The sequence below is a fragment of the Salvelinus namaycush genome, chromosome 16 (genome assembly GCF_016432855.1).
Source record: "Salvelinus namaycush isolate Seneca chromosome 16, SaNama_1.0, whole genome shotgun sequence".
NCBI classification, from domain to species: domain Eukaryota; kingdom Metazoa; phylum Chordata; class Actinopteri; order Salmoniformes; family Salmonidae; genus Salvelinus; species Salvelinus namaycush.
Genome location: NC_052322.1, coordinates 30,635,968 through 30,694,267, shown reverse-complemented (window position 1 = coordinate 30,694,267; position 58,300 = coordinate 30,635,968). Strand labels below are relative to the sequence as shown.

At 43.7% G+C, this 58,300-nt stretch overlaps 1 protein-coding gene across 1 annotated transcript; it reads right to left on the bottom strand.

Moving 5' to 3' along the window:
* Positions 1-11,011: 11,011 nt before the first annotated feature.
* On the bottom strand, positions 11,012-55,004 carry LOC120061626 (death-inducer obliterator 1-like). The gene is made up of 16 exons (XM_039011528.1): positions 54,933-55,004; positions 42,867-42,928; positions 41,706-42,726; positions 41,281-41,506; positions 40,871-41,110; positions 40,458-40,644; positions 23,483-23,981; positions 23,022-23,181; positions 22,695-22,811; positions 22,366-22,470; positions 22,003-22,156; positions 21,005-21,758; positions 20,062-20,215; positions 19,807-19,896; positions 19,507-19,702; positions 11,012-19,362 (listed from the first exon to the last, which is right to left on the bottom strand). The coding sequence occupies exons 2-16, from the start codon at positions 42,919-42,921 to the stop codon at positions 11,432-11,434; spliced, it is 11,889 nt and encodes a 3,962-aa protein (XP_038867456.1). The 5' UTR covers positions 42,922-42,928; positions 54,933-55,004; the 3' UTR covers positions 11,012-11,431.
* Between the last annotated feature and the right edge of the window lie 3,296 nt (positions 55,005-58,300).

Here is a 58,300-nt window from a genome sequence, read left to right as displayed (position 1 = left end):
AAAAAACTGAAAAATAACTTTACTGGAAAACTGCTTAGGCCATTATTTTTTCAAAAACATTTCTGTAAAAATATGTACTTTAGTTGTTTCACCCCCTGTCTGGAAGATAACTCTCCAACACTAAAACTGTGATTGTCCTTGCAGTGAATGTGTCATGGTCCTTTCTGCTTAGACCCGAGTGTTCCCTTACAGGACAAGCTTACAAAATGTAAAATAAGATATGTGCCAGTGAGCAAAATGAAGTCTCTGCCAAGGAGCTTTGGGTGTACTGTAACAGGCAATGAAGTGCCCAGATTTTGTATATTGATGCAACCATAGTATTTTCCAACTCTTGCTAGACTAGCTTTTTTAAAACATTTTGTCAAGTTTATTTGTTGCCCGTTTCCTTTTTTCACATTTCATGATTACATGTTTGATTTAAAAATCTTTTCCATTAAGTTTTGAAAATAAAATGTGGATGCATCAGAAATTGTAATTGTAGAATAACTCATTAACGATTTGTACCGGTGCTGTAACTATTAAATATACATTACTATTTATTATTTGTGGGTGACTGTTGTATGTACAGTAAGTTGCTACAGCACCATGTTGTAAGAAATAACAAATAAAGCCACTTTTCAGTAAAACATTACTCTTTTCTACATATCAAGTTAACCAACTGAATGTTCATGCAATCAAACAATCAGGAGATAAACACAAAGGCAAGTAAATTAAGTCACATTTATTTTTAAATATCTAATATTAAGGTAATATGAAAAACTGTCATGGAAACTGAACTTTTTCCAGAGTTGTATATACAGAGTGGAGCAACACTGAACAATATACATTCTGAAGGCTGCATGTGTTGTTAATGTGGTTTACTGTTGCCACAAGTACCAAACAACCCTGTATAAAACACAAATTCAAAATAAATTACAATTGCAGATAAAGATGCACGTATGATTAAAAATGGAACTATATTACATATGTTAACTAAACTGAAATCTAGTCAGTAGATCACCATGTTAACTCCTATCCTAGAGAAACAGTGCCTCCTGTGCATGACTTTCAGTAAAGCACTTTTTTTTAATAAAAAGGTTTGTTGGCTCATAAAGAATCACAATTATGTAAAGTTGTATAAAAAAACATCTCTCCTTCCTCATACACACTAACCTGATCCATAGGAGTCCTGGAGTGCAGTTAAACTTACATTGTACATTCAAGACCCTCAAAACCATGTTGGAATGTTACTTCCATGGTCAAACTTAAAACCTTCACCCGTTTTAATTATTGTCATTCATGAGGTTTGGAAGGGAAGCTCGTTTCAAATATTAGTCGAACGTGAACACTTTTAAGCAAAAATAAACATTTATGAAATCTCTGATACAAAAACTGTGCCCAAATAGATCAAGATGGAAAATTACATGGAGAACATGCTCTGTCAAGGGGGATAATAATCACAGAGGAAAAATAATATTTCAAGGTGTTGAAATAAAGCAATAAACAGAACACCCAAATCCTTTTTCTCCCCTGAAAAAAACAATCAAATGGATGTGTCTGTCCCTCTGGCAATACTTGATGCTTTTGTGACAGCTAACATTCCAAAGCCAAACCCGATGGATCACAGCTACTCTTGAGGGTAAAATAAATTAATAATAAATAGAATAATTATTAAATAGGTGTAGGTGTGTATTTACTGCTCCGATGCCTGTGGGGTGCTAGATGGCTCTGCTGTCTCCTGGCGGACCATGACCTGGCCTGAGGCACTGCTGGGCTTGAGCCGCTGACCAGTCTTGCCACAGAACGTGCCCTGGAACTCCTGAGGAAGCAGGCAGAGTCGGTCACCACTTTAGGAATACCTGTGCATCAGGACACTACAGCAGCACAACATCGCAATATGTCTGTTGGTGAGGTCATAGCCACATAGGGACTATCAACTTAGATCAGGCACTCACCTGTTTGATGGAGTCCCCGTACACCTCTCTGACGTACTTGAGGAAGGCGGTGGTCCATTGCAGGGTGGTGGCTTTGTCCGTCTCGTGGTTACAGAATGGCGCCAGCACATTCAGCTCATCACAGCAGAAGCGGATCCTCCTCCTAGAGTAAAAGGTGTCACTGACAGGAGCTTCTGTTTGTGTCAGTGTGTTTTTCTTTTATGGTTTAGGTATGGTTTGCTGTGCTGTGAAGCACTTTTTGACAAATGTACCATGTAAAAGTGTGAATGCTAATGAGCAAAAGTAATAACACGTGCCCAAGAGAGTAAAACGAGCAACAGTTTGTGTGTCTGAGTATAAGTGTGATGGGTTCGGATTTCTAAAAAGGTTGAATATTATGAATCATTAGTTATGCTAGAGACATGAGGGCTGCCATAGTCGAGGGTCTAACCCAGGAGTTAATGGTTATTTGTAGGAGGAAGGGTTATGGTGGGTGCAATTAAGCTTAGAATGTGATGAGTGCAGGGGAAACAATCGCATGTGGCAGTACTGATAAAGGGAGAGAGCTGTGGATAAGGGGGCGAGGTCAGGTAAGATTAAGGGAAGAGGAAACGTTTATTGCCCGTATCACTTTGTATCTTTATTGCTAGGCAGGAAACTATGTTTAGCGAGAAGGAGGAGACTCCACCCAAAGTGGGGTACATATACCACCACTATTGTAAACATGTTTTTTGTCGATTCAGCTGTTCGATCCTTTGGGAAGAATAAACCTGGTCTAAGCTTTCATAGTGTCCGTCAAGTTCTTACTCTGATAATTAAAACCTAACAAGTGTAAGCACAAGTGTGGGTCTGATTACCTGCGATCCCGCTCCTTGCTGTTGTGTCTCTCTCTGCGCTGGCTACTTTCCACTGGCGGCCCTCCTCTCTTTTTTGCGCCTGCTCCTCCAGTTGCTCTTCCCTCCACTGAGTCTGTGACAACGCCAGAGGTCTTGACAGCACATGTTCCACGGGTCCTACCGCGTTTAGCAGGCTTCGCCACAGCATCATCTGAAAGAGATAAAGAGGGTGTTAAGAGTTACAACAACAACAAAAAGAGTTGGATGTTATGTTCAGCAATACTACAGTACATGACATAGCCATGAGAAGCATGCAGAATTTGGAAAAGAAACAAATGAGACAAACTAAGCTGGAGAAAGACTGAACATTACGTTTTGTTATGAGTGCCCTCCAAATCAAGCTGAACAGCGAACATACATACCTTCCACCTTCACCCAAACTTTCTCCTCTGTTGGGTTGGGGCTGTTGACGCATGGAACGTTGTCAGGCATCTTGTCTTGCCGATAGCTGAATGTGAAGTTCTTTGGAATGATCAACCCTTGATGCTTATTGGGGTCAAGCATATGAGGGACATTCCCATATCCCTAAGAATAGAAGACTTGTCAAAACATAGCACTGAATCCCTTCCTTGTAACAATATAAAACAATTACATTTTTATGAATTAGTAACATCAGTAGTATGTTGCTCATACTTGACGGGCGCCAGCGATGGGGTTGAACATGCTACCATATGGGTATGACAGCTCAATAGGATTGCCCCGATCTGACCTCACCCACTTCTGTGGTTGTGGATGCATTGCTGCTTCTTGCGCCTCATTAGATTGATGAAGCATTGTCAAAAAACTGTAAAAGAAAGACAAATGTTGAGTAACTCAGTACTTCTTTGACAATGTGTTTTTAGTACTGTAGTAGAGAATTTACAGCTGTAAACAAAGTCTGGCTAGTATAGGCCTACATTATCGTCACTCAAAATGTAGGGATAAAACGTACTTGCTAAGAGCTGCTGATTGCACGTCCTGTTGTCTGGAGATGTCACAGGGGGCGCAGTTGAACCTCTTCTCCAAGCGAACTCGGGCGGGTGGGTTGGGCCTGGACAATAGCTGTGTGCTACCGTTGTTGTATGCTTCCAAGCCACGTTCTTGGGTCGCATCCACTGCACTCCTGACTTTAGCCAAAACGGAGCCGGGGACTTCACCGCAAGTGGTGGGGGTCCGTTCTCCAGGTATAACGTTCCCGTCACTGACCAATACCATTTTAATTTCCTTGATGTCAACCTGTCCACCCTGGTTCAAGCTGCCGAGAATGTACTGCTGCTCATCAGTTGAAGTTGACATAGCATCAGGTGGAGTGTTCGGGGGAGACTTGGCTGGGTATTCTGCTTCGCAGTTTGTAGGTTGGGGTGCAGAGTTTTCCACGGTGAATACGGTAGTGTTGAAACGGGCATCTCCAGATCCCTCTGGACCAGCCGCTTGTGCCTCCATGTGTGACTGGATTATGTGCTGAAGGTGGGTGTACTCCACTTCTGTCATCTCCATCAGGTTGAGCTCAGTGCCTAAAATCTGGCTTTGATCATTTGGAACACACCCGTTTTGGCTCATGATCACCTCGACAGAATCTGGGTTGTACTGCCCCAATGCAGGTGACACATGAATGGTTTTACAAGCAGGTGACACATTAATGGTTTTACATGCCACGGACATCGACATCCTGTTGAGAGAAACATATGCTTAATGTCAGCTTAGAACAAGAACACTAGTTTCATGTTCAACATATCTATGTATCTGTCTGTTACCGAGGTCTATAACGTTAGCTAAATCAATGGGCTGATCTCTGGCTAACTAGCAAGATACCTTTCCCGCTCTTATCGATCAATTCAGCTCACGCGTCTCAATCTAAACTGCGCTAACGTTACAATCCAGCTACTCTATGTCATCTCACTCCACACGGCAGGTAGCTTAGTGGTTAGAGCGTTGGGCCAGAAACCGAAAGGTTGCTAGATCGAATCCCCGAGCTGGCATGGTGAAAATCTGTTGAACAAGGCAATTAACCCACTGTTCCTAGACCGTCATTGTAAATAATTATTTGTTCTTAACCGACTTGCCTAGTTAAATAAAAATACAGCTAACGAGCTACACTTATTCTTACTGAAATGTGGAATACAGCTAGCTATCCAACTAAATAGCTATTTGAAATTGTACTATTTAGTCAACTTAAGAGTAAACGTACAAATATGCGGTAATGTTAGCTAGCTAATGTTAGCTAGTTAAAGTTAGTTACTGTAGCCAGAAACTTTTCCATCATTCACTGACTGAAAAGTCACCACCCTTACAATTGTCTCAATTAAACATTTGATAACTACCTGAATAGATGGATATATTTGTATTTAAAATAGTCTTCAATTAGAAGTTCATTAAATTATCAAAATCGTCGTCTTAAAACGGGCTCGTGTTTAGAATTTTACCAACCGACTTTGACAGACAGACCAGAGAACGAACGTGATTAGAAAATAACTTGGGTGGCAACTGACGTCAGGCATTTTCATTGGCCCAAAAACAGAGCCTCTGCTGTCAGTGTCCATGAAAGTTGTTCTAAAATATTTTTTGGAGATTTGGTAACTTGCTTGACTGCTCCCATCGTCAAATGCTAGTAAATCAAACATTCAACGATGTTAATTATACTGAACGAAAATAAGTGGCGCAGCAGTCTAATAAGGCACTGCATCTCAGTGGTAGAGGCGTCACTACAGACCCTGGTTTGATTCCAGGCTATATCACAACCGGCCGTGATTGGGAGTCCCACAGGGCGGCACACAATTGGCCCAGAGTCATCCGGTTTAGGGTTTGGTTTGTTCTTAACTGACTTGCCTAATTAAATAAATGTTAAATTAAAAAATTAAGCTAAATGTGTTGGTCCCATGTTTCATGAGCTGAAATAAAAGATCCCAGAAATGTACAGACTCACAAAAAGCTTATTTATCAAAAAGAAATTGCACAAATATGTTTACATCCCTGTTAGTGAGCATTTATCCTTTCCCAAGATAATCAATCCACCAGACAGGTGTGGAATAATCAAGTAGCTGATTAAACAGCATGATCATTACATAGGTGCACCTTGTGCTGGAGACAATAAAAGGCCATTCTAAAATGTGCAGTTTTGTCATACAACCCAATGCCAGAGATGTCTCATGTTTTGAGGGAACGTGCAATTGACATGCTGACTGCAGGAATGTACACCAGAGCTGTTGCCAGATAATTGAATTTCTCTACCATAAGCCGCATCCAACTTAGTTTTTGAAAATATAGCTGTACGTCCAACCGGCCTCACAACCACAGACCACATGTAACGACGCCAGCCCAGGGCCTCCACATCAGGCTTCTTCACCTGCGGGATGGTCTGTGACCAGCCACCCGGACAGCTGATGAAACTGGGTTTGCACAACCAAAGATTTTCTGCACAAACTCTCAGAAACAGTCTCAGGGAAGCTAATCTGCATGCTCGTCGTCCTCACCAGGGTCTTGACCTGTCTGCGTTCGGCGTCGTAACCGACTTCAGTGGGCAAATGCTCACCTTCGATGGCCACTAGCATGCTAGAGAAGTGTGGTTTCAACTGTACCGGGCAGATGGCAGACAGCGTGTATGGGGTTGTGTGGGCGACCGGTTTGCTGATGTTGTGAACAGAGTGCCCCATGGTGGTGGCGGAATTGGGTTATGTTATGGGCAGGCATAAGCTATGGACACCGAACACAAATGCATTTTATCGATGGCAATTTGAATGCACAGAGATACCGTGACGAGATCCTGAGGCCCATTGTCGTGCCATTCATCTGCCACCATCACCTCATGTTTCAGCATGATAATGCATAGCCCCATGTCGCAAGGCTCTGTACACAATTCCTGGAAGCTGAAAATGTCACATATCTGTATTTCCAGTCATGTGAAATCCATAGATTAGGGCCTAATGAATTTATTTAAATTGACTGATTTCCTTATATGAACTGTAATTCAGTAAAATCTTAGAAATTGTTGCATGTTAAATGTAGATTTTTGTTCAGTGTATTTGCTTATGTGACAATTACCTCTAGTGCTAAATAATTCAGCTTTCCAATCCACCTGTTCAACCTAACGTAGTTCTAGCTGTGGTTCAACCAGTCACCAGGCCTTTTAACCGGTCAAGACTAGATGGTATACAGCTACGGACAGAATTTACTTTTCATGGCAGGTTAGGAGAACTTACGCAGCAGGTTAGGATAATTAACGTAGTAGGTTAGGAGAATTTGGTTATGGTTAGGAAAATGGTTTGGGGTAGGGTTGGTTAAAATCCTACAATTCTCCCCAAATGACAAAAAAAATAAAAAAATAAGCAGTTCCGTCCGTATGTGTATACCATCTAGCCATATCTATTTGCCATCTAAACTCCATCTTTCGACATAGAGCTCGACAGCTTGTAGTCACAGATATATCAATGAGAACATCTATGTTGTAGTCCTAAAACCCGGAAATTAGTTACCTCTGGTTCAGCCATTCCGTTCAAAATAACTGGGAACTCAGAAAAATTCGAACAAATCATGAAGTCAGTGAATCTTCAGGTCGGAAGTCGGAGTTCTAGAAAGAGGCCCGAGTACCCGGGTTGGAATTTCAAGTTGGATGACCGTTTTTCCCCCCAGTCGGAGCTCGTTTTTTTCCCTAAGTCACCTTGTCCGAGAAGTCACCTTGTCCGAGAAAGAGTTACATGGTTATCAAAACGTCATGCCAGTGTAAGCCTACACAAAACACAGCCCTTATTTTAAGTGTTTCTGAAATTCCCTATGGGAAAAATGAATGGTGGAAAATCTATTGGAACCATTTCCCTGTTTGACTGCTCTATGGGGAAAATTATTAGGGAAAGAATAGGGTGGAACCATGGCGGAGTTAGTGCGTTACGTCTGACAAAAAGACGGCATTACTATTTCACTCTACGCTTTTAACCAATAGAGAGCAATAGTAATGACATCTTTTTGTAGGCACTTAACTCCGCCATTGCTCGTTAGCCAAAGCCTATGGAGAAATTACTTTTTTTTTGTTGTGATTTTTGGATTAAAGGCAAAAGTAAGGTCTGTGGTAAATTAGTTACCTCTGGTTCATTCAGCCATTCCTATGAGGGAAATGAATGGAGAATTAGAACGGAGTTTTGGGATAAATGCTGAAAACATGGTTCACACAGGCGTAGGAGATCTTATACGTTTTGTTCTATGAGAATCTTCATCAGCTAACAACGAATTTTGAAGCATTTTTGCAATCATAAAAAGCATATAAAGGCTTCATAATTCATAAAGGTCATGTTAACTGACTGATATTATCCCATAGAACAAAACGCAAAAGATCTACGAACCTTATTTTCAGCGTTTATCCCAAAACTCCATTCTATTTCTCCATTAATTTCCCCCATAGGAATGGCTGAACGAACAAGAGGTAACTCTTTTAGGACGACAAGCTGGCGAGCTCTATGACTGTATACTTTTAACACGTGCAGTAGGCCTGTTGGTTGGGCAGATACATGGACCCTATATGGATCTGAGTGTTTTCTCAGGGACTGATACATGTACAGTGCCTTCAGAAATAATTCAGACCCCTTGACCTTTTCCACAGTTTGTTATGTTACAGCCTTTTTCTAAAATTGATACGTTTTTCCTTCCTCATAAATCTACACACAATACCCCATAATGACAAAGTAAAAACAGGTTAAGACATTTTTGCTAATGAACTAAAAACAGAAATAGCACATTTACACAAGTATTCAGACCCTTTACTCAGTACTGTGTTGAAGCACCTTTGGCAGTGATTATAGCATTGCATCTTCTTGGGTATGATGCTACAAGCTTGGCACATCTGTACTTGAGGAGTTTCTCCCAATCTTCTCTGCAGATCCTCAAGCTCTGTCATGTTGGATGGGGAGCGTTGCTACACAGCTATTTTCAGGTCTCTCTAGAGATGTTCGATCGGGTCTAAGTCCAGGCTCTGGCTGGGCCACTCAAGGACATTCAGAGACTTGTCCCAAAGCCCCTCCTGCGTTGTCTTGGCTGTGTGCTTAGGGTTGTTGTCCTGTTGGAAGGTGAACCTTCACCCCAGTCTGAGGTCCTGAGTGCTCTGGAGCAGGTTTTCATCAAGGATCTCTGTACTTTGTTCCATTAATCTTTGCCTCAATCCTGACTAGTCTTCCAGTCCCTGCCGCTGAAAAACATCCCCATAGCATGATGCTGCCATCACCACCATGCTTCACCTTAGGGATGGTGCCAGGTTTCTTCCAGACGTAACGCTTGGCCATTAGGCCAAAGAGTTAAATCTTGGTTTCATCAGACCAGAGAATATTGTTTCTCATGGTCTGAGAGTCTTTAAGTACATTTCTGGCAAACTCCAAGCGGGCTGTCATGTGCCTTTTACTGAGGAGTGGCTTCCATCTGGCCACTCTACCATAAAGACCTGATTAGTGGAGTGCTGCAGAGATGGTTGTCCTTCTGGAAGGTTCTCCCATCTCCACAGAGGAACACTAGAGCTCTGTCAGAGGGATCGGGTTCTTGATCACCTCCCTGACTAAGGCCCTTCTCTCCCAATTGCTCAGTTTGGCCAGGCGGCCAGCTCTAGGAAGAGTCTTGGTGGTTTCAAACTTCTTCCATTTAATAATGGAGGCCACTGTGTTCTTGGGGACCTTCAATGCTGCAGAATTTTTTGGTACCCTTCCCCAGATCTGTGCCTAGACACAATCCTTTCTCGGAGCTCTACGGACAATTCCTTCAGCATCATGGCTTGGTTTTTTCTGACATGCACTGTCAACTGTGGGACCTTATATAGACAGGTGTGTGTCTTTCCAAATCATGTCCAATCAATTGAATTTACCACAGGTGGACTCTAATCAAGTTGTAGAAACATCTCAAGGATGATCAATGGAAACAGGATGCACCTGAGCTCAATTTCAAGGCTCATGTGTCTGAATACTTATGTAAATAAGGTATCTGTTTTTTCTTTTTAATACATTTGCAAAAATTTCTGCCAAAACTTTTTCCGCTTTGTCATTATGGGGTATTGTGTGTAGATTGCTGAGGATTATTTTTTAAATCCATTTTAGAATATGGCTGTAACGTAACAAAATGTGGAAAAAGTCAAGGGGTCTGAATACTTTCCGAAGGCACTGTATGTAGCAGCAGATGATAGCCATGTAGTCGTGGGCTATACTCGGCCTTGTTTCAGGGTAGTAGGTTGGTGGTTGAAGATATCCCTCTAGTGATGTGGGGGCTGTGCTTTGGCAAAGTGGGTGGGGTTATATCCTGCCTGTTTGGCCCTGTCCGGTGGTATCGTCGGACAGGGCCTCAGTGTCTCCCGACCCCTCCTGTCTCAGCCTCCAGTATTTATACTGCAATAGTTTGTGTCAGGGGGCCAGGGTCAGTCTGTTTTATCTAGGGTATTTCTCCTGTCTTATCCTGTGTCCTGTGTGAATTTAAGCATGCTCCCTCTAATTCTCTCTTTCTCCTCCTTCTTTCTCTCTCAGGACCTGAGCCGTAGGACCATGCCTCAGGACTACCTGGCTTGATGACTGCTTTGTGATGACCACTGTGATTATTATTATTTGACCCTGCTGGTTATCTATGAACGTTTGAACATCTTGGCCATGTTCTGTTATAATCTCCACCGGGCACAGTCAGAAGAGGACTGGCCACCCCTCAGAGCCTGGTTCCTCTCTAGGTTTCTTCCTAGGTTCCGGCCTTTCTAGGGAGTTTTTCGTAGCCACCGTGCTTCTACATCTGCATTTCTTGCTGTTTGGGGTTTTAGGCTAGGTTTCTCTACAGCACTTTGTGACATCGGCTGATGTAAAAAGGGCTTTATAAATATACATTTGATTGATTGATTAGTTTACCGTAGTTATTGGGGTCCATGTATGTGTAATTTCATGTCATTTTTAAATGGGGCGCAAAGACCCCCAAAGCATCAACTACAGGAGCAAGAGTTGGAATTAAACTACAGCACAGAGCTGAGTAGATAAACTCATAACTGAGAAAGTGCTTTCACTGTGGGCCTGAGTTTAGGTTAATAATGCCCCAAGGCTTGACCAAAGATAATATGGCAGGACCTTTTGATTATGCATAGGCCACACAATAATTCTAATATTCAATCAATTTGCATTGCAAGCAGAACTCAAACATATGCATACTTAAATTATTAGGCAAAATGTCTATCAGACAAAGCTGATAATTGATTGTGGTTCAAATTAAATGCAAGTATGATCATTCCTTTACTGTTTTTATTGGCCTCGGTTCAACAAATTAAAACAGAGTAAAAAAAAAAAGTTTATTCTAAAACATAATTATCATGAGATGATCCAACATGAAGGCTTTTTCTAACCAGTGAATAGATGACAGCAGTATGGCTCAATAGGTTTGGACTTATAAAAAAAAAAAATACCAAAAAATATCCATAAACACAATGTACATATCTATTATGTTTGACATGACATGAGTTTTAATCTGGAAATTCTGAAAAGCACATAATTTGTACAATTTTAAAACTAAATTGAATGAAACAAGGTACGTTCAGTCATGACATTCAAAAAGTTAAAGGTGTTTAATAATGTAGTGAAAACGACTACGTAGTACATTATGAACTGAACCAACTTCAAACTTAGTCCATGCATTTCTGTGAACAGTAGTCTCCAGTCAAACAGGCCCTTTGCTCTCCTGGGGCGTGTCTACCTGGGGCGTGTCTACCTGCGGCGTGTCTACCTGCGGCGTTTCTGTTAATTCAACCGTTTTACCCTTTCCCTCCATTTGTTCTTCTTTCTTTCCACTTCCATCCTTTAAAATGTCTCGGTCATTGTCTTTTGAGAGTGAACGGTTGTGCAGACTAACACCTCCTCTGTTTGCCTCTCCTTCTCTGCTTGTGGCTCTGCCAATGTCTCTGTCCTTTTCTATGGGTGTCTTTTGCTTTTCATCTACCTCCTCTCTGGGCCTGTCTACTTCACTCCCTCTAACCCTTTCTCTCTCCCTACTCACAAGCCTACCTGTCCCCCTGTCCCACTGTCTTCCATGACTGCCACCCCGCTCTCTCCCATTGTCCTCAGGCAACTGCCTCTCCTGGGACAAGCAGGGCGCTGTGCCGTGGAAGTTAACCCTGTCTCGGGGGTTAACACCACGGCCACGTTCTTCAGAGTTGTTTTCTCTGTCTCCATAGTTTCTCATTTCACAGTCTTCTATGGGTAGGCTTGTTCTCCTCGTATCAGGCGACTGACTGTTCCGCCAATGGTCTTCTCTAAAAGCATCCGGGCTGTTGTTCGGCAAACTCATGAGACCCTCCGGGGGAGTGGGGAGTAAACCTCCTTTAGGCCTCAACGGTCTTACCACTAGCCGTGGACCGTCAAACCGTGGCTGCCCCCCATTGTCTGGGAAATACCCTCGAGATGAGCCTCTGAGCTGGTTGAACCTCGAGGGACGAGGACCCCTGGGGCCATGGAAACCAGGACTTTGTACTCCCCTTGATCCTCCAAAATGATTTGTTGTTGTTGTGAAGTGATCTCCTCTTATATCTGGACTTCTCATGTCTGGATCTTGGGCTCGCATTTCTTGACCCATGTCTAACCCTGGACCCCTCGTGTCAGGCCCTGGATCTCTCATGTTTGGCCCTCTCCTTTCACCCCTCATGTCTGGCCCTGACCATCTCCCATCACCCCTTGTGTCTGGCCCTGGACCTCTCATATCTGGCCCTGTACTCTCATCCCACATGTCTGGTCCTGCACCGCTCATGTCTGGCCCTGACCATCTCCTATCACCCCTCATATCTGGCCCTCTCATGTCTGACCCCGGCCCTCTCCTATCACCCCTCTTGTCTGGCCCTGGACCTCTCATATCTGGCCCTCTACCCTCATCCCACATGTCTGGTCCTGCACCGCTCATGTCCGGCCCTGGACCCCTCATGTTTGGTGAAGACCCTCTCCTATCATCCCACATGTCTGGCCCTCTCCTATCACCCCTCATATCTGGCCCTGGCCCTCTCCTATCACCCCTCTTCTCTGGCCCTAAACCCTGCCCTCTGATGTCGGGCTCTTGCTCTCTCGTGTCTGGTCCTGGACCCCTCATGTCTGTCCCTGGCACTCTCCTATCACCCCTTGTTTCAGGCCCTGGAACTTCCATTTCTGGCGCTGACCCTCTCCTAACCACCCTCTTGTCTGGCCCTGGATCTCTCATGTTTGGCCCTCTCCTATCACTCCTTGTATCTGGCCATAGACCTGGCCCTCTGATGTCTGGCTCTTGATCTCTCGTGTCTGGTCCTGGACCCCAAATGTCTGGCTCTGGCCCTCTCCTATCACTCCTTGTGTCTGGCCCTGGCCCTCTCATGTCTGGCTCTAGACCCCTCAAGTCTGGCCCTCTCTTATCACCCCTTTTGTCTGGCCCTAGACCTGGCTCTCTGATGTCTGGCTCTTGATCTCTTGTGTCTGGTCCTGGACCCCTCATGTCTTGACCTGGCCCTCTCCTATCACTCCTTGTGTCTGGCCCTGACCTTCTCATGTCTGGCCCTAGACCCCTCAAGTCTTTCCCTGGCCCTCTCCTATCACCCCTTGTTTCGGGCCATGTCCCTCTCATGTCTGGACCCGTCCCTCTCCTATCAACCCTTGTGTCTGGCCCTAGACCTGGCTCTCTGATGTCTGGCTCTTGATCTCTCATGTCTAGTCCTGGACCCCTCATCTCTGACCCTGGCCCTCTCCTATCACCCCTTGTGTCTGGCCCTGGCCGTCTCATGCCTGGCCCTAGACCCCTCATGTCTGGCCCTGGCCCTCTCCGATTACCCCTCATGTCTAGCCCTGGCCCTCTCCTATCACCCCTTGTGTCTGGCCCTAGACCTGGTCCTTTGATATCTGACTCTAGACCCCTAATGCCTGGCCCTGGTCCTCTCCTATCAACCCTCATGTCTGGCCCTGGCCCTCTCCTATCACCCCACATGTCTGGCCCTGGACCCCGCATGTCTGGCCCTGGCCCTCTCCTATAACCCCTTGTGTCTGGCCCTAGACCTGGCCCTCTGATGTCTGGCTCTGGAGTTCTCATGTCTGGCCCTGGACCCTGCATGTCTGGCCCTGGATCTCTCATGTCTGGCCCTGGACCCTGCATGTCTGGCCCTGGATCTCTCATGTCTGACCCTGGACCCTGCATGTCTGGCCCTGGACCCTGCATGTCTGGCCCTGGATCTCTCATGTCTGGCCCTGGATCTCTTTTATCACCCCTCATATCTGTCCTTGGACCTCTGATGTCTGGCCCTCTCCTATCACCCCTTGTGTCTGGCCCTAGACCTGGCCCTCTGATGTCTGGCCCTGGCCATCTCCTGTCATCCCTTGTGTCTCGCCCTAGACCTGGATCTCTCATGTCTGGCCTTCTCCTTTCACCCCTTGTGTCTGGCCCTGGATCTCTCATGTCTGGCCCTCTCCTATCACCCCTCATGTTTGACCCTTGCCCTCTCCTATCACCCCTCATGTCTGGCCCTGGACCTCCCCTATCACCCCTCACGTCTGGCCCTGGACCCCTCATATCTGGCCCTAGAACCCTCATGTCTGGCCCTGGACCTCCCCTATCACCCCTCACGTCTGGCCCTGGACCCCTCATATCTGGCCCTAGAACCCTCATGTCTGGCCCTGGACCTCCCCTATCACCCCTCACGTCTGGCCCTGGACCCCTCATGTCTGGCCCTGGACCTCTCCTGTCACCCCTTGTGTCTGGCCCTGGACCCCTCATGTCTAGCCCTGGACCTCTCCTATCACCCCTTGTGTCTGGCCCTCTGATGTCTGGCCCTGGATTTCTCATGTCTGGCCCTGGACCTCCCCTATCACACCTCATGTCTGGCCCTGGACCTCTCATGTCTGGCCCTGGACCTCTCCTATCACCCCTTGTGTCTAGCCCTGGATCTCTCATGTCTGGCCCTCTCCCATCACCCCTCATGTCTGGCCCTGGACCTCTCCCATCACCCCTCATGTCTGGCCCTGGACCTCTCCCATCACCCCTCATGTCTGGCCCTGGACCTCTCCCATCACTCCTCATGTCTGGCCCTGGACCTCTCCCATCACCCCTCATGTCTGTCCCTGGCCCTCTCCCATCACCCCTTGTGTCTGGCACTAGACCTGGCCCTCTGATGTTTGGCTCCGAATCTCTAATGTCTGGCCCTGAATCTCTCATGTCTGGCTCCGAATCTCTAATGTCTGGCCCTGAATCTCTCATGTCTGGCCCTGAATCTCTCATGTCTGGCCCTGAATCTCTCATGTCTGGCCCTGAATCTCTCATGTCTGGCCCTGGCCTTCTATCACCCCTCATGTCTGGCCCTGGTCCCATCATATCTGGCCCTCTCCTTTCATCCCTCATGTCTGGCCCTGGCCCTCTCCTATCACCCCTCATGTCTGGCCCTGGTCCTCTCCTATCACCCCTCATGTCTTGCCCTGGTCCTCTCCTATCACCCCTCATGTCAGGCCCTGGTCCCATCATATCTGGACCTCTGATGTCTGACCCTGGGTTTCTCCTTTCCTCCCCAATATCAGGATCTCTCCTCTCTAAACTGCTGGACCGCTCCCCCTTGTTGTTTGGAGAAGCCATGTGGGGAGGACCTTGTGAGGGTATCTGGGTTTCTATCAGAATTTCTGATGGGCTCTGTATACTGTGCTCCCTTGGTGTTACCAGCGAGGCATGAGCAGGTCTTACCACTCCCTGTCGACCATCGAAACAGAACCGTGGTTGCCCCCCTGGGAAGTGCCCTGGATATGAGCCTCTGGGCTGGTTGAACCTCGAAGGACGAGGACCCCTGGGGCGGAAACCAGGACGATGTACTCCCCTTTGATCCTCAAAATGTCCTCTGTGAACAGGTGAGATCATCCTTGGACTGCTGAAATGAGTCGATGTTGGTCTCTGTCCTCCAAAGTTAGCTGTTGGTGTGAAGTGGTCCACTCTCATGTCTGGACTTCTCATATCTGGATCTGGGGCTGGCATTTCAGGAGCTGTCATGTCTGGTCCTGGACCTCTTCCATCATCCCATATGTCTGGCCCTCTCCTATCACCCCTCATGTCGGGCTCTGGCCCTCTCCTATTACCCCTCATGTCGGGCTCTGGCCCTCTCCTATCACCCCTCAAGTCGGGCTCTGGCCCTCTCCTATCACCCCTCATGTCGGGCTCTGGCCCTCTCCTATCACCCCTCATGTCCGGCTCTGGCCCTCTCCTATCACCCCTCATGTCAGGTTCTGGCCCTCTCCTATCCCCCCTCATGTCTGGCCCTGGATCTCGCATGTCTGGCCCTAGACCTCGTATGATTGGCCCTGGATACCCCATCTCTGGCCCTGAACCTTGCATGTCTGGCCCTGGACCCCTTCTATCATCCCACATGTCTGGCCCTCTCCCATCACCCCTCAAGTCTGGCCCTGGACCCCTTCTATCACCCCACATGTCTGGCCCTCTCCCATCACCCCTCATGTCTGGCCCTGGACCCCTTCTAGCATCCCACATGTCTGGCCCTCTCCTATCACCCCTCATGTCTGGCCTTGGCCCTTTAATGTCTGGCCCTGGACCCCTTCTATCATCCCACATGTCTGGCCCTGGCCACCTCATGTCTGGCCCAGGTTCTATCATATCTGGACTTCTGATGTCTGGGCCTTGGTGTCTTCGTCCCTCCCTCATATCGGGATCTCTCCTCTCTAAACTGCTGGACCGCTCACCGTGGTTGCTTGGAGAGGCCATGTGGGGAGGACCTTGTGAGGAAAACTGGTTCTCTCTCATAATGTCCGATGGGCTCTGTGCAATGTGTTGCTCCTTTATTTCTGGTTGAATAGGCTCACCTCCATTGTCATGATTCTGGTTGGTGCCTCTTTGTTTTCCGAGCAGCTCTAGAGGTCTTACTACTAGCGGATTATGTGGACCATCAAACCGGGACCGTGGTGGCATCCACCTTGAGGTACGAGGACCCCTGGGGCGGAAACCAGGACAAGGTGCTCCCCGTTGATCCTTAAAATTTCCTCTTGGAACAGATAAGGGGATCCTTGGACTATTAAAATGGGGCGATGGTGATCTCTTTCCTCCAAAGTAAGTTGTTGGTGAGAAGTGGTCCTCTCTCATATCTGGACTTCTCATGTCTGGTTCTGGACCTCTGATATTTGGACTTGGATGCATCATTTGTGGCTCGCTCCTTTCACCCCTCATGTCTGGTTCTGGATCTGGACCTCTGATATTTGGACTTGGATGCCTCATTTGCGGCCCTCTCCTTTCACCCCTCATGTTTGGCCCGGGTCCCATCATATCAGGCCCTTGGTTTCTCCTTCCCTCCCTAATATCAGGATCTCTCCTCTCTAAACTGCTGGACCGCTCACCCTGGTTATTAGGAGAGGCCATGTGGGGAGGACCTTGTGAGGAAAACTGTTTTTCTCTCATAATGTCTGATGGGCTCTGTACACTGCATTGCTCTAGTAGTTCCAGTTGAGAGGGCCTATCCCTATTGTCTTGAAGCTGGATGTTGGGGCCTTGCTCGTTGTTGGGCCCTTTTGATGGTGATCCCAGCAAGCTTTGAGAAGGTTGTTGATCCGCAGGCTTCTGGGGAGTGGGATTCTCATGGGGCATTTGACGGCCTGTGTCCTCAATCTCTCCCTGTGGTGGACCTCCAGAATCACAACGATCACACAGTGGTTCATCAATGTCCTGTCTTTCAAGAGGGGGCTGAGGTGAGTCATTAGCCTCCATGACCAGTGCTGGAGCTGGACTTGTAGGACCCATGTCTTCAGGAGCCTCTGGGCCCTTTGAGTCATCCCACACTGGAGGGGAAGTCTCCCTTTGACCCTTTGAGAGTCCCCTAGAGCCAGAATCTTGTTTTTGTCTTGGTGAAGATGGGGATCTTCTATGGCTACCAGAGCTGCGTCGAGAAGTACGCTCTTTATGAGGGATATGACGGCCTGGGCGCTCAGAGTGGTGACGACCTCTGTGATATGGTCGGCTCCTCTCACCCCGTCTGTGTCTTTCCCTTCGCCTATCAGAGTGTCCAGGGGACCGGTGGCCAGATCTACGAGGAGGGCTTTCGTGTCGGTCCCTGACTTTACGGTCCCGTCTTTTCGGTGAGTGAGTATCTGGTTGGCTGCTACGCTTACGCCTCCTATCAGGAGTGTCATTGCGCGATGCACCACGACACGAGCTAGACACTGAGGAGTCACGAGACCGCTCAGAACGCCTTGCTGAATCTGATCGAGTTGAGGTTTTCGCCTTTTCTTCTCCATTTGTGTCTTTCAGCTCATCAAAGATAGTGTCATCCTCTGGGTCGTAAGCTACATCAGAGTCCTGGATCTCACCAGCTTCAGGATCTGAATTGTCTGTTGCCTGAATATTTTCCTTTTTAATCTCTTTAACCCGCTTTGGTGATGCATTGGGCATTTCCACATTTCTTGACACTGAAAGAGGTACAGTCTTGGTCTCTCTCTTAATCTCTTGTTTTATTGGTACTTCTGTTTCCTCCGTTTTCAAAATACCTTTTAAAGCTCTTTGATTGACTGAAGGATTTGCCTCAGACTGCTCTCCTTCACTCTGCTGTGTTTGTAAGTGAGACAGCCCAGATTTAGTAGGGGGAGACATCAAGGCATCGGAAACAGAGAAGTGGGCCATGAACATGCCCACTGCCTCTCTCTGCTGACGCAGTGCCTCCTCCTGCTCCTTCAGCTGCCGTTTCTGCTCCTCAATCTGCCTGTTGAGATCCTCAAGCATTCGCTGTTGTTCAGTCAGAGTAGCGGCTGACACAATCACAGCACCAGTAATGGGGTGGCTCAGAGGGGCTGGGGCTGGACTGGGATCTGGGACTGGGTCTTGTACTGGAGCTGGGACTGGGGTAGGAGCTGGAGCTGAAGTTGGAGCTGGGACTTTCGCTACACTGACCCCATCATTGTGCATATCCTCAAAGATAGTCTCATCCTCAGGGTCGTAAGCCACGTCGTCATCATCTGCACACGTGGCCTGAGTGGCAGCATTCGCCTCAAACATTTTATCTATATTAATTGGGGCAACCCTTCCATAGCCCATTGCTGGATCATACTCCTCCTCCGGGTCATATGGTCGATCATATTCATTTTCCTCCTCCTCAATCTCTTTGACTTTGGATTTCTGCCCGTACTGCTGTACTATCGGATCCACCATTGGGGGAGGGAGCAGAGTGGTTGGAAGGGGCACTGCTGCAACTGCTGGGACTGCATGAGAGTCCTTCCCAAACAGTGACTTCAGGATGGTCTGCAGGGGAGTGGTGGATGTGCTAGTGGTGGGGGGTGGGGCAGAAGCAGGGAGAGCAGCTCTAATGGAGGACAGAAGTGATGGAATAGTCAGTGAGCCAGAGGAGGAGGAGTCTGATGGGGATCCAGTGGAAGGAGGGGAACCAGGAGGGGTGGACATGATGGGCATCGCTGGGTCGTAGGGCAGGAATTCCTCCGTCCTAGGGTCAGACCCATACAGCGTAGGGGGTCTCGGGAGGCCAGTATCTCTGGAGTCTTTGGATATGTGGATCTTGGCTCTCTTCTCTTCAACCTCTTGTGGCAAGCTTCCCGCACGTTTGGGTTTCTGGCAAATAACCAGTCCCAAAAGAAGATTGGGGCGATTCTTCTCAAAGCCTGTTAAATAAACAGGGAGTAGGGAGATTAGTTTTGAATGTAAAAAAAAAAAATAGCATAAAAAAATATATACCCGCATTCAAATGTCAGTGTGGCATCTGTGTAGCCTTCTACATGTTGGCCTAAATGACAGCATTTTCTTACCTGATCCTTCAAAGGGTTGGAGTTTGGAAGGAATGGACTCCTTTGCACTGAGTGGGATGAGGTAGATGTCTTTAATGCTGCGGCTGTTGTTGGCCACCACCCCGAAGCGCCGTCTGCTGCTGAAGTAGGAGAACAGAGACACATAGGCCACCTCCTCCTCCTCTGTCGCTGGGTGGAACCGGATCACACACAGCTCCTGTGGACCAATAACAATAATCTCTTATCATTGAGACAGGGTCTGTGTATGTGTTTCTATCTAAATTGTATAGTTTTTTTCATAATGACATAGGGAGGGCTTGCCTTTGTAACAGAGGTCTTCACTCTCCCGATGTAATCCCACACAGTTTGAGGCATGATTCTTCCACCAAGCTGTATAGTATCAGGCAGATCCTAAACAAAATAAATGTTTTGTTAATATCCATATAGACCAAACTGCTAGGTTGTTTATGAAAGGTATTGTCTTAAACAAATAAACAAATCTAAAGATATTTGACAATGCTCTCCTATTTTTTCTCTTGCGGTCATGGTAGCAAAGTTATATGTTATATTCGTTACCTCTTTGAGATATTCAGAAGGCCCGGAGACCAGATAGCCCTTGGTGACGAACTTGGCCACGCTGATCATGTTGAGGAAGCCCTTCCACACTACTTCCTGCTTGGCCAGGAACTGGGTTGTCTCCCCATCTTGAGGGGAGTGGGAGTTCACAGCCCTGCAAACACATCATCACAATTAGAGTCCATTACTGCCCATTCACTCAGCTGTAAATCAAATATAACTCATGCACAGAGGAGGAAACAAGATTTATATTCTGACTGAAATGAACATGCACTATGTGAGGGAAATTACAAGATTATGTTATAATACTGTTATTGCATCAAATGGTTGTTTTATGCAACAGAAGAGGGTTCTTATAACTCTATTGCGTCTGTGTGAACTGAAAGTGGGCCTCTGGGGGGCTTAATACTGACAGAAGATTTACGATGCTTTGGGTGATAAACCTAACAAGACCACATTCCATAGCATGAGTTAATGTTTCTGTTCTATAAGGTACCAGGGAAAGATGGCTCGGGGCCAGACCATGGTTTCTACACAATGAGAACAGTCTTTACAGCAGATCTTTCATACAAATCTTAACCTTGTGACCTATTCCACACATCTGTTGTTTGTCATGTGGACTAAAAGGGGTGGATCTTTGCTATAAAAGTTATTTGTATCCTTTGTGTCGGGGCTCTCAAATAATCATCTGAGGGTGATTCGTCGACCAGCCATCAGTATCGCAGAGCACTCAACCGATTCACTTTATATGTGTGTGTTGTATTGACCTACTCCCTTATTAATAAGTGAATAAAGATTTAGTTTAAGTATAACTCTGACTTGTGTGATAAGTTTGTCTCACCTCATTTGATAGTAAAGAAATTAACCACCACAACTAATTATCATAAAACACATTCTTATCAAGGATCACTTGTAGTGATGGTGGCAAGCTGAGAGGAGATACCTTGAAGAGGATGAAGAGGATCCTGAAGAACCATAGAACGATGAGGAGGATGGCTTCATCAGGATAGATTTGGGTAATGCTGGCATTGGTGGCAGGGATGGGGGTGGTGGCAAGGGCATGAATGTCTTGCTCAGAGTAACACTCTGTTTCGCAGGGACATAAGAGACTGGTGGAGGTGGGACTGTAGACATGGCGACAGTTGCCATGGCAGGAGTGCGGTTGCCAGCGGTGTGGGGGTCACCAGACATAACAGCAGAACGGTTGCCAGCAGTGCGGGGATCACGCCTTGTAATGGTTACCGTAGAAACAGCCGGAATCATGACTGGGGTATACATTCTGGACGGTGTCTTGGCTTTGCGGGTTTCCAGAATGGGGAAGGCGGGAGAATCCATGACAGGGGAGGCAGGGGATTCCAAAATGGGGGAGGCGGGAGATTCCATTGGTGGAGAAGCGGGAGATTCCATTGTGGGTGAAGCGGGGGATTCCATGATGGTTAAGACAGAGTCATCCTCCATTAGGGGGGAGGCAGGGGAACCCATGGTGGGGGAGTCGGGGGGTGCAAGGAGGGGTGATTCATCTCCTGCTGGAGTTCTCCATCCTCTCTCCTCTGTTCTGGGATCTGTTCTGGCATACATCCAGGGTGGCCGAGACGGCCTGTCTTTCCATTCGTCTGGGTTTGTGGAGGATGACGATGACCCAGAGAGTTTAGACTTCTTGGGTACAGGCTCCTCCTCACCCTCAACTGTTATCTGACCTGAAGGGCAGAAACAGATACCAACCCACACAAAACACTGGTTAGCAGCATCAGTACACTCAACACCATAGAAGTTCAGTAAATCATTAATTTGACGTTGGGAGTGATTGTGGTTTATATCAACACTGTTGCCCTTCACTAAAATAGTTTGATACAGTGCAGAAGGCCAACATGATATTATGGTGTTCGTTGGATGTTGTTGTAGTGTGTACACTGTCATTTTACTTTATCTGTTTTTATTTACCTGTGCAGATCTTGCACTTGAGGTCAAACAGGTGAGCTCTGTGCTCGGCAGTTGTGTCTTTCAGCATGCAGCTGAGGATGTCTGGGACGGAGCTGTTCTGGTTCGACTGGCTAGGTCTGGCCTTAGTGGCAGCAGAGAGAGTGCTCTTCTGTTCCTGAGAAAAGAGGATCATGACACACTCATTTATTAAAACGTTACACACAGATGCACACTCAGATACAGACACACTGATATGCTCATCTAAAAGGTATGCTACATTTGAAGATGAACTGATCACATTTTGAGGGCGATATAATTTCCTAGATATTGTATTGCATCAGTATGAGTAGACAATACATGTTATATTATACATGTTGTACATACCATGTGTCTACTTGGCCTAAAGGGAAGACTAGGTAGATCAACCTTCACTGGCTCAGGCGCTGGATTTGGCAGCACACATGCGGCTTTGGGACCAGACTCCCGGACCTGCAATACACACAGACAACATCTCAATCAACTGGTAAAGTTTTGGATAATAAATATAGTTCTCAGTGAAGAATTATGGTGAATTTTGTATGTTATTATTTATGTCATTTTTTGTATTTTAGTATTGTGCACTACATTAAAACTCGAATGGTCTTCTTTAGTTAATTATTATTCTACGTTTTTGGCTTAGATTAAGTTTCTGCTTAGGCTATATTATACTGTACCTCTGGAGTGTCTTTTTTGTTCGGCTCTGAGACCTTTGTGGCCTGCATGTCCCGCTGGCTCATCCTGGCCAGTCTGAAGGGACTGACCTCACCACGGATGACGCTGTAGAACAAACCCTGGAGACCCACCCAAATAAGAGACAATCAATGAAGCGTACTACCACATGGTGAACTACAAGTCTAGTTTGTCAGACAGGGGCACATTTGTTACATCGAATAGTTGTTTTCATAACTTTTTGAATGAAATGCTGTATAGCAGAGAATTAAATATGTGGATTTATTTTGTATGACAAGGCATATGTGTTTTTTTTTGCTGTCTAGACCAACCTTATTTTTGGGGTCTTTAAGGTTGAACATGATGGTTCGGTACTTGTTCATGTACTTGCTATCTGTATTGTTAAATATGTTAAACATCTCCGTCTCGATGCTGGTGACCAGCTTCGCCACTTCACTCTCAGACCTCTCCAAATCGTCACAGTCGCACACCCTTATAAAATCAAAATGTAATTAGTAATCTTTTAATAACATTTTTGCCCTACATTTAAAAGAGAGCTCAAGCAATGTGTGTGTCCGAAATGGCACGCTACCCCTATTTAGTGGACTACCTTTGATGAGAACTATGGGCTCTGGTCAAAACTAGAGCACTATATAGGGAATAGGGTGTCTTCTCAGACTAAGCCATCATTTCTTTGTCAATCAATGTGATCCAGTGTGTGTGTGTGAGAGAGAGTGTGAGTGTACTTTTCTAACCACCATGTATATTTTGTCATCTCTTTCCTTATATTCACCTCTTGAACAGGATGTTGGTGAGAGAGCGTTGGATGCTCTGCCTGACCTGGTTGTTGGCTGGCTGAGGGGGTCTGGAGGAAGGGGCGATAGGGGCTGGGGACACGGGCAGTGTCCTAGTTTCATTCATTGGGGTGGGGGGTGGAGGTGAGGGTAGAATGGGAGTCACGAGGGGTTGAGGCTGCTTCTTGGGGATGGTGAAGGACGTCTTGCCGATCCTCAGGGCCCCTGTTTCGTGGTGTCTGGAGGCTGAGGTGCTTGGGGCCTCAGGGGTCGGAGAGGGACTGGATTTGGGGGGATTGGGTTGTTTGACAGGGGATGTATCGACATAGGGTTTCCTGGAGACACTGCAGCTGTTTGCTGGTCTCTTGGTTTTTCCTGGAGCACTTCCCAGAGGAAGGGACGACTCAGTGATGATGTCTGAGGGATAGTTATCTGGAGAATGTGTCTGAGGAGAAATGGGCTCAATCTCAACCTCTACCTGCTCACTGGCCTTTCCAGCTGTTAAAAAATAGAATAACAGGGGAACTGAATCAGTGCTGATAAATCAATATGGCATCTGGTAGCTATGAATATAATCAACAAAAATTGTTATAGGAAGTCAGTGTAATAAGCCATGAGGTAAATATGTTAACATATGTATATGTGTGTTATTGCCAGTTAATTAAGTATGAACAGTGCACGCATGTGATTAACCACTACCAATGAATCAGCTTCAAAATGGTCTTTCTTAGGCTGAGATGTACAGTGTGATGAGATTAGCTTTGTTCGACCTAATAATTACCAAAATCAATTACCTTTGACTCTGTAGCCAAATGATGTACAGCTTCAAATAATGTTATAAAAGGTCATGTTGATCTCATGGAATGTTATTCCTTGACCACTACAAAACTGTATCTGCATTGGAAAATGTGATGTATTTGCACTATTGTTTATGTTTTTGTTGGGGGCCCACTCATTGATGGTATGTACAGTGTGGCTTTAATTGTTCCTCAATTCATTACTAGAAAAGTGTTCCCCTTTGTGATGTTGTGCCATTGCTTTTACAGCTAGTAAAATGCCAGGTAGGAAAATTGTGAATTTTCTTGTCAGCTAAAGTGAAGTCTTTTGATTGAGAACAGTAAGGCAAGGGCAGAGGGCAGGATATATTCCCTCGAAAAACCGAAAATATTTGGCTAAAAAAGTAAGAACGGACTGTTCATAGCCCACTGAAATACTATTTGAAACAACTACAATGCAAATACATTTACATCAAATAACTGGGGGGTTGCTGGCATCACACCCTCTCCACAGGCAATGCTCTGCAGCTGACCCTGTGACCGGTTCAGCCTCTCGTCTGTGTGTGTGTGTGTCTCAGGCAGTTGGGTGCTGGTATTGTGACAGCAAAATATAATAATCTTTGTTGTTTAATGGACAATAAAGACATATCAATAATACACTTGTATTCATGTATCCATTTTTTACCCTAGGTGTTAAAGCAGTTGAGTGATAGATCAACCGTCATGTAAACTGACTGATAGTGGGACTCCATTTCGGAAACCTAAAATTTCCTGTGCTAAAACATTGAAAATCAAATCTGTACTGCAATGTAATAGAAGTACATCTAAATAACTGTCAAAACTACCTGACTAAAAGAGGCCGACAAGATTGAACCAATGTCATTCCAGGGCCCCTCTGTTCTTCTGTGCAATGACAGCAGGGCAGTACTGTGATTTATGACTCAAATGATCTAAAAATACAAATTTAAAAAGAGTAGGAAACCCATAGAGATCCTATTAAATTAAATTAATTAACCCTCAAAGTTCCATAATGGGGTAAAAAACGGCAGCCATATTGGTCAGGGAGAATTCCAAACCAGTCTAAATAAAACGAATGGCAGTAGAGGCATAATCCTGATTTTACTTATGCAGGAAAATTAAAGTAAGGCATGTGATATCAGAAATTGTGTAATAAAATGTAACCTAAAATACTGTAATATAATTATAAATAGGCCTACAGTTTATACAGGTTTTATACACCTTTTTTCCATATAAATAGCCTCTAAAATATATGTAAACAGATCATAAATGTGTCCATTTTTGTGTTCTTGGAAAGCTGAGTGCTATATGATACAATCAGTACTTGTTGCATTTATAACTTGTCCAAGTCCTATCCTTAACTGATTTCAGCCAGTGTATGGGGCTGCATTGTTTGAATGGAATGTTGGCATATTGGCAGTTAATTTGAATGGAATCATAATGGAATCATTCCTCTAAAACTAGCCGGCTAGCTTGCTAAGCATGGATGACCAACTCTCTGATCAAAATGGCTGACCTTTATACCATCATAAGAAGGTTCATGTTAATTTTAGCATTTAAACACCCAACCACACGTTAACATAACCAGGGCTGGCTTTCCCAAAAGCATCGTTGCACTATCATCCTTTGTCCATTTATACTGAACAAACAAACGCAACATGCAACAATTTCAAAGATTTTACTGAGTTACAGTTCATAGAAGGAAATCAGTCAATTGAAATAAATAAATTAGGACCCAATCTATGGATTTCACATAACTGGGCAGGGGCTCGGCCATGGGTGGGCCTGGGATGGCACGAACCCGCAGGTGAAGAAGCCAGATGTGGAGGTCCTGGGCTGGCGTGGTTACACGTGGTCTGCGGTTGTGAGGCCAGTTGGATGCACTGCCAAATTCTCTAAAACAATTTGAGGCGATTTATGCTAGAGAAATTATCATTAAATTCTCTGGCAACAGCTCTGGTGGACATTCCTGCAGTCATCATGCTAATTGCACGCTCCCTCAAAACAAGACAGCTGTGGCATTGTTTTGTGTGACAAAACTGCACATTTTAGAGTGTCCTTTTATTGTCCCCAGCACAAGGCGCACCTGTGTAACGACCATGCTGTTTAATCAGCTTCTTGATATGCCACACCTGTCAAGCGGATGGATTATCTTGGCAAAAGAGATATTATCACTGTTTCCTGACCGATTCCGCTTTTGGTAAATTATGTTTGTCCCCCACGAGACACTGCAGACGCAGAAGCTTATTTCACTTCCTCAAAATCCCCAGAATGAATCTAAGATAGTTAGATGTAAAATTGCGCTAAGGTGCTTGGTGCAGTATTTCTCAAGTTCAAATATGCGTGATGACTTGCCTTATGTTAAAGTCTGAGCTGTTGGGCAGGTCTGTCTCACTGTCTATGCTATCGGATAGAGAGCAATCACAGCAGCAGTTCACCTCATGTTAGTGGGCAAACGGACATCGTAATATCGAAACCCAACCTTAATTTACCCGTTGAGAAGCACGGCTGTTCCAAACTCCGTTTTAGACGAGACTGACTTTATGACCAGAATTATCCAATTTACACTTTGTAGTCAATTTGGACACTAGAATAAATGTTTGACTCGAATCGATGCCACATAGGCCGTTTTCAAAGGGACTTGTTGCTTTTTAAAGACAGTCACGCTTTAAAGTGCTTAATATCTATGAACCAGTGACACCAGGCTCCACTGCTCTGAACTAAACAAAAAGTCTCCACTCCATAATAAAATATGCTAACGCATAATAACAAATAGTGTGTAAAGTCTCAGTATGTTGATATGCAAAGGTGTCAGATGTGTTGTCCACATTTACATCTTATGCTCTGTAATGTTGTGAAGCTGAAGTAGGCCGAACTCAAGTTTACACTTGAGTAAATAAAATAAAGGATAAAGCCAAAATAAAGGAAACATGAGGGATACAGAGTACACTACATGACCAAAGGTATGTGGACACCTGCTCGTCGAACATCTCATTCCAAAATGATGTGCATTAATATGGAGTTTGTCTCCCCTTTGCTGCTATAACAGCCTCTACTCTTCAAGGAAGGCTTTCCACTAGATGTTGGAATATTGCTGCAGGGACTTGGTTCCATTCAGCCACAAGAGCATTAGTGAGGTCAGGCACTGATGTAGGACGATTAGACCTGGCTCGCAGTCGGCATTCCAATTCATCCCAAAGGTGTTAGATGGGGTTGAGGTCAGGGCTCTGTGCAGGCCAGTCATGTTCTTCCACACCGATCCTGACAAACCACTTCTGTATGGACCTCGCTTTGTGCACGGGGGCAATGTCATGCTGAAACAGGAAAGGGCCTTACCCAAACGGTTGCCACAAAGTTGGAAGCACAGAATCATCTAGAATGTCATTGTATGCTTTAGCATTAAGATTTCCCTTCACTGGAACTAAGGGGCCTAGCCCAAACCATGACAAACAGTCCCAGACCATTATTCCTCCTCCACCAAACTTTACAGTTGGCACTATGTATTCGGGCAGGTACCGTTCTCCTGGCATCCGCCAAACCCAGACTTGTCCGTCAGACTGCCATATGGTGAAGATTGATCCATCACTCCAGAGAACGTGTTTCCACTGCTCCAGATTCCAATGCGGCGAGCTTTACACCACTCCAGCTGACGCTTGGCATTGCGCATGATGATCTTAGGCTCGTGTGCAGCTGCTCAGCCATGAAAACCCGTATCAAGAAGCTCCCAACGAACTGTTGTGGGGGTGATGTTGCTTCCAGAGACAGTTTGGAACTCAGCAGTGAGTGTTGCAACGGAGGACAGACAATTTTTGACTTGCTATGCGCTTCAGCACTCCTGTTCTGTAAGCGTGTGTGGCCTACCACTTCACGGCTGAGCCGTTGTTGCTCCTAGACATTTCCACTTCACAATAATGGCACTTACAGTTGACCGGGGAAGCTCTAGCAGGGCGAACTTATTTATTGGAAAGGTTTCATCCTATGACGGTGCCAGGTTGAAAGTCACTGAGCTCTTCAGTAAGGCCATTCTACTGACAATGTTTGTCTATGGAGATTGCATGGGCGTGTGCTCGATTTTATATACCTGCCAGCAACGGTGTGGCTGAAATAGCCAAATCCACTAATTTGAAGAGGTGTCCACATACTTTTTTATATATAGTGTATATTGAAACCAGGTGCTTCTACAGGTGTGGTTCCTGAGTTAGTTAAGCAATTAACATCCCATCATGCTTAGGGTCATGTAAGGGTTTCCATTAGGAAATTTACCGGATATGCATTGGGCGCATAACCTGATTAGGGCGTCTACTCATGGTGCTCAGAATGACAGTAATCACATTTAGATTATGGTCATTCATATTAACAGAACATGCAAGTTGAGGATACAATTATGTGCTGTTACCAAATTCTGATGCACACTTTGAAGATGTTAGAATAACTGTCCAAAATGTACTTTTCCTCAGCCAACAAGACAGGTAACGAACAGCAAAATCACTAGCCTATGGCAATCTACTATAGTAGAAACGTTTACCTATTCTATTGGTCAGCTTGTTGAGAAAGAAATAGCCTATTCCAAACAGACGCTGGGACAGTTGTGGGACGACAGATCCCAAATTCAAACAACCATTATGCCTAGGCTACGTAAAATAAAATAAACGTTAAAAAGCAATGAGTCTGATTTAACAGATCAGAATGTTTAGATAAGCGCAGCAATGCAGCAAGGCAGTAGGCTATGTGTGAATGTATTTTCCATAGTGCAATTAGCGAGAAAACACTTGTCAAAAGTGCACTGCGCATGTGAGCGGTTTCATGTGACAGAGATTAAAATATCCATTTGAAATTTCGAAAGTGGGGAGATCTAATATGCAACAATTAACATGGGTTGCTAATATGACTAGGATTGGGCCTTTGGCTAGTGGACAACGAAAGAAAGTTGATATAAAATAATTGCCTCCACAGATATGGTCTGATTATGGCAAGGCCTACTTTGAAGCAATGTAAGACATGGATCATAATATGTAGTAAAACATTCAGGTTTCAAACAATTAAGTATCTATTTTGAAAATGAATACTGCCTCCAGCTCATTGCGAAGTGGTGTGTGATGCGCTGATGAAACGTGCTTTCCATTGCCTATGAATTTGCTGTTTGAGATGCAACTCACGCTGTCTGACAGATGTTACACTCAAAGACTCTGTATCTGTGATAAATAAGAGCCTAAATCACGAATAAAACATACACGCGCCAATTTATTCCACTAAATTATGGAAATTAACCTATAGACCGATAAGCATGACCAGTCAAATGTATTTATATCGACTGGTATTTCTATCAATTAATTATTTCGCAATGGGATTTTTTCTTCTCCTGGACAATTGGCCGGTGCAAATTTTATTTATTCACTTTAAAAATATATATATTGACCAAAAGCCAGCTAATGGAAAACCCTGGGTCATGTATAAAAATGTCCAGTTTACCATTAATTTGGATACCATGGCTAGAAGAGATCTCAGTGACTTTGAAAGAGGGGCCTCAAAAGAGCATAGGGGGTTTAAAGGGTGTGTGTTTTTCACCAGATCTCAACCCAGAATGGAACTCCCTCCAAGAATTCCAGACATCCTCCTTTCGTTTTTGCGTTAAGTGACCTCCTCTCTTATGTAACCAGTGCTTGACTTGGGCAGGAGCTCACATGAGACAAGTACCGGCACCTCAAACGTTCTACTGCTTGAGCTCCTGTTCCGCTTGTAGAATATTAGCTCAAAAGTACTGTGGAGCTCCTACTCCTAAATATAAACAGTACCGGTACCCAAAATGAGTACTGGCACTTATTTCTGTCTAAGTCAAGCACTGTATGTAACCATACCAAACGTAACATATCAAACTAATTTGAGTGTCCCGGATTTACGTTTACTATGTTATGTCCAGTCTATTAGACCCGACACTGGGCATGGCAGATTTGTTCCTTATAGTGGAGAAATACACAACACTAATAATTGATGGATGCCGTATACGCTGGTTTTCGTCTGTGCGTTTTCATAACAAGCCAAAAACCTGGACTATCAGGTGGTCAATGGCTAATCAATGATACAGACTGATCAGTGAAGTGCCAGGGAGACATGAAAACAAGTAGGACTTCAGCCCTCGAAGGACTGGCATGGTAGATCCCTGTCATGGAGGAACATACGGTACTTTCATTTATCTTTTCTTCAGCTACGTAGCCCCCTATATCATCACTTTTATTGAAGTCTGCCTTTGGAAAGTATACTATGGCTCTTGCCATGAGGTCTGGAACTTTATGGCACAGGCAGTAGCGCAATTGAATTGTCCTCTGCTGGTTCAAGTGTTGCTTTAGCTGTTCCAGCTTCCATCGCTATTGATGGAAGCATTGAAATGACATGTATTCTTTGTTACTCTGAGCCTTTGAAGAAGTGTTTCCCTGTTTGCATTGGGGTGTGTGTGTGCAGGACACTCCTGGAGAGCCTTCCTGTATGTGAGCCCACAATGACATATGCTAAGAGGTCTGGGCCTCGTTTGCCAGTTGCGTTGTAACTTAAGCATTACATGATTATACTAAATGCATTGTTATTTACGAGCCAACGTTTCAAGAGTGTTTCCCAAATAAGCAGGTAGTGTGAACCTGTAAGAGCCTGTAATCGTTGGGGCCGGGTTCAGTTTTTCACATGATCCCGTTGGGGGAGCTGTCCAGTTCCCTGGTGCTGAAATCGATGGCGCTGGCATCATAAACAAACACTACTAATAGCCCACATTTCATGTGAAAAGTAGGCTAGGCCTATACATTTCGAAGACTAGGTTTTAGGTATGAAAATAAACTAAGTATTTGTCATGTAATGTTCATAAATTTAAAGATTTGAACGATAGATATGAAGCCTGCCTTCCATTGCCTATGAATTTGCTGTTTGAGATGCAACTCACGCTGTCTGACGGATTTTACACTGAAAGACTCTGTATCTGTGATAAATAAGAGCCTAAATCACGAATAAAACGTTCACGCGCCAATTTAATTCCACTCAATTATGGGAATTAACCTATAGACCGATAAGCATGACCAGTCAAATGTATTTACATCGACTGGTATTTCTATCAATTAATTATTTCGCAATGGGATTTTTTCTTCTCCTGGACAATTGGCCAGTGCAAATTTTATTTATTTGCTTTAAAAATATATATATTGACCAAAAGCCGGCTAATGGAAACCCTGGGTCATGTATAAAAATGCCCAGTTGCCCATTATTTTGGATACCATGGCTAGAGGAGATCTCAGTGACTTTGAAAGAGAGGTCTCAAAAGAGCATAGGGGTTTTAAAGGGTGTTTGTGTGTTTGTCACCAGATCTCAACCCAGAATGGAACTCCCTCCAAGAATTCCAGACATCCTCCTTTCGTTTTTGCGTTAAGTGACCTCCTCTCTTATGTAACCAGTGCTTGACTTGGGCAGGAGCTCACATGAGACAAGTACCGGCACCTCAAACGTTCTACTGCTTGAGCTCCTGTTCCGCTTGTAGAATATTAGCTCAAAAGTACTGTGGAGCTCCTACTCCTAAATATAAACAGTACCGATACCCAAAATGATTACTGGCACTTATTTCTGTCTAAGTCAAGCACTGTATGTAACCATACCAAACGTAACATATCAAACTAATTTGAGTGTCCCGGATTTACGTTTACTATGTTATGTCGTCTATTAGACCCGACACTGGGCATGGCAGATTTGTTCCTTATAGTGGAGAAATACACAACACTAATAATTGATGGATGCCGTATACGCTGGTTTTCGTCTTTGCGTTTTCATAACAAGCCAAAAACCTGGATTATCAGATTACATTTCGAAGACTAGGTTTTATGTATGAAAATAAACTAACCATTTGTCATGTAATGTTCATAAATTTTAAGATTTGAACCACAGTCATCTTCTTTCCTACAGTGCTTTAGGACATTGCACACCACAATATATCTGTATCAGATCGTTTCCTTTTAGCCCACAAATATATACAGTGACTAACCCTCTACTACACACATTTAGTTTTTTCATAAAAATATATATTCTGTGTCCATCCCCAAAGCCCTGGAGGAAACGCCACACTGAGTAAAAGCACGAGGCTGTTAGAAGCTGCACCTCAGCGCATAGCCACAGGAAGACGTTTGGGTGTGGCGATGCTGTTATTATTTCGCCGGGGGGGTTACGACAGCACCATTAGCATCCCTACTACTTCCCCTGCTATGCCTCAGCTGATTTATACACAACGTAGAGCAGTCTGAGTACCTCTTGTGGGAGTCTGATAGACTCACAATGCTGGGGCTGCAACGGACATACAGATTTATATACACCAACCGGCTGCGCAGACGGAGCCGCCGGTTATGTTGGATAAACAATCCGCTGAATAGCAGCCATGCTGTATTATTGTTGTTCCAATGACCTCTGACAATGGCTTGCCATTTATAGACTTCCAGGTGTTTCCAATTTGTACCCGATAAGATTCAGCTTTGGATCAAATAAAACCAAACTTGACAAAATGTTATAAATACATATTTCAAATATTACATTATATCCTATACATTACCCAAATGAAACATTTTACATTGTATGATCATGCCCATTCACACAAAAACACTTACATTGTTTTAGAAGGATTATCTTGTGAGGTAAGGCAGAAAAGAAGCCTAAAGATGCACTTTGGCTGCTCTATGAGTGGTCAGGATCACTCCGTAGATGTGCAAAGGTTTTTAAGAGCAACAATACTAACGAAGGCTCTGGGAAAGACCTTGGCTACTAAAAGATATGATCTTGACGCCGCGAATGCTCTGGGAAACAAGGTCCTGGAACGTTATGGCACAGGTGTTAATGGGCGCGCTCCATAAACACAGAACTTCTGGTTAAATCCACACTTTCCTACTCAATCTCCATTCAGTGGTTGCATCTAGCAATATTACAAAACTTGCTTGATTAAATGATTCTACACAGATCCTGTTCTGATCCTACTATAAGATCACATCCAACCCAACCAGCCCTATATACAAAGTTGATCAATTGGAGAAACTACAGATTACTATTTATGTACTTTATCGGACTGCTGTCATATGATCACTTGTGAGATTGAGGTTTAAGTGTGTCTAGTGTGCACTTTGGAGAAGTGCATCCTTCTTCTGTAAGACATCTGTTTTAGATTGTAAAAGCAATAATCAGGTCAAGCTCTATGCTTGAGTCTTAACAATTCACATTAACAAGTAAATGGAACTGCACCCTTGCAGCAATCAAGTGACTTGGATATAAAGAACATCATGAGCAATTAAACAAATTATGATCAGGGCATTAAATGTATGTAGTTGAACATCTGTATAACATCTTACCCAGAATGCTTACAGTATTTGATATAGTCGTTTCTACAATAGAACGTATCCAAACATGAACAAATGTAAAATTATGTATCGTTAAAATATTATCAAAGACAGCAGAGTATGAAGATAGGCTAAAACTGCATCTCCAAATAGAAATCCCCGATCACACTTGTAGGCGATGTCATGTCGACGTTGGCAAGCACAGCTCATGCATAGAAACACGTCATGGGCCAAACGTTCGTCTCGCGCTGAACTGCACATGTGCAGGATGTCAAATCAATGGCACTCCTTGATATAAAGTTGTTTTTGACGAAAACGTGTCACTTTCGCGAGGTTGGAGTAATAACATGTTCAACTACTTAAGACATTGGCTCTAATCTAGGTTGTGCCTTCAGATTGAGAAAATGAACAACAAAGGGAGAAATGTTCTCATTGACTTCTAAAACCCCGGACTGGTCTGTGTGTTTCGCAAGTGTTCCCGGAAGTCTCGCGATTTTGCGCTTCTGGGTTTAGAAAATCTGTGCTATTAGTATTGGGGATTTCTCACGACACTTTTTCGGGGGTACGGGAATATGATACATTCTCAGGAGAACGTCACACTGAATAATTGCACTTTTAAAAAACTATTCTAATGTCTGGCCAGTAGAGGGTGCTTGTGTTTAACAATTGGTGGCTCAAGACGAAAAGCTATAACGGAAGATAACTGTTGAACAGATAGCAGCGATGAAGACACATATTGCTTACACCTATCCAGTTCCTTCAGATCTGCAAAAATAAAGGAATAACAGTTTTCCTTAATTATGGGGACCATGATGCTGCACAGGTATGTTAGTGCTGGGCTGGAACGAAAAGGTGCACCACCTGGAGTCCCCCATGAAAGTAGAGTAACACGGGCAAAATAAGCAATGATGAGGTCTCCACCTAGCCTTGCTATAGTTCATTAAAATCTGTAAAAACTGAGGAGGTAGAGGTCATTTGACTGCTGCCTAAATCTTGGTTGTGACTAAAAACAGTATGAGGTCTAGGTGTCTCAGACCATAGTAGTGATAGTCACTCATCTCAGGTAGTGCGATAGACCCAGTCTACCTCTGCAAAATACCAGAGAGGGTGTGAATACTTGTATGTGAATCTGAAATGTATCAGATCGATATAAAACAAATTCAGCTGGTCGAATGTTTCCATTTGAATGGTGAGAACTGATGTAAGACACATGGTCACATTCTAAGGGTATTAGCGTTGAGGTTGCATTCCTCTAGTGTCAGATGTGTTCAGGACTTTTAACTGTCAAAAATAAAAACAGAACCACAGGAAAACAAAAACAATTATAGGATGTACATAAAATGCATGTCTGTTTTGTGGAAGATCCTTCTATGGTACAAAATAATGCTTGTATATTTGACCATGTTACTAAAAAGTGTAACTATTCTGATATTTTTTCAGAGCTGATCTGATTGGCCAAAATACCAATTAGTGGGGAAAAAAGAACAATTGGGCTGTTTGAAGAACATAACAAAGCCTTAGTCATTGTTCCATGTGTCCAATAACTAAATAAACTGCTGTACTCCTTGCACACTTCTATGGCATTTCACTGAATCCCATTCACGTACTGGATTCAAACAGGTGTTCACTGATGCAGGTTATTGAATTAATTCAGACAAAAACTTTAACCCAACTGTAGAGCAAAGGAGCAAGTGTGTCCTTTTGTGAGTGATTTCAAATCCTAATAGGATTATTCAGGTCATGTTCCAAATTATTGGAAGGATAATTGTACAACTCCTGCTGATCTGCCAGGCATTGCAGTATTGATTATGTCAGTGGCATTGGCCAGCGGTGTACTTCAGTCTTCTTCATTGAAATGGATCTATGAATCTGGCATTCATTGTTTGTCAGGATCCTTGGAGAAATCCTGCATGGCATCTGAACATCCTCTCAGCAGCTCCATGCTCCAGCTGAAAAACTGCTCCGCTCTCCAAATCTCCCCGTCCCTATTTGCATAGAATCCTCTCTCCCTCTGGTCTGAGTGTAAAATATGTCTGTGTTTGTTGGTGTCCCGTGTCTGTGTGCATGTTGGAGTTTGTGTGTGAGAGCTGTAGAAATGTCAGAGGTGTAGTGTATAGCCAGCATCGGTTCAGTAAGGATTTGTGTGGCCAGACATAAGCCTAAAAGTGAGCCAAAGATTGACTAGTGCATCATTTGCTTATGTGTGTGTGTGTGTGTGTGTGTGTATATGACACTGCAATTGACAATAGTTTAAGTTCCAACTGCTGGTGACGTGGAGCAGCAGTCCCCCAGAACAGCATGGGATCAAATCCCACTGCAACCACCACTTTCCTCCTGTTCTCCCCTCTACTCTACTTGCCACCTGTCTGAAATAAAGATTGGGGGGATATATGTAAAGGGGTGCAGAGCTCCAGTTCCCCTTAAAAAAAAGACCACACGGGACCCCCCAAAAATAAAATAAAAATCCCATTTTGCATTGAGTTTGTTTCCTCATAAAAAAATTATATGTATTGCAATATTAATCGAGTACGACCATTTTTTCCCCCCTCGCTAAATAAAATCTGTACAATCATGTCAGTTGCTGCAAGGTCTCTGGTAAGTCAAAAATTAGTTGGGAATAGGACTGATAGATCATTTGACACTGGCACCCTAACTGCTGAACATCGGTACTCTTGAATACCAAGTGGCTTGGATAAAGGGGCAGCATTACCAGAGGGCAAGGCAGAGGACCCAGTCCTGCCTCTGGACACTAGTGACAATAACCAATGTCCAAAATCTACATTTCTTTAGCGACTGGAAAGTTCAAACTCACTTTGAGGGAAACACTTTGCTCAAGTATGAATCAATCTAGACCCTGTCATACTTATCCAAGTGAAATCAGGCCCACATTAAACAGCAGTGAACAGATGTGAATGGTCTGGTATGGGAAAAGGTACCAAAGTGAACATTGGCACTGGCTGGGACTGCCTTTGTTGTACTCAATTACTACCATTATAGACAGCTTTCCACCAACACATCCAGATGCTGCCCTACTGCCACATTCCCTCCCTTTCTGCTTCACCCTACCTGTTGGTGCCTCCACATATAGGTCTGTCCCATCATGCTGTGTCAAAGTCTATCCAAAAACTTTTGAGTATTGTAAGTCTTTTATGGACAACTATCTGGCCAAAACGGCAATAACTGTGTGTGCCTTGCAGATACAGAAAACAGTCTGTCCCTGCTCGTATTCTTTGAACATACATTGTATTTGTATGTAACTTCTACCTGGTACAGCCAGAGGAGGATGGGCCTCCCCTCAGTCTGGTTCATCTCAAGGCTTCTTTTTCTTGCCACTGGGGTCCTGCTTAGACTTTGGGGTCTAGGCCAGGTTACTGTCAAGCACTTCTTGACAACTTGTAGCAAATGTTGTCAACTATGGTAGCTTTCTTTAAAAAACATGCATAAATCCTAAGATACAAATGTAGCGTTTATGAATAGATGCTTCTGAAAACAAATCCCATGGCTGGATAGATAGTGCAGTGTCTGGGGCTCAGGTGAATATGATCCTGCTTTCCTTTGACGAATAGCTGATGCATTGTTTTAAAGGCCCAGTGCAGTCAAAATTCAGTTTTCCTGTGTTTGGTATTATATTGTACAACAGCTGATGACACGTCACTAATACTGTAAAAGTGTGATAACAATGTATCAGTGTTATTTCGTGATAGTTAATTTTTTTAAATACAATCTACACAGGACCTTCTAAATCAGCAGATTTGGATGGGTGGGAGTTTCGGCTTTCCATAGTGACATCGCCATGCAGTTAATTAGTTAATAGACCAATAAAGAGAGTTCTAAACCTCTACAGCTCATTTTCTATTTTCCTCTTCCTCTCTCAGACCACTCCCAGACCGTCCTAGTAAAATTATTGCTGGAGAAAGTTGTACAAAAAAACTATACTAAAACATAAGTACAATATGTAAAGTGTTGGTCCCATGTTTTATGAACTGAAATAAAATATCCTACAAATGTTCCATACACAGAAAATTATTATTTCTCTAAAATTTTGTTCACTAATTTGTTTACATCCCTGTTAGTGAGCATTTATCCTTTGTCAAGATAGTGCGTTCACCTGACTGGTGTGGCATATCAAGAAGCTGATTAAACATCATTACACAGGTATACCCTGCTGGGGACAGTAAAAGGCCACTCTAAAATGTGCAGTCACAACACCAAAGAGGTCTCATGTGTGCAATTTGCAGGCGGACTGCAGGAATGTCCACCAGAGCTGTTGCAAGATAATTGAATATTTATTTGTCTACCATAAGCTGCCTCCAATGTCGTTTTAGAGAATTTGGCAGTACGTCCAACCGACCTTACAACCGCAGACTACATGTATGGCGTCGTGTGGGTGAACAGTTTGCTGATGTCAACGTTGTGAACAGTTTCCCAAGGTGGCGGTGGGGTTATGGTATGGGCGGCAGGCATAAACTACGGACAATGAACACAATTGCGTTTTATCTATGGCAATTTGAATGCACAGAGATACCGTGACGAGACCCTGAGGCCCATTGTTGTCATCACCTTGTTTCAGCATAATGCATGGCCCCATATCATAAGGCTCTGTACACAATTCCTGGAAGCTGAAAATGTCCCAGTTCTTCCATGGCCTGCATACTCACCAGACATGTCACCCATTGATAATGCTTGGGATGCTCTGGCTCGACGTGTATGACAGCGTGTTCCAGTTCCTGCCAATATCCAGCAACTTCGCCCAGCCATTGAAGAGGAGTGGGACAACATTCCAAAGGCCACAATCAACAGCCTGATTAACTCTATGTGAAGGAGATGTGTCGTGCTGCATGAGGCAAATGGTGGTCACACCAGATACCGACTGGTTTTCTGAAGCACGCCACTACCTTTGGTTAAGTTATCTCTGACCAACATATGCATATTCGTATTCCCAGTCATGTGAAATCCAGATTCGGACCTGATGAATGTATTTCAATTGACTGATATCCTTATATGAACTGTAAATTATATGAACTGTAAATTGTTGCATATTGCGTTTATATTTTTGCCCATTTTAAATGGGAATCCATTACAGTAAGGTACTTAATTGTTTACCAGAAATTATTTGATATTGATATAAAAACAGCTGCATTGGGCCTTCAAAACAACACAGCCCTGTAGAAGTGGTTTATAGCTAAAGCAATGGAGCTCAAGAGGATGAGCGCAATCTAGTAAAACTAAGGACAAGGGATGCATCTCAATAGTCCCCTCTCCTCCATGAGCACTGATCTGAGTCTGAATTTACAACATGGATGTGTGTTTTGGTGTCCCGTGTGTGCAAGTATGGTATGACACTGCACCTTGTTTAAGATACAAATTCTAAATTCTTCATTATAAAAAAAGTTTCAAGTTGGCAACGTGGCGCTCGTCCCCTCCTCCATGAGCACTGATATCAAAACACAGGTTACGTGAAAGCAATATTGTGAACAGCGCAGAAGAAGAGAGTAGGAAAAACAGAGACCATTGCAATGTAGCCTCCCGGGTGGCGCAGTGGTCTAGGGCACTGCATCGCAGTGCTAGCTGCGCCACCAGAGTCTCTGGGTTCACGCCCAGGCTCTGTCGCAGCCGGCCGCAACCGGGAGGTCCGTGGGGCGACGCACAATTGGCATAGCGTCGTCCGGGTTAGGGAGGGTTTGGCCGGTAGGGATATCCTTGTCTCAGTATGTAAATGTAATAAAAATGTATGCACTCTACTGTAAGTCGCTCTGGATAAGAGCGTCTGCTAAATGACTAAAATGTAAAATGTACCAATGGTAGAGATGTGTCTAGCCAAAATCAGTGATTGTTGAGAAGTGGAAGCTTGAACTTTAGCCAAGGGTTTACACCAACCCACAGCAAACCTTGGCCTTTGCTATTAACCGGTGAACATTGCTCTATAAATCTTATAAGACTGGATGATTCTCTTCAGTTTTCCACCCCCATTCACAGTTCAAACACCATTGCAAAGAATTCAAACCAGTTCCTCCAAAAGCTCAACTGGTCTGTAGCTTGCATTCGGTTGCCATCTTTGAGAGGGAGAAAATGTGCTATTGCTATGTCACCGGTTTTTCATCCATTGTTGAATTAATCTATTTCCTATACCAGGCACTACTGGATGACCGGAGAGACCTTGTTTTTGGACCATAGTGACCGAGCATTCATTTTGTTTCATGTTTTTTCTTCTTCTGAGAACTAAAACCATATTCATGTGTCAACGAGTGAATTTGTTTTGCGCTTTCCATCAAACAGTGATTTTTATCTGAACAACTTGTGTACCCCCTTTTTCTTTCTTTTTTTAAACATACTTCCACTGTATTTCCTAACAAAGAAAAGATTTTTTAAGACAGACTCACCTAATTTCAGCCTGTACCTTGTAGTTATGTTGTTGCCATGCAAGGCTGTCAGTGAACTAACGTACCGGTTTCAATATTTGTCAAATCAAAACATTGGCAACTATTAAAATATTGACTGTAGAAAGATGGTGGTATTGAAGTAGAAGCGTCTCAACCGGACTATAATAAACCTTCTACTATTTGGGAACTGAGGATATTTCATTTGGATTGTTGATTGGTTTGGTTTCTATTCTTTTTCAACGTTTCCTTTTCAACTAGTTGAAGGAAAACATTTTATAAAGTTGCCAAAATGTGTACACTTACCCATTGCTGCTGACCCCTGCAAATAACCTCGTCTCCCTACACCTACAGATTGTGGATGGTATAGGTAACATTATAGCTAGTGTCTGATGAATGCCAACTGAGTGAAAGTATTCTGTATGTGTTGGATATGCATGTGCTGTGAGTGATACATACTCGACTTGTAAAACATAGGTGATTCTATGGATGTGGCCTGTACTGCAGTGAGACTAGGGTCACAGGATAAGGCAGATGTAGATGTGTCAGCTTCCTTGTCCTCAACTTCTTCAGCCTCCTCTTCCTCAGCCTCCTCTTCAGGCCGCTCTGCCAACAACCTCTGGGGCATCCTAGCCGACCTCTGATCCTGAGGTCAAAATATTCAGAGAGGTCAACATCAGCTTATTTGGGGTTAAATGTACTCATACTATGTGAGTGATTGTGTCAGTGTCAGCTTTATCCATTTCAAAAGGTAACAATCTCAGCATACATTCATCACCAAAACAAAACAAGGACAACATGCAGAAGAACATTTTTAAAAAGCTTAGGCAGAGTCTCTTAACCAAAACAACCTATTTTGAACCACGGGTTACCTTAGGGCCAAGTTTGGCTGCTGCTCTCCTCTGTGGGCGTTGCTTAGTTTTAGTCTCTTTGGAGTTGGAAAGCGTCTTCATAGTGGCAGCCGCGTGCCGCAGAATGCAGTCTGTGCCGCAGTAAACGGAGTCAGGCAGGGCGTGCTTACTGCACCCTGAGCCGATGCACTGGGGTAGGGAACCATCCAACTCCATCTCAGCCTCAGCAACCATCTCTGTCACTTCCTGCACCACAGCCTCCTAGGACCAGACTCACGTCAGCACACATCTCAAACACGCAACTAAACACCATGGTTAAAATGTAGTCAAGTTTGTGCCGTACAATGCAAGGAAAGCCATATAACACCACAAACTACAATTTATTTCCTTGCATGCTAGCAAAGGAATCAGTGTTTTTTTGGGGTTCTCACCTCGCTGGCCTGCTCCTCATGTACAATCTCCTCCTCCCCCGAGTAGGGCAGTGTCAGGCAGTCAGGGGAGCTCTGCTGGGGGTCTGGCTGGCTCTGGCTCTTGTTGGTGCAGGTGACGCAGATCCAGTCTCGTCCACTCCTCTCAAGCTTTCGGCCTTGAATCTCGCTGACGCCAACGCAGTCGCCATGGAACCACTCCAGACAATTGTCGCAGGAGATCATGAACCTGGATAAGGAATCAAAAGAGCAATAAGAAAATGTCAGCTAAAGAACAATATCGAAAATCAACAACCACAGACAATTTAGAAATAGATGTGTGTGGCAGATGGAAAGAGCCGAGACGTAGAGTTGCTAAACCAAAAACATAAGGCTTGCTTGTTTGTTTTCACAGATGAATACCGTCCAGGACAATGCTACACACATACCTTTTGTTGTGCCTCTGTCGACAGATGCAGTAAAGGGCATGGGGGTTGTAGCCCTCACTGTCCGATATGCTAGAATACTCTGACTTTTCTTCCTCGATCCTCTCCTCCTCTTCCACCTTGTCCTTTTCCTCTGTTACATTATCATTTTGGCTAGCCTTTTCTTCTGTTGTTTCTGGATCAGACTCAAGAGGAGGCATAGAGTCTGAGCTCGACTGTTGAGAAGGAGAAGGGCTTTGAGACTCTACCACAACCTTCTCAGGACTCCTCTCCCTTTCCTCCTGAGGCTGATGCACCTGCTGCGGTTCCAACTCATTTACAAAAATAACCTCCTCTTCATCCGCAGTGCTCGACTCTGGCTCTACACCCCTACCCCTCCCACGCCCCCTACCCCTCCCACGCCCCCTACCTCTACCTCTCCCTCTTCCCCTCCCCCTCCCTCTGACCCCCCTCCCCCTGGACTCCCCCCTCCCCCTAGTGCTCAGCCGTTCCTGGAGTTGCTTCAGGGTCAGCTCATCACTGTCCTCCTCAATACTGGAGGCAACTTCCACGTCCCTACTAGCCCCATAGCTAGGGGCAGGGGCAGCCATAGTTTGGGCAGGAGCAGTCATGGGCATGTAGTCCTCCTCCTTCTCCCCAAGTAGAGAAAAAGCAGTGCCAAATGCAGATCCAAAGTCCTGCCAAGAGGTGGGATCTAGGCTGCCACCTGGGCAGGGCTCTTGGGGTTCTGAGGAAGGCTCTGTGTCCATTGGAATGGGGGAGGCCGTTCCAGAGTACTCCAGGTCGGCTGGGACGCTCCTTCTCCCCCCTCGCCCACGTCTCGAATAGGTCTTGGCTGGGCGGCCTCTGCCCCGACGTGTGGGTAGGGGTGGAGATTCTGGATCTTCAATCTCATCCAATCCCACAAACTCTCTTCTGGCAACCGTGGTCCGCCTGAAGCCCCAGGTCTTTTTGAACTCGCTGATGGTCGGCCTAGCACTCCTCTCGGCCCCCTCCACCTGCTCTGCATCTCCTCTGTGCTCCTCTATACCAAGGAGAACAGCAAGGATAGAAAAACAATGACAGAAAATGTATCATCATCTCCATCCAATCACATAATTTGGACAGCTAACACAGTCCATTACATTAAGACTAAAAGGGGAAGGAAAATAGTTAAGGTAATACCTGTATCAGTGCCAGTGATGTCATGGATCTCATTGATATCCATAAAGCCCTCCATGATAGACCTGTCAAATTAAGATAGAAAAATACAAATGTTATCCAATCTACCAGAAATGCTGTTTATTGAAATGAAGCACATTTACACGTCGAGAGACTTGAAGAGCAGTTCATTACTTTGCATTAATCCTTAAGTCTATTGACACATGGGTGCGTCAGTATAGGTAACAAAACATCCCCATCAAAATCTGTCAGTTTAAGCTAGACATATCAGTCTTGCATGGGCTGCGTCTCAATCCACCACATCCACCAATGTCGGCCTTCCGCATCTGCGGTGGAAGGTGGGCAAGCTACAGTGGCGTTTGTCAGACCATGACATCCTGAAAATCGGTCTTCTCACAAAAACGTCTGTAGCGTCAGAACGGTTTGGCCAACAAACAAATATGGAAAATAGACTCTCACGATGGTGTTCTCCGTTTTGCTCTACAAACATCACAGGACTCATCTGAAGTCAGTAGTTGATGTGCCAACATCTGTTTGTAGCGTCCGTACCGTATGGGCTACAAACTAATGGAATCCCACTGTGGAAAGGGGAGATTCTCACGAACACGATGTTCATCGTTTTGCTTTACAACACCTACAAGTGTCACAGGACTCGTCTGACTGTAACCAGTACCAGTTTTAAAACAATTAATGGAAGTATGAAAGGTAGTGAGAGTGCCCCCCCCCCCCCCCCCCCAAAAGAAGTAAATATTTCTTAGCTTTCTTATATCTCCTAGATATACAGTTGAAGTCGGAAGTTTACATACACTTAGGTTGGAGTCATTAAAACTCGATTTTCAACCACTCCACAAATTTCTTGTTAACAAACTATAGTTTTGGCAAGTCGGTTAGGACATCTACTTTGTGCATGACAAGTAATCTTTCCAACAATTGCTTACAGATTATTTCACTTATAGTTCACTGTATCACAATTCCAGTGGGTCAGAAGTTTACATACACTAAGTTGACTGTGCCTTTAAACAGCTTGAAAATTTTCAGAAAACGATGTCAAGGCTTCAGAAGCTTCTGATAGGCTAATTGACATAATTTGAGTCAATTGGAGGTGTATCTGTGGATTTACTATGCTCAAAAAAATAAAGGGAACACTAAAATAACACATCCTAGATCTGAATGAATGAAATATTCTTATTAAATACTTTTTTCTTTACATAGTTGAATGTGCTGACAACAAAATCACACAAAAATGATCAATGGAAATCAAATTTATCAACCCATGGAGGTCTGGATTTGGAGTCACACAAAATTAAAGAAAACCACACTACAGGCTGATCCAACTTTGATGTAATGTCCTTAAAACAAGTCAAAATGAGGCTCAGTAGTGTGTGTGGCCTCCACGTGCCTGTATGACCTCCCTACAATGCCTGGGCATGCTCCTGATGAGGTGGCGGATGGTCTCCTGAGGGATCTCCTCCCAGACCTGGACTAAAGCATCCGCCAACTCCTGGACAGTCTGTGGTGCAACGTGGCGTTGGTGGATGGAGCGAGACATGATGTCCCAGATGTGCTCAATTGGATTCAGGTCTGGGGAACGGGCGGGCCAGTCCATAGCATCAATGCCTTCCTCTTGCAGGAACTGCTGACACACTCCAGCCACAAGAGGTCTAGCATTGTCTTGCATTAGGAGGAACCCAGGGCCAACCGCACCAGCATATGGTCTCACAAGGGGTCTGAGGATCTCATCTCGGTACCTAATGGCAGTCAGGCTACCTCTGGCGAGCACATGGAGGGCTGTGCGGCCCCCCAAAGAAATGCCACCCTACACCATGACTGACCCACCGCCAAACCGGTCATGCTGGAGGATGTTGCAGGCAGCAGAACGTTCTCCACGGCGTCTCCAAACTCTGTCACATGTGCGTGTGAACCTGCTTTCATCTGTGAAGAGCACAGGGCGCCAGTGGCGAATTTGCCAAACTTGGTGTTCTCTGGCAAATGCCAAACGTCCTGCACGGTGTTGGGCTGTAAGCACAACCCCCACCTGTGGACGTCGGGCCCTCATACCACCCTCATGGAGTCTGTTTCTGACCGTTTGAGCAGACACATGCACATTTGTGGCCTGCTGGAGGTCATTTTGCAGGGCTCTGGCAGTGCTCCTCCTGCTCCTCCTTGCACAAAGGCGGAGGTAGCGGTCCTGCTGCTGGATTGTTGCCCTCCTACGGCCTCCTCCACGTCTCCTGATGTACTGGCCTGTCTCCTGGTAGCGCCTCCATGCTCTGGACACTACGCTGACAGACACAGCAAACCTTCTTGCCACAGCTCGCATTGATGTGTCATCCTGGATGAGCTGCACTACCTGAGCCACTTGTGTGGGTTGTAGACTCCGTCTCATGTTACCACTAGAGTGAAAGCACCGCCAGTATTCAAAAGTGACCAAAACATCAGCCAGGAAGCATAGGAACTGAGAAGTGGTCTGTGGTCACCACCTGCAGAACCACTCCTTTATTGGGGGTGTCTTGCTAATTGCCTATAATTTCCACCTGTTGTCTATTCCATTTGCACAACAGCATGTGAAATGTATTGTCAATCAGTGTTGCTTCCTAAGTGGACAGTTTGATTTCACAGAAGTGTGATTGACTTGGAGTTGCATTGTGTTGTTTAAGTGTTCCCTTTATTTTTTTGAGCAGTGTATTTCAAGGCCTACCTTCAAACTCAGTGCCTCTTTGCTCGACATCATGGGAAAATCAAAAGAAATCAGCCAAGACCTCAGAAAAAAGAATTGTAGACCTCCACAAGTCTGGTTCATCCTTGGGAGCAATTTCCAAATGCCTGAAGGTACCGCGTTCATCTGTACAAACAATAGTATGCAAGTATAAACACCATGGGACCATGCAGCCGTCATAACGCTCAGGAAGGAGACGCGTTCTGTCTCCTAGAGATGAACGAACTTTGGTGCAAAAAGTGAAAATCAATCCCAAAACAGCAGCATAGGACCTTGTGAAGATGCTGGAGGAAACAGGTACAAAGTATCTATGTCCACAGTAAAATGAGTCCTATATCGACATAACCTGAAAGGCCACTCAGCAAAGAAGCCAAAACCGCCATAAAAAAGCCAGACTACGGTTTGCAACTGCACATGGGGACAAAGATCATACTTTTTGTAGAAATGTCCTCTAGTCTGATGAAACAAAAATATAACTGTTTGGTTATATGTTTGGAGGAAAAAGGGGGAGGCTTGCAAGCCGAAGAACACCATCCCAACCGTGAAGCACGGAGATGGCAGCATCATGTTGTGGGGGTGCTTTGCTGCAGGAGCGACTGGTGCACATCACAAACTAGATGGCATCATGAGGGAGGAAAATTATGTGGATATATTGAAGCAACATCTCAAGACATCAGTCAGGAAGTTAAAGCTTGGACGCAAATGGGTCTTCCAAATGGACAATGACCCCAAGCATACTTCCAAAGTTGTGGCAAAATGGCTTAAGGACAACAAGGTCAAGGTATTGGAGTGGCTATCACAAAGCCCTGACCTCAATTCTATAGAACATTTGTGGGCAGAACTGAAAAAGCGTGTGCGAGCAAGGAAGCCTACAAACTCGACTCAGTTACACCAGCTCTGTCAGGAGGAATGGGCCAAAATTCACCCAACTTATTGTGGGAAGCCTGTGGAAGGCTACCCGCAACATTTGACCCAAGTTAAACAATTTAAAGGCAATGCTACCAAATACTAATTGAGTGTATGTAAACTTCTGACCCACTGGGAATGTGATGAAATAAATAAAAGCTGAAATAAATCTCTCCACTATCATTCTCACGTTTCACATTCTTAACATAAAGTGGTGATCCTAACTGACCTAAAACAGGGAATTTTTACTAGGATTAAATGTCAGGAATGGTGAAAAACTGAGTTTATGTAACTTCCGACTTCAACTGTATGTGATAAGGAGGTGAAGATTACCCAGTTAGCCGACCATACAACCCTGTTTTTGAGAAATTAAAATCAGGTTCCAGTAACCCTACATACAGTAGAGCAATTCTCTCAAGTGTCATGTTTGGTTTTGAATATTGCAAAATGTGAAATTTTACCACTTAAAGCACTTTTAGCACTTAAAGACGCAGTGAGTCCTGAAATTTCTGTCAACAATGTTGTAACCTACTACTTAGCCAAATACATTTAATTTGGACACCTAAGGTGTATGTAAACTTCTGACTTCAACTGTAAGAAAGACATTGAAAAAATGTGTTACTTTTATTTAACTAGGCAAGTCAGTTAACAAATTCTTATTTACAATGACGGGCTACCCTGGACAACACTGGGCCAATTGTGTGCCGCCATATGGGACTCCCAATCATGGCCGGATGTGATACAGCCTGGATTCGAACAAGGGACTGTAGTGATGCCTCTTGGACTGAGATGCAGTGCCTTAGACCGTTTCGCCACTCAGGAGCCCCGAAGTAGCCACCCTTGGCAAAGTAACAGACACATCTCAACATAAACTGTTCATAGGAGACTGCGTGAATCAGGCCTTCATGGTCGAAATGCTGCAAAGAAACCACTAATGCCTTACGATTTATTTTTGGACTGCCTGTTTTGCCCTTTCTGAATGTGTTATTCAATGCGTTTCTATGGGCTATATTAGTAAAGGCCAAACTCAATATCTTATCAAATAATAAAACATATACACAGTCCCAGTCAAAAGTTGACATACCTACTACTCATGTTCTCTCATTTTTTTCTTTTTTTTTTCTTTCTATTTTCTACATTGTAGAATAATAGTGAAGACATCAAAACTATGAAATAACACATATGGAATCATGTAGTAACCAAAAAAGTGCTAAACAAATCAAAATATATTTTTGATTTTAGACTCTTCAAAGTAGCCACCCGTTGCCTTGATTCCAGCTTTGCACACTCTTGGCATTCTCTCAACCAGCTTCATGAGGTAGTCACTTGGAATGCATTTCAATTAACAGGTGTGCCTTGTTGAAAATTTCTTTGTGGAATTTCTTTCCATCTTAATGCGTTTGAGACAATCAGTTGTGTTGTGACAAGGTAGGGGTGGTACACAGAAGACAGCCCTATTTGGTCAAAGACCAAGTCCATATTATGGCAAGAACAGCTCAAATAAACAAAGTGCGGTCGCAAAAACCATCAAGCGCTATGATGAAACTGGCTCTCATGAGGACCGCCACAGGAAAGGATGACCCAGAGTTACCTCTGCTGCAGAGTATAAGTTCATTAGAGTTACCAGCCTCAGAAATTGCAGCCCAAATAAATGCTTCACAGAGTTCAAGTAACAGACACATCTCAACATCAACTGTTCATAGGAGACTGCGTTAATCAGGTCTTCATGGTCCATTGCTGCAAAGAAACCACTATTAAAAAGACACCAATAATAAAGAAGAGACTTGCTTGAGCCAAGAAACACAAGCAATGGACATTAGACCGGTGGAAATTAGTGATGCACCAATTTTCCATCACTACTTAGTGAGTTTCTCTTGTGTGGGATTTATTTAGTTTAGGCCCGCTCCGGGGACAGTGGCAGGTGGGGAGTTTGACTGGGGCGGTACACCTGTCAAACGGTAACGCAGGTGTCCTAAGGCGAGCTCAGGGAGGACAGAAACCTCCCGTGGAGCAGAAGGGGCGCGCTACACTGCCTTAGACAAATGGACTAAACAACTCAACTCCCTCAATCAAGCCATCGTCAGCAAACTCACATGAGTGAGTACCAAATATTGGTATTTTGGCCAATACCTGATATTTTCCTTGCCAAAAAAAACGATACCGATAACCAATTTTAAAAACGTTAAGCATTCTAGTTAGAGGTCGACCGATTATGATTTTTCAACGCCGATACCGTTAATTGGAGGACCAAAAAAAGCCGATACTGATTAAATCGGCCTATAATCTTTTTTTAAATATATATATTTGAAATAATGACAATTACAACAATAGTGAATGAACACTTTTATTTTAACTTAATATAATACATAAAATCAATTTAGTATCAAATAAATAATGAAACATGTTCAATTTGGTTTAAATGCAAAAACAGGGTTGGAGAAGAAAGTAAAAGTGCAATATGTGCCATGTAAAAATCTAACTTTTAAGTTTCTTGCTCAGGACATGAGAATATATGAAAACTGGTGGTTCAATTTAACATGAATCTTCAATATTCCCAGTAAGAAGTTTTAGGTTGTAGTTAATATAGGAATTATGACGCGTTGACTATTTCTCTCTAAGTCATTTGTATTTCATATACCTTTGACTATTGGATGTTCTTTTAGGCACTTTAATATTGCCAGCCGAATCCCGGGAGTTGATAGGCTTGAAGTCCTAAACAGCGCTGTGCTTCAAGCATTGCTAAGAGCTGCTGGCAAACGCGGTAAAGTGCAGTTTGAATGCTTACGAGAATGAATGCTTACGAGCCTGCTGCTGCCTACCACAGCTCAGTCAGACTGCTTTATCAAATCTCAAATCATAGACTTAATTATAATAAACACAGAAATTCGAGCCTTTGGTCATTAATATGGTCAAATCCGGAAACTATCATTAAAAAAAATATGTATATTCTTTCAGTGAAATACGGAACCGTTCCGTATTTTATCGAACGGGTGGCAACCCTAAGTCTAGATATTGCTGTTACATTACACAACCTTCAATGTTATGTCATAATTATGTAAAATTCTGGCAAATTAATTACGGTCTTTGTAAGGAAGAAATGGTCTTCACACAGTTTGCAAAGAGCCAGGTGGCCCAAACTGCTGCATATACCCTGAATGCAAGAGAAGTGACACAAATTCCCTAGTTAATTAACACTGCCTGCTAACATGCATTTATTTTAACTAAATATGCAGGTTTAAAAATATATACTTCTGTGTATTGATTTTAAGAAAGGCATTGATGTTCATGGTTAGGTACATTGGTGCAACAATTGTGCTTTTTTCGCGAATGTGCTTTTGTTAAATCATCACCCGTTTGGCGAAGTTGAAGTTGGCTGTGATTCGATGGTAAATTAACAGGCACTGCTTTGACTATATGCAACGCAGGACAAGCTAGTTAACCTAGTAATATCATCAACCATGTGTAGTTAACTAGTGGTTCTGTGAAGATTGATTGTTTTTTTATAAGTTAAGTTTAATGCTAGCTAGCAACTTACCTTGGCTCCTTGCAGACACAAGGTCCTTCTGATGCTGCACACGCGTAACAGGTGGTCAGCCTACCACGCAGTCTTCTTGTGGATTGTTTTGTAATCGGCCATTATCGTCATCCAAAATGGTCGATTACTGATTGTTAAGAAAACTTGAAATCGGCCATAATTAATCGGCTATCTTTCACTTACTTGCTATGCTGTTTCGCTGTTCATTTGTTAGGTCGTTTAATTCTCAACCAGGATTTCTATGGACCGCCGTTTGGGTCTTTGCGTGTAAAAAAATATATACTATTTGACATGTCAAAAAAAAACTACTTGACGTGTCAAATACGTTTGTTGACCAATCAGGACTTGAATATGACTGCACGTCACATAATAATTCAAAGCGTTCATTAATTTTACATAGTTATTACACATTGATTACACCATCACTCATATATCACAACGATTCATTGATACGTGTGCTATGATGCTGGTAAAGTTGTCTCACGAAACTACAGTGCTGGTCATGAAAAAAATTGCTAGCTCGTGGACGCAAACAATGTTCTTCCCCAAAAACATAGCAAAACGACATAATCTGTTTCAGTAGCTATAGTTCGCTAGATTACTAAACTCAGCAAAAAAAAAAAGTCCTCTCACTGTCAACGGTGTTTATTTTCAGCAAAAATAAAAAGTGTAAATATTTGTATGAACATAAGATTAAACATCTGAGACATAAACTGAAGAAGTTCCACAGACATGTGACTAACAGAAATGGAATAATGTGTCCCTGAACAAAGTCAGTAACAGTCAGTATCTGGTGTGGCCACCAGCTGCATTAAGTACTGCAGTGCATCTCCTCCTCATGGACTGCACCATATTTGCCAGTTCTTGCTGTGAGATGTTATCCCACTCTTCCACCAAGGCATCTGTAAGTTCCTGGACATTTTTGAGGGCCCTAGCCCTCACCCTCCGACGCAACAGGTCCCAGACGTGCTCAATGGGATTGAGATCCGGGCTCTTCGCTGGCCATGGCAGAACACTGACATTCCTGTCTTGCAGGAAATCACGCACAGAATGAGCAGTATGGCTGGTGGCATTGTCATGCTGGAGGGTCATGTCAGGATGAGCCTGCAGGAAGGGTACCATATGAGAGAGGAGGATGTCTTCCCTGTAAAGCACAGCGTTGAGATTGCCTGCAATGACAACAAGCTCAGTCCGATGATGCTGTGACACACCGCCCCAGACCATGACGGACCCTCCACCTCCAAATCGATCCCGCTCCAGAGTACAGGCCTCGGTGTAATGCTCATTCCTTCGATGATAAACGCGAATCCGACCATCACCTCTGGTGAGACAAAACTGCTACCAGTCAATGAAGAGCACTTTTTACCAGTCCTGTCTGGTCCAGCAACGGTGGGTTTGTGCCCATAGGCGACGTTGTTGCCGGTGATGTCTGGTGAAGACCTGCCTTACCACAGGCCTACAAGCCCTCAGTCCAGCCTCTCTAGGCCTATTGCGGACAGTCTAAGCACTAATGGAGGGATTTTGCGTTCCTGGTGTAACTCGGGCAGTTGTTGTTGCCATCCTGTACCTGTCCCGCAGGTGTGATGTTCGGATGTACCGATCCTGTGCAGGTGTTGTTAGACGTGGTCTGCCACTGCGAGGACGATCAGCTGTCCGTCCTGTCTCCCTATCTTAGGCGTCTCACAGTACAGACAATGCAATTTATTGCCCTGGCCACATCTGCAGTTCTCATGCCTCAGGCACGTTCACAAAGTTGAGCAGGTACCTTGGGCATCTTTCTTTTGGTGTTTTTCAGAGTCAGTAGAAAGGCCTCTTTAGTGTCCTAAGTTTTCATAACTGTGACCTTAATTGCCTACCTTCTGTAAGCTGTTAGTGTCTTAACGACAGTTCCACAAGTGCATGTTCATTAATGGTTTATGGTTCATTGAACAAGCACGGGAAACGGTGTTTCCCTTTACAACGAAGATCTGTGAAGTTATTTGGATTTTTACGAATTATCTTTGAAAGACAGGGTCCTGAAAAGGGGACGTTTCCTTTTTTGCTGAGTTTATATAGCTAGGTGTCATCTAAAATAACACTAATTCATAAGACAGTTCATATTTGATTAATGGTGGTCGGACACATCTATGTGAAGCTAGCCACAATAAGGATTAGCCACAATAGTGGACTTCGCAGTTAGAATAAAAAATAAAAGGCATAATTCTACTATTTGTATTAATTTGCATCACTGTCAATGACATATCTCTATTTTGAAGGCAAACCGCAAATTCCACTATTGTGCCTAATCCTTATTGTGGCTAGCTTCACAGCACACAACCCGGTCCGGTCGAGCCTCTCAAGCTAGCTGGCTGCTTATAACGTCAGTTTAAGGCAACAGGGTTCAGTAGACGGCTAGCTATTTATTTTCATGAACTGAAGTTCAATTTCAATAGGCAAACAACAAGTGGCAACCTAGCTAATACTTACTCACAAGGATTCCTAAATCATTGCTAAGAATAATGAAAATGACTGCAGTTTCTACTGGTCATTGTTTTCAGGCTGGTTGTATTGGTGCTAGCTAGGTACCAAGCTAAAGCTAGCTACCTCAGAAGTTGCGGTCGAACAAATGATGCTTTATTACCAACGCGGTAATGTAAACACATCGTTCATGGCCGGTGTTTGCTGACTTTGTTGTACAGCTTTGACAGTGCTACTGTATATTTTTTGACACGCAAAGACCCAAACGGAGTTCCATAGTATGTATGTCATGAAGCTAATAGCAGTGACGTTATTACTGTGTAACTCCAGTAGGGCAATATCTGAAAATAGCGCACTTGGTAGTGTTAACCGGTGCTCGACCAGTCGGCGAAAGCCAACATCACCCACGACAGAAAACGGTTGATTGTCAAGGGCAATGAATTCCATCATCTTGGCTTTAATGGATTTCGCTTTTGAGTTGTCTCGCTGAAATTGTGTTACTCTTTCAAATGACTGCTTGACTTGTTGACTGCTCGAGCCACACAGCAGACATTGTGGGCTAGTTTAGGAATGCTGTGTTGCACACATAGCGCAAAATTTTACTTGGCGTCATTATGTCATGTACCTTCGTTATATAGGTATGCACGTCAGCTTCGACATCGGTTTTGCACATCGGGCCTTAAACTAGACATCGGCCAATACAGATAGCTAATATCGTCTGATTCTGATATGTTCACCGATATATTGTGCATCCCTAGTGGAAATCTGTCCTTCGGTCTTATGAGTCCAAATTTGAGATTTTTGATTCCAACCGGTGTTTTTCTGAGATGCAGAATAGGTGAACGGATGATCTCTGCGTGTGTAGTTTCCACTGTGAAGCATGCAGGGGGTGTGTGATGGTGCTTTGCTGGTTACACTCAGTGATTTATTTAGAATTCATGGCACACTTAACCAGCATGGCTACCACAGCATTCTGCAGCGATACACCATCCCATCTGGTTTGTACTTAGTGGGACTGTCATTTGTTTTTCAACAGGACAATGACCCAACACACCTCGAGGCTGTTTAAGGGCTATTTGACCAAGGAGAGTGATGGAGTTGACCTGGCCTCCTCAACCACCCGACCTCAAACCAATTGAGATGGTTTGGGATGAGTTGGACCAGAGTGAAAGAAAAGCAGCCAACAAGTGCTCAGCATATATGGGAACTCCTTCAAGACTGTTGGAAACACATTCCAGGTGAAGCTGGTTAAGAGAATGCCAAGAGTGAGCAAAGCTGGCATCAAGGCAAAGAGTGGCTACTTTTTTGTTTACTACATCATTCCATTTGTGTGTTATTTCATATATTCACTATTATTCACCAATGTAGGAAACAGTAAAACATTAAGAAAACCCTTGAATGAGTAGCTGTGTCCAAACTTTTGACTGGTACTGAATATATCTAAAGGGGTCCTTAAATTTAAAAAATCAAATAGCTAAATGATACATGGTATGACCATCTTAAAATAACAGCCTATGAAATCACCTGATATAAATAACTGACAGTAGCTCACTACATGACGCTTGCTAACACTGGGCCTACCTGAGCCCATAGAAATATAATTAATCATTCTAGTTCACTGGCTGGGCCACACTAACGCCCTGTACCAGAGTTATACACAAGCCAAGTTTGAATTCAGAATCAGACAAGCATAAAAAAAATATGCATCTAGCTCGTAGACAAGACTATGAGTACTATGTCATGTCATGACTAGAAAGAGACATCAATTGGGTGTTCAAAACCCGTGCAACCCCCCATGTCCATAACATCAAACAAAGACCATTTCTGATCAAGTTTTCCTCCCATAGAAAATGTGAATTTCAAGCAGGACTTGCTGTTTATCACAGAGGCTTGTAAATTAGACATACAGTTAATTTTAGAAGTTGAGTTGTAACACTGACACTACAAAAATGAAGATTAATGAAGTCTACCACTGAAATATTAAATTACTGCCACTGAATGAAACCATCAAGGTAGGCATGTAGTTAGCTAACGCTTTATCTAGTGACTAAAACAAAAGTATGCCGTCTTAAAAAACTAGACACCCTCCCCCCACCTAGCAAGCTAGCAACAAGCTAACGTTAGTTAACTTCAGCTCGTGGAATGTTTGCACTAACGTTAGCAACCTAGCTTGCTAGCCAAGCGGCGTGTGTAGTGGTATTATATCTAGCAGTATAACTACCGAACATTATTGATACAAAATTAAATTAAAAAATAACGTATACTAGCTAGCAAGCCTACCTGACGTTAGCTAGTTAACTGGCCTATGCTATTCACAGGGTCAAGGAGCCTTACCGCGTGACAATGTTTTAATGTAATATAATTTGGCTAGGATGCGTCTAACTAACTGTTGTTATAAAATATAATTGTATTAATTAATCTTACGATACTTTTTTTTCAAACAATCGCTAGCTACCTTACTGGTTATCCAGTTGTGTTCTGTCGTAGGAAAACGTCTACACAGCCTTCCATTTTGTCTTCTCCTCCACTGTGTTGTTGCGTTCAAGACAACTTGGAACTACGAAATCTCTGACCTACGACTTCAGTGCGTTCAAGACAACTTGGAACTACGAAATTTCCGACCTACGACTTCAGTGCGTTCAAGACAACTTGGACCTCGGAAAACAAATCGAAATGTATGCTGCGTTCATAACCAAGTGGGAAGGTATTAATAACCAGTTGTGAAGTTTTAAATACAAGTTGAATGCATTCACATGCTTTGAAATCCATGAGAAACATGATTGGCTAATGGCAAACATGCTGTGTCAACCATAAACTAAAAGTACAGCTAGGGGTGAAATAAGTATAGCCAGTTATAAGTGTAATGGCTTAGCAGATTATAAGAAAAGACAATCAGTTTAAAGTGGAGAAAGAATGTAACATCTACTGTTACAGGAACCTCACTCTACATCTAAAGATGAAGTTGCGTGAAAAAAAGACTGGGGTGGTGAAATCATTTTCTGTCATGGACAAAGGAACTCAAAACGGGTAATGATACTAATTAACAATGATTTCGATCTGAATGTGTAAACTGTCAGGAAGGATCCGCAAGGAAGATGATTTGGCTTATGGGTGAAAGGACTGGAGGAAAAGAGATTGAGGCTTTTTTTGTGCTATTTTTGCATATTGAAGACATTTAATGTTTCGGAAATGGCGGCGAGTAGTGCGGACGAAGTGGAGGAAATTGAGAAAAAGTTGGTGAAGCAACAGTTGTGCTGGAATGCCAACAATATGGGTGTCAGTTCTGATGGTATGGAGCGGGAGGAAGAGGGTCAAGGACCAGAATGATAGTGGAAAGACATAGAAAGAAGAGAGATCATTATACAGAAAGCCGTAGAGCGTCTAGTAGAGAAAGCATAAAGAGGGCCAATAAAGCAAAATTAATAATGTGTTGCAGTGGAAAGTGGTGATAGTGTTTGATGAGACAACAGGGCCTCATTTACACCCAATCCGACTAACTAATGCCGTAGAGAAAGAGGTAGATGAAGTCAAATTAGATCGGTTCATTGGAAATGGTAGATTGTTAATATTTTTTGCTTTGTAGCCAGGCTCATCAAGAGAAGATTCTGAAACTGGAAAAGCTTAATGGGAAGAAGATTAAAAGCCATGTCCCTGGTGCTTATGCTAGATTGCGGGGAGTCATCACTGGGGTTCCCATATCTATGTCCATATTAAAGAAAATGTGAAGGGAGGAAGAGTGATTGAGGCCAAAAGGTTGATCAGTAGAAAATATTGCGCTCATGAATGTGCAGTGTTAAAGGACACTTTGATCATGAATAAAAGTAGAAATGCCAGGGTGAAGGTTATTGTGGAGATGGCAAAAGAGATATTGGGCGTAACAGATATTACTGTTGAAATGGTTGTTGATATGCTGAGAAATCCTAAGGGTGGAGTGTTTCAGCATTATATAGATGGGGTAAGGGGGTGGGGAGGGGTTTTTGGATTGGGGGGTAGAAGTTAGTAGGGATTTATTTGTTTTTTATTATATTTTCATGGCAGTACAGAATTGGCCAGATCATGATTGATCGTACATTCCAGCACAGTAAGTGGCAGCATGCACTTAAATGATTGTTTGCGGACCGCCATGATATCATAGAAGAAGAAGAAGAAAAAGAAGAAGAAGATTTGGCTCATTAATCTATATGGTCCAAATCAGGATGATCCAAACTTCTTCCAAAATATTCATACCAATCTATTGAACTTACAGGCAACAAACGATCAAATCATTATGGTGGGAGGCTATAACAGTGTTAAGTACCTCAATGAACCGTGAAGGAAATCACACTACAAACTATCATCCTCGTGCCCTTAAGGAGATTACAAATATCATGGACACATTAGAACTAGCGGATAGCATATATGTGGAGACAAAAAAAATGACATTCTTGTCTCTTTCTCTCTGGCACAAAAGGTTAAAGAAAGTATTGATAGGAGACAGAATGCGATCGGACCATCATCTAATTGGTCCTCACATAACTCTTATACAATTTCCACTTGGCCGGGGATATTGGACATTTTTATCAAAGTCTACCGGAGGACAATTGTTTCTTAATTAGGGCTAGGCCTTTTTTTTCTCAATTTCTGCCTGAATGACGTGCCCAAAGTAAACTGCCTGTAGCTCAGGCCCTGAAGCCAATATAATTGGAAAGAAAACACTTTGAAGTTTGTAGAAGTGTTAAAAAAATGTAGGAGAATATAACACAATAGATATGGTGGGAGAAAATCCAAAGGAAAACCAACCAGAATTATTTTTTGGAGAGAGACCATCCTCATAGAAATGCAAGACAAAGGTCATATTGCAAATTAGCTCCCTGGATGTAATTCCTATGGTTCCACAGGGTGTCAGCAGTCTATGTTCAAGGTTTCAGGCTTGTAACGTCAAAAACGAATAAGAAATAACCGTTTTGTAGGACACAGTCCTGGAAATCCGTGTTTGCGCGCACCATGAAGACAAGACGCACCTGCTAAAATCGGTTTCCTATTGAACATACTTCTTTCAGAAATAAATATTATAGTTTGATTACATTTTAGGGTATCTGAGGAGTAAATAGAAATGTATTTTGACTTGTTGAAACAAAGTTTAGGGGTAGATTTTCGGATTCCTTTCTCTGCAAGTTGAACGAGTGGATTACTCAAATCGATGGCGCCAACTAAACTGACTTTTTGGGATATAAAGAAGGATTTTATCTAACAAAACGACACTACATGTTATAGCTGGGACCCTTTGGATGACAAATCAGAAGATTTTCAAAAAGTAAGTGAATATTTAATCTTTATATGTGAATGTATGAAACCTGTAACGCTGGAAAAATATTTTGATGTGGGCGCCGTCCTCAAACAATCACATGGCATGTTTTCGCTGTAATAGCTACTGTAAATCGGACAGTGCAGTTAGATTAACAAGAATTTAAGCTTTCAGCCGATATAAGACACATATGTACCTAAATGTTTAAAATGTTTAAAAAAAAATATTTATTTGAATTACGTGCCCTCAAATTTCACCGGAAGTTGTCAAAATAATCTAGAACTGATTTTTTCCCCAGCACAATATAGGTTCAGCAAATCCCCTTATTGTTTGGGATATCTTTAAATGTACCTTCAGAGGTCATTCAATTCAATATGCATCAGTAAAGAAAAAGCAGTTTTGGTCTAAAGAGACTAAAAAGGGAAATACAGGAACTAACAGTATATTTTTTTATGAATACATCTCTTGATGCTCCTGGACACATCATCAGTGATGTAACCTGGAGTCATAGGGTGTTTCGGGTCTTACAACATCAGATA

What these genes read in the sequence shown, in the direction of transcription:
- LOC120061626 (XM_039011528.1), bottom strand. Translation starts at nt 42,921, where the DNA reads ATGGAGGGCTTTATGGATATCAATGAGATCCATGACATCACTGGCACT. An exon ending in TCCTCTTCATCCTCTTCAAG is followed by an intron (nt 20,216 to 21,004) that starts GTATCTCCTCTC and finishes ATGTGTTTGCAG; the next exon opens with GGCTGTGAACTCCCACTCCC. An exon ending in TGAAGACCTCTGTTACAAAG is followed by an intron (nt 19,703 to 19,806) that starts GCAAGCCCTCCC and finishes ATTGGTCCACAG; the next exon opens with GAGCTGTGTGTGATCCGGTT.